Source organism: Nelumbo nucifera, chromosome 5 (assembly GCF_055504915.1).
Source record: "Nelumbo nucifera cultivar China Antique chromosome 5, China Antique-T2T, whole genome shotgun sequence".
In the NCBI taxonomy this organism is placed as follows: Eukaryota; Viridiplantae; Streptophyta; class Magnoliopsida; order Proteales; family Nelumbonaceae; genus Nelumbo; species Nelumbo nucifera.
The window spans coordinates 68,502,421-68,574,509 of NC_142653.1; the positions used below are offsets into that span (position 1 = coordinate 68,502,421).

A 72,089-nucleotide genomic window follows, 5' to 3' on the forward strand; every position below is an offset into this window, starting at 1 on the left:
TAATTTAGGTCAAACCAAAGTGGCTCCCACTGACTTTCATAAAGCCAAATTTTGGTGGGCCCTAAACGGCTAGGGTTCCGCACGTATCCTTTTCAGGGGTGTGGGGCCCACCACTGAGGGAGATCATCCAATGATCTTTAGGGACACCATGGCAATGATGTGCATTCAGCCATGGTGTGCGCAAGAGCCACTATCGAATCTGCACGGGCCAAACACTTATGGCCCATGTACGTTGCACATCACACATCCATACATCACATGCAAGGATAGGATTGATCCAATCAATTAATATCTATAAAGCACATTATTAAAGCCCAATTTAAACCATAATATTACTGATTAATATTATCTAGGTATATGGGATGAATAGTAGTTAGTAGCTCGACCCATATAGCTTTTCTGTAATTAGTGGGCTTTTGAAGTTTTAACGCCTTAAAATTGGGCCTTACTGGTGTGGGCCAAATTAAGTCTCTTAATTAACCATCAATCCCTTGACCCAAAAGTGGGAAATTAGGGCTGACATCAGCCTCCATCGAACCACATATTCGGTCCAACCAGTTTGGACCAATCTGGTTCGAATGGGTCTAGGGTTTGATTTTCAATTAAAGATTTAATTCAAGAAACGATCTGAAATTAAATTTACTGATTAAAGAATCAACAAGAATTAGTCACAGGGTTGTTCGCACATCTCCAACCTGCAAAACAAATGTCAGATCACAGTTTGCAGTTTCATAAACTGCAAACTGTGATCTAATTTTCTATTAATATTACATCGGATCGAATACCTACACATTCAGTCTAAAAATTAAAAAAAAAGTTAATTACAGACCAGAATGAATAGAACTATGAAATCGCAGATTTCCTGCGCCAATCAAGATTTCGATCTCCATTTGTACGAACAACCCATAAATCAAGAAAATAAAAAAGAACAATTCTAAATAAATTCCAAATTTATAAGAATTAATTTCAGATCATTCGCCCTTTAACTGGGAACCGATTTCCTAGAAAAACCCTAATCTGCGCAAATCGGGTAGAACGCCTTCTACCCATTTGCGCAAGTTCAGATTTAGTCTATTTCGGTTCAAGATTTGAACCTGGCTCTGATACCACTGAAGGGATGAGAGATCCATCATATGGATGGCCGAACACTACAGGTAGGTTGGGCGAAATTTCAAAAATTTCTCTCTTTCTCCCATCTGGGAATCACATTCCCTATTTTAGAAAATCTGCATTTTTTATGATCAATCTTGAACCAAGAACCGAACCAGATCTGAACCAAAATAGTAGGAGAGGGATATACCTGATACGAAGAAACAATATCCTCCAATGAAGGTGTTCACGCCCAAAGAAGTCTCCAAATACTGCTCCCACTGAAGATGACACAGTGTAGGGTGGAGCAGAATCAACAGTGTTCTTCCTAAGAACCAAATCCTTCAACAAAAATTCTGGAGGTTGTGAGTACAACTTCATATCAGCCTTTCTCCAAAGACTGATATCAAGAACTATTCTTGATCGCTCCTACAAAACTGGAGATCGAACTGGCAGTAGACGACAACTGGAGGAGAACGCAGGGAGAATATGGCGCAATCACACTGTTGTTGTCTTCTCTCTGTGTGATCTGAGATCTGATCTCTGAGATGTTGGGATGGGCTAAATGGTTCGCCCCCTCCTTTTATAAACTTAAAGAGATCAGCTCCTAATCCCATTAGGAGTTTCCTGATTCAAATCCTTATTTGAATCTAGACTCTCTTTAAGTGATAAGGATAAATCATTATCTTATCTGTAGATTAGATCAACTCTCCCCTAATCTCATTAGGAGGTTTCTAAATCCAAATTCAGATCTTGACTCTTTGAGTAGATAGGGATAACTCCCTATCCTATCTGCTGATCCAATCCCAGATCCACCCCTCTCTTTAATTAGTCAAACTAAACCAGTTCAAAATGGGCTTTAGGTCCAATAAGTCTATATGCTCATTAACCTTCCAAACCACTGCCCAGTTGGGCTTCTTTGTATAGCGTGGGACCCAAACATTGATCTACACATCAGCCACATGGGTTCAGCCTAGCCTCTGCTTTAAGGCTTGGCCGAATTCACTGAAAGGACAGTAAACCCCTTGAAGCCCATCACATGGACTCCTAATGGGCCCAACACTTACACTAAGTGGTCCCTGGGCCAAACAACCTTATAAAAACCCAGGGACTGTGGGCAGATGCAAGATTAGCCCATCAGGTATTACCCTCAATGGTCTTACACTTAACCTCTCAGCCCATAATGATCAAACAATGCCCGACAAGAGAGGACCTCTCCCTCGGCAAGGAACAGTGTTGCACTCTCTACTCACATTGATCCCGGGAATTAAAACATTTTGCAAACATTTTGAAACCATAATATATATATGTATATCCGTATATAAATATATTTTGCAAAACAAATTTCAACGATTGAAATCGGTTGCCGGCAGTCTTGGTTTCCATCAGAGAGAGTGCATCCCCAATCATTACCTTTATCCGACAAAGGGGCTGATCCTATCACTATGATCATCCACTTAGATGAATTCTCGGACTGTCCCAACATACCCAGGTTTTGACCCCTCTAAGGATGTCACTGATTGGCATATCAAAGACAGCCCAATCCGACACCTAGTGCAGTATCATAATCGAGTCTAGGGGTCAGGTGTAACTTTCCAGTTTTGCCCATCAATCTCCAAGGTTCAGGGCAATACTGGAAATCTGGTCTGGTTCAGTGTTTCACGTAAACCTACACTACATGTACCTCGGGTCTCACACTGGCAACTGAAATAGGCCACCCCAACACTTGGTGGCACATCAATGTCAACCTTGGCAGGATAAATCTCCCCAAACTTATCCAATGGCTGTGAACATTCTAAACTAACACGAGTCTCATATGTGTCCAGTTTAAGGGTATTACACAGAAACACACATTTATGACATGAATCAAATATATACTTTATTCATTTACAATAAATGTCATAATATACATCAATTCGATTAGAGCTAAGGGCATACACTGTCTAACACATCTAAAATATGGTTACCTCCACCCAAACAGTAAGAGTTGTTACCTAAACTCCCAAAAGAAGGTAGTCACTTTAAATTGTGGAGGACCCATACAAATAATAACTAACTTTTCTAATCTAATTGTCTATTAAATATAAGACTCACAATAATAATTGCAAATTTGATTGAATTTAATCTCCTAATTAAATAGGAAATCCAACCCAAATTAACCACGTAAATAGTAAATCCCAAACAATAGGCGCACAATGACCTAGTTGGTCACTTGGCATCTCTCCAAATTTGGAGCTACGGGGCCAAACCTGTGTAACTGCAGGCTCTGTTGTAAAGTCAGTGTAATATGCAATTAGAGAGAGAGAGAGCATGGTTTTTAAAACCGACCCAGTGACTGGTTACCAGTTCGACCTGAACGGTCGGCCCGTTCTGACCAAAAAATTTAAAAATTAAAAAATGGTCAAAACCGTCCAAACGCTTCGAATGGTTGCTGACTAAAATCAACGGTTTTGGGGTTTTGAAAACCAAGAGAGAGAGAGTTGGGTCGGTTTAAGTTGGTATTTTGTTAAATTTTCAATGAGCCCAAACTCAAATATGAACATACTTCAAACCTTGATCTCTTGGAAACTTGACAAAGTCAGTAACACAGGTAAATGCCAGTTCCTAACAACGCAGAATGAAGAACTAAGACCATCTAAGTTCTCCATCCAAGTTACCACAGGTACTAATGTCATTCTATTTAATGATGGAAGAGTAAAATCAGCTTATTATAGTTCGTTTTGTGGAATATGTTATCTAGTTCTCACTCTTTTCTAGGTGCGTTCGGTGGGCATGTCTGTGGAAAAGGATTTGCTGAGGCAGAATTGATGGCATTTCTTAAAGGGCAAGTGGAATTCTCATACGCAATTATGCATAGACTCTCTTCCAGTGTTGCAAGCTCTGAAGTCGGATGCTCCCCTCCCTTGGCCATGTTTTTTGACTCATTCCAAGTAAAGGACCTGCTTCTTCAGTTCTCCATTCTTTCGTTTTGTTATGTAAATAGGCTTTACAATAGGCATGCGCATCTGTTAGCCCAAGCTGCAAAAGTGTCTCCCGAAGAGTATAATGTATTTACTGAATATCCAGCTGGGCATCCAATCAAATCAAAAAATGTCCAGCTGGGCTCCTGTTATGGACCTTGTATCTTTTTTATTTCCTTCAATTTAAACTCTTTATCTATTAATAAAAAAGAAAAGAACTCAAGCTTTGGCGGATTGTTTCAGAAAGAAAAGGGCTTCCACAGGTGAAAAGTTGCATCAAGTAAAATACTATGAAAACAAATTAATTAAAATGCGAAACAGTAGCAGAACAAGTCTTTCCGTCTGGTACTCAGTAGTTCAAGATTATCAAGTTGGAAGGATCAAGGGCCATCGTGCAAACCCTGAACCAAAACCATATAACCATTCAATTTCACAAGCATCCACTTCATACATTTACTCATTAGAATGTTAACCAGCAACAAACAGCATGTAACAAACTGAATACCAAGCACCAACCAATTGTCCCTGAAGAGTCCAGTCAAGAGCTCAAAAGAAATATAAAATGTAACCAAAAACTGGTTCTATTTGCAACTCTATTTAGGAAATATGTACCGAAGAGTGAAAAGCCAAAAAAGGACTAAAAAAGATCTTCAATCTTCTAACCGGTATAAGATACCACCAATTTATCATTTCTTGGTTTTATCAAGTACCTCGATATATCTTTTTGGAATGCCATAGTGTTCAACAAGGTGCCTTGCCAGGTCATCAATGACACCTCCTTGAACCAGAACCTCATAACCCTTCTTACCTGTAGTACAGACCACTGACATCAATTTGGGTACCAAACAGTGAAAGCAAATATCAATAATTTAATGCATATTCCACCGTCAAGAAAATAAAATAACACAAATTTCAGTCACTTATAAACGGTCTAGAGAGAGATCCAATAGAATTTCCTAAAGGCAGCCATGAAAATCCTATTTTAGCATGCAGTTCAAAACATTTACTACAAAGGACACTGGTACAGGAATCTGCTGTGTGGATAACTGGTAAATAAACATGTGAATTGCATCAAACGCAGTTGCTGAAAGTAAATTGTTACTCGCAAATCAAAATAGCTGATAGACTAGTGCTGGAGCTAAGTTTAGATAGAACCAATCAAGCTTATCTGGAAAGAATTAATCCAGTTACATAAACATGATGCCACATATGGAACACAGAACGTTGCATGCAAGAGAACTAGAAGTGCTTCCCTTGAATATATAAAAAAGTACAGGGAAAAAATAGTAAGTAAGAAATTCAGAAATATGTCGGATAGATGGTAAATTTGTGCATAACATCTATTTACATTAATTGGTGTAATGGTAAAATCTCAGGCTGGCAAGCATGAGAATGTGGGTTCAAGTAGCCTCTGGGCAGTCTTCCCCTCCTAAGATCCCAGATAGCTACAATACACAGATTATTTGGGATCAAGGTTCGAAATTTCAATACGTATCAGACTGTATCGGCCAATATGTATTGTATCGGGAGCCACCTGATACGCCTCTACAGGGGGTGTTTCGGAGTTTAACCCGGTTCAAGGGGTAGAAGGATCTTAGACCGATCCCTCTGAACAAGGTTCACAAAGAAAGAAACGAGCAAGGTACCGGCGTATCGGGCTGTATTGATATTTTGAACCTTGTTTGGGATAAATATGCAATATGCAAACAATGTTTGCACCATATTATTCATTCTTGATACTGAATTGTACACACACACACACCATATTGTCCATTCATGGGTTCTAATAGCCAGTTCAGTTTAGTGAATGTTTATATATCTAAATGTATTCTTCAAAATACTCCAATTTCTATAAGCTTATTACCTATAAACAACCTATCCTCAAATGCATATGACAGAACAAGAGAATCAATTAAAATAAGGAATTGGTAAACAATCATATTCACTCTGAGATTACCATGCATCAATATCTACAGGTGACGTTACAATAGCAATCTGTAACCATGTTATATTTCGCATTAACAAAAAAAAAATGATACAGTTTATGGTATCATGAGGCAAAAGCTTGCCTGCAAGGTTAATCTCGTTCAAAAAACATGGCAAATAGAATATACCATAACCCAAAAATGGGACTTCTACATCAAATCAACCAATGCAAATAATCTAAATAAAAAAAAAAATGCATTTAGAATCAAACAATGACAAACAAAAAGTCATATACTTCATGAAATCCCAAAATGCATGAGACGGTATACCAGGTAGTTCTGCCACAGATGTACTGCATGCAAACTTCTTCTGCAGCTCTGAAGCCAATACTTCAGCATCCACTAAGAATGACTCCAACCCAGAGACCCTTGTAACTTTCTTGTTTCCTTGCCGCCTCTCTGTCATTATCTGAATGGATTTCAGAGCACCTTTTCTGACAACTGATTCATTTCCTCTAGTCACCCTATAGTGCGCTTGCATACGGCTTAGGAACATACCACCTAAATCTTTCTTATGAATCTCAGTTGGGTAGCTAGATCCTTTCTTAACTGTTCCCTTGTAAAGAGCATCACATAATGTTGCATCCAAAACCACAATGGCCTTATCTAATCCTCCTTTGGCCAGATGTTGACTCTCTACATACCTGAAAACAATATCTGTAGCTTCTGCTGCAGTGAAAAATTTTCCTGTATCAATTCCTAGAGAAGCAAAAATGGGATTGACATGCACACTTGACTTGTAGATCTCTGCCACCTCAAGTTGCTTTCTCTGATGCCGACCATCACTTGCTGAAGGATCACTAGTGTCATCAACTATCTCTTCCTGCCGCTTCTCTGGTATGAAGGATATGTAGTCTTTGTGTTTGCGGTTAACAGAAAACAATATAACTTCCTTTTTGTACTTATCTTCCTTTACTACAACCTGTCCAAGTTGTAGAACAACAGGAAACAAAGATCATAAGCAAATTCCAAAAATCTAAGGCAACACAAACTTTCAACTTTCAATATTTATAACATAGAAAGTAAGAAAACCCTAAGTGATCAAGATTTCCAACAGGAATTCACATAAACAGTATAGACTGTTGTTTCCATGGATCTCTGTCACCTCAAGGCACCAGAGCAAAGCTTGGCAACCAGGGAAGACTTTGGATGCCTAGGCACCTAGGCAATGAGTTTTGCAAGTAAAAAACATACCTAAATTATAAGTTGATTTCTTATTTTGCATGGTAAATAATAATCATTTACACTGGAATTAGAAATACCATTCCTCAAAAAGCTATAAATTCCATATCAAAACATTTCCAAGCATTCAGTATTCATTAAACAAACAAGAAATAGCCATTGAACAATAAAAAATTCAACTTACCCATTTCATCAGCCTTTATCAAACATCCCCTAAGATGAGTATTCACATAATTTTTCTTCAATTAGAAAACTCAGTCTGACAATTTGTTATTATGATCTTAAAAGTAAAAAAAAAAAAATCCAAAAAAGAAAAAAAAGCCAAATGTAAAATACAAATAGATGAAGAAAGATATGAGAGTTTAGAGCTGTCCATTTCCTTTCCTTCCCTTCCCCTTCTCCTTTCCTTTTTCTTTCTTTTATTCTTTCCCATGAAGCATAACCAAGGTGTACACTTCATGCAAAAGGCATTCAAGGCATATGCTCCCCACTCCTTTTAAAACATTAGCAAACTTTACTTGGTTGAATTTTGAGGTTTATCCCAATTGATCTAAACTGGATAGATTTTTGCTCTCTCTGGATTGGGAAAATCATTGAAAGGGGTTAGTTTCTAGAGCTCTTCCTAAAATTACCTCAGAGAAGAAAGATTTGAAGGTGGGTTACACCATATAATAATGTATGTATGTATGTATGTATGTATGTATTGAATGGGTCTGCACATTATGGGTACTACGAGGGGACACCCTAAGATACCACACCAATTAACAGATGAGAAGCAAAGGTTTCAAATCCTTCTTACAACACAAAGAATTTCATTTTATATAGACTTTGAAAATTAATATTCTGCAGACCAATTATATTATGACAACAAAACTTTCTTATGATGACAAAAGAGGAGAAAACACTTTGGCTTGATTATTTCAGGAAATAGGAACTAAAATCTAAAAAAGGCCATTTCCTAATATTGGTCCTAGCTACCTTGGATCTTGGAAGGAGTACACAAAACAGGGGTATTTTGGTCATTTGGGTTTATCTATTTGAGAGTGAAAGGCCGGTTTTATTTAAGTTTAAGTTATGTGTCCCATCTCTTATGAGGGACAATATGGTCTTTCTTGTAACTATGTTATTGGAGATAAATACAAGTGGGTCGACTAGAGAGGACTGATTTTCCTCTACTGGCCAAACCCTTCTTCTTCTTCTCTTCTTCTTCTTCTTCTTCTTCTTCTTCTTCTTCTCTACTGTAACCTAGGACTAAATAAGGTTTTCACAGAAGGGGAAACTTGTAACGTCCTAACCTTTTCACTTCTTTGGCCAGAGCCAGCCCGACTATCAATGCCTCGTACTCCACTTCATTGTTGGATGCCATGAACTCGAAGTGTAGTGCGTACTCCAGTTTTGTGCCACTTGGGCCGTGCAGAACTATTTTGGCTTTGCTGCCCTGCTGGTTCGTGGAGCCATCTACGTGAAGGATCCAGGGCTCCTCATCCCAGTTCGCGCTTAGCCTCACTAGGAGAGATGCCACACTGGCTGCTACCTCACGGTGCTCGGACCCAACCGGCCTGGGAGCTTCGAGCTCGCCCGAACTGGGGGCCTTGTGCTCAACCGGCTTGGGGACTTCGGAGCTGAAAGTGCATTCCGTGATGAAGTCTGCTAAGGCTTGGGCCTTGATAGCAGTTCACGGCTTGTATTGGAGGTTGTACTCGCTGAGCTCAACAGCCCACTTCGTCAGTCGACCAGAGACCTCGGGCTTGAGTAGGACTTGCCTCAGAGGTTTGTTGGTGAGGACGATAATAGTATGAGCTTGGAAGTACGGACGGAGCTTTCGGACTGCAATAACCAGTGCGTAGGCCAGCTTTTCTATCTCCGGATATCTCGTCTCTACTCCCTACAACACCTTACTAACATAGTAGATAGGTCGTTGGACCCAATCTACCTCTTTTATCAGTATCAAGCTGACCACTTCGTCACTTACCGAGAGGCACAACTCTAAAACATCGCCCTCCTCGGGCCGGGTTATGACTGGTATGCTAGCGAGGTATTTTTTGAGCTCATAAAACGCGAGCTGACAATCTTGGGTCCATTCAAACCCTTTGCTTTTAATTGCTTTAAAGAAAGGTAGGCAGCGGTCTGCCGACTTGGACATGAAGCGGCTCATAGCAACTATCCGGCCATTCAGCCTTTGAACCTCCTTCATTTTTCGGGGTGGTCTCATGTCTAGGATGGCCTTTACTTTGTCCGGATTAGCCTCAATGCCACACCGGTTAACGATGTACCCCAGGAACTTACCCGAGGTGACACCAAAGGCGCACTTATTCGGGTTCAACTTCATGTTAAATCTACACAGAATTTCAAAAACTGAGTTCAAGTCTTGTATTAATTCACATGAAAACTGGGTTTTGACGACCATGTCATCTACATAGCACTCTATTTTTCGGCCAATCAATGGCTCGAACAACTTATTTACAAGTCTTTGAAAGGTTGCCCCGGCATTTTTTAGCCCAAAGGGCATGAACTTGTAGCAGTACAGGCCAAGCTCGGTTATGAAGGCAGTCTTTTCTTCATCAGCCGGGTCCATCCTGATCTGGTTGTAGCCCGAATAGGCGTCTAGAAAGCTCAGCAACTCATGCCCCGAGGTCGCATCCACCAGACGGTCGATCCTAGGAAGTGGGAAGCAGTCCTTTGGGCAAGCACGGTTCAGGTTGGTGTAGTCGGTCGACGCACATGTGCCATTTACCGTTAGCCTTTTTCACCAGAACGGGGTTGGCCACCCAGCTCGGGTAATGGACTTCCCGGATGAAATCGGCTGCAAGGAGCTTCCCGACCTCCTCGTCGACTACCCTCCATCGCTCGGGGGCTAGGTTGCGTTTCCTCTATCTAACGGGCCTAACTACAGGATCGGTGTTAAGCTTATGAGTTATAATGCTAGGGTCTATGCCGGGCATTTCTGCCGCAGACCATGCAAAAACATCTAAATTTTCAAGTAAGAAGCGTACTAGTTTAGATCGCAGAGGCTCCTCAATGGAAGCGTCGATCTGAAGTGTTCGGGCTGGGTCCTCCGTCGATGCCGGGATGGAGACTATCTCTTCTGTGGGCGCAGCTCGCTCCTCGCTCTGCTCTGTAGGTCGCTCCAGCTCGAGGGCGTCGGCCACCTTGGTTTTCCCTTTGAGGGCGGCGACGTAGCATTTGCGAGACTCAAGCTGGTCACCTCGTGCTATCCCGATTCCGAAGTCCATGGGGAACTTCATGGCCAAGTAGCAAGTGGAGACCACAGCTCGTAAGGCATGGGTGATCGGCCGACCTACTATGGCATTATACGGGGAGGGGGTTGCGACCACTAAGAAATCGTGGTTGAGCCTCACTATGCTAGGCCAAGTGCCGACTTCCACAAGTACTGTAATCCTTCCCAGGGGCCTGACTTCCTCTCCGTTGAAGCCTACCAGGGGAGTGTTCGCGGGCTTCAGGTCGCTCTCTTGGAGCTGAAGTTGGTCGAAGGCTGCTTTGAAGAGGATGTCTGCTGAGCTGCCTAAGTCGACGAGGACGCACCTGACTTCAAAGTCATTGATCTTCATCTTTATGATGAGCGCATCATCATGGGGGTAGTGGACCCCGCGCGCGTCATCTTCTGTGAAGAAGATTGGGTCTTCCATCCTTGGCCGCTTCGGGGGATTCTATTCTTCCCTAGCAGCCTCGCAAGCTAATGTCCGAGCTACAGCTGAGGTGCAGACCGCCACAATCGAACCTCCAACAATCACGTGGATGATCCCCCGAACTGGTCTCTCTTCGGGGGGCTGCTTCTACGGCTGTTCTGCCTGCCAGATAGACTCGAGAGCATCTCTACTCTGCTCCCCCTGCCGACCTGCTTTATTATTATTATTATTTTGTACAAAATTTCTCAGATACCCGCGATGGATGAGCTCCTCTATCTCGTCGCGGAGGTTTTTACATTCTCGGTGTTGTGACCGTGATCTTTATAAAAACTACAATACAAATTTTTATTTCTAACATTAGGGTCTGCCTTCAGCCGAGGTGACCACTTCACATACGGGGCGTCCTTGATCACCATGAGGATCTCGGCCCGCTTCGCGTTGAGGGGCGTGTAGTCCCTTTCTGCTGTTGGAGCTCGAAAAGGCTGCTTTGGCTTTGCCCCCCGAGCTTGGTCCTTCTTCTTGCTGTCGCCTGAGTTTGGGGCTCTGGTTCCCTTTTCCTTTTCTCGAGGGCCTACTCGCCCTCTGGTTGATCTCTTCCTCCGTCCCTAAGGATTTTTAGCAGAACACTCCGCATTCTTGAGATAAGATCTCAGATAACCCTAGAGAAGAAAATAGCAGTTCGCCACCTTCTTCTCTAGCATTCTCCTCCAACAACCGCCGCCACCTTTTCTGCCAGTTCGAGTTCTCAGTTAGAGAAAATCAAGAAAGGTTCTTGATTGTTCGTGTGGTGCTCACAGTCTTCCATCGAGTTCTTCAGAAGAACTTGGTTCGTGGGATGAACACTGCTGGTTCGGCTCCATCATGACTGTGTCATCTTCAGTGGGAGCTGATCTTGGGATCTTCTTTGGGCATGAACACCAACGTTGGGAGATACTACTTCTCTGGATCAGGTATAATCCCTCCCTTCTCTTTTGGTTAGGATAGCTCGCTACTAAGCGACGCAATGTTTTCAGGAAGCTTCTATCCGACAAGACCGTACCCGCCAGACTGCACCACGTCTCCTGACCGACGACGCAGTCCCTGCCAGCCCGACAAGATTGCGCCCACATCTCTCGACAGATGGCGGCGTGTCTGTCCTTCCAGGATGTGTCACTCATCCGATTGGGTAGTACTCTGCAACGGTCACCTGCGCAGGCCTGGCAGATAGCGGCTGCGACAGAGGTCCAGTGGCGGTTACACCCAATTTGACAAGAACGCTCGTATTTAAGAGCCCCCTAGTTGAAGGAAAAGGCTCTCTCAAATATCTTGAGTATCTTATCTTGAATATCTCGAACTTTCTCTCGAGCTAACTCAGTGATCTAGCGCGACCTACACTCTTAGCCTTCTTTTCACTCTTACTACTTTCTCCAGCGTTCTAACTTAAGCATCGGAGTATTCCCACCGGGCAAGTCCCCCGGGAATCCTTCACCGTCTTCTTCTCAGGTACCGTCCGTCGCCAGCTAGGAGCCAGTCAGCTGCCAGATAGGAGTGCCCGGATTGCGCAGCATCATTTGGCGCCGTATGTGGGAAACGCTTCAAAAAAGCCTTCCTCTAAGTTTCTACATTTTCCCTTTGAGAACTTAGCATTCATGGCCTTCTCCAGCAACGTCGAGCGTGGTGCCAACCAAAATGCTTCTGGGGAGCAACCCCAGCTTTCCATTATCTGTATCGGACAGTTCACCGTTCCCCTTTCTATGGACGGGACCCCCAACCTGAACGTGCCTCTCACAGTGGCACCCGTGAACGCTCCACTCCCTTCCACGGTTGGAGCGTCCTTTGTTGAACCTTCGGTTGTGCCTCCAATGACCAACCAGAATCAGTTGGAAGACCTAGTGCAGTGCATGCGAGCCATGCAAGCTCAAATGCAGCAGTTCCAGCAATTCCAACTCTACCAGCAGCAAGTGTTGCATTAGGTCTCTTAGTACCAGTATCAGCAGCAGTTCCCTTCCTTGCCTCAGGCCCAGCAGCCATTCCCTCCTAGGCACCCGGCCACGAAGCAAACCAAGCCCTCCTGCCGGAGCGAACGACCTCGCCGGGGAGAAGCCTTTCAGGCCCAGGATCTCTCCAAGAGCCAAGTTTCTTCCCATGGCATAAAGGAGAGGCCAACCACCCCCGCCTCGCAGCCTGTGGGCAGGTCGGGGACCTCCTAGCCGGTCAAGCCCGTATTGCCCCAACACTCACAGTTCGAGCACCCGCTCGCTGAAAATTCGTTTGAGGTCCTAGCCACAGACTACAGGCAGGGCCCTTTGGTTCAGAGATACCACCAACAGTCCGAGACCATCGAGCTCGGTAACACTGAAGCAAGCAGCACCAACGCTGAGCCGACAAAGCAGCAACGAAGACGCCGGCGAGCTTGCCGAACTGCTACCTGTGTCTTGCCCGAGCTCAAAGGTAAAGAGGAGGTGAGCTCAGGTGAAGTAAAAGCTACTCCTCTCCTCTCAGTTCCTTCCCCACTGTCTCCAGAACTTCTTGTTGTCCCCATGCCAAGAGACTTCAAGCTCCCTCCACTGGAAAAGTATGATGGATCCTTCGATCCGAATGATCATGTGGACGCTTTTCAATCCCAGATGCACCTGGCAAGAGTCACTGAATCCTGTATGTGTGTGGCTTTCTCCACCACCTTCAAAGGGGTAGCCCGCACATGGTACTGAAACCTCGCGCCCGGTTCGATAAGAAGCTGGGTGCAGTTTGTGCAAGTTTTCACCTCCCACTTTGTCACCAGCAAGAGGTGCCCAAGAACTCAAGAAAGCCTCCTCGGCATGGTTCAAAAGGAAGGGGAGTCCATTCGGAGTTAGATCAAGCGGTTTAATGACGCTTGTCTACAAATACCCGATCTGGACCCCGCAGTTCGCCTTGAAAGAATGGTAGGATCCATCGTATGGATGCCAAAACTGTTGCGGAATGGGTGGGCGAATTTCAAAAATTTCCTACCTTTCTTCCAACTGAGAATCGCATTCCCTGATTTTAGAATCAAAATTCAAGGATCCTACTTGAACCAAACCAGACCTACCTTGTAGCGAGCTCCTGAGGGTACTGCGAGGTGATTCCTCTTGAAGTGGCCCTTGAGGCAGTTTTTCTGCCTAAGTATTGGAGCGAGCTGGTAATCCTAGCTCGCGAGCTGGGGTAGACTTGTCTTGGAGTATTCCCTTTTAGTACATCGGGGGTCCTCGAGCTCGCGCTATAGCGAGCTCACCCTATGGCGAGCCGTGGCATAGCGAGCTGTCCTGCGGGCTAGTTACTTAGTTGCGGTGAGGCTGTTGTGCTGAGTTGTTACTTGTGCTGAGTCATGTCCACGTGTCACCGTCTCAAGGGGTCGGGTCAAATCACCCTCCATCAATTCCTTCTCTTGTGTGTCATTTTTTGAGACCTTGGTCCATCCTCTTGCTCCCTCTGGCCTTTCCTTCCCTGTTAATGAGATTTGGAGTAAACCCATTCCTCCTCGGGTTGGTAGTTTTTGCTAGGAAACTTTCCTGGAAAGAATAAACACAACCGACTTGCTTCAAAGAAAGAGACCTAATTCTTGCTTACTTCCCAATAGGTGTGTTCTTTGTAAAGCTAATGGGGAAATGGCTTACCACCTTATGGTTACTTGTCTGGTTACTAAGACTATTTGGGAATGGGCTTTATACTTGTTTGGATGCACTTGGAATCCCCCCGTGAGTTTGCAAAGCTTGTTCTCTCCCTCATTCTCTAGATGGCCTAAGAAAAGAGGGAAGATCATGTAGAGAAGCATTAGAGCAGTTGTGTGCTGGTCCATATGGGAAGAGAGGAACTCTAGACTTTTTTCAGACAAGGAAAAATCTATGGAGAATTTAACTAAATTGATACATTTAAGGGTCAGTCATTGGCTGAAATCTTTGGAGCTTTTTTCAGAGTTCTCCATGGCTGATCATTTGAGAAAGTGGAATGAAGTTGCTACCTCAGCTCAGTGCAAAAAGACCTCTAGACCTTCTTGGTCCCCCCCTCCTTCAGGATTCATGAAACTGAATTTTGATGGTTTTAGTTTAAGGAACCCTGGGCCTTCTGGGATTGGGGGTGTTTTCAGAAATGAGGCTGGGATTATTTTTGCTATGTTCTCTGGCCCTATTGGTGAGGGTGACTCTCTTAGGGCAGAGATTTTAGCAGCTTTGGAAGGAATCAAAAGAGCAAGAGAATTAAACATTCGGTGTTTGATCATTGAAGGGGACTCGGAGGTGGTAATTAGGTGGTTGAAGGAAGACAACAATGGTTTGTGGAACTAAAGAAATGAAAAGAAAAAATTTAAATGGCTGAGTAGGGATATTGAGGTGAAGTACAGCTGGGTGAAGAGAAGTGCTAATTACATGACTGATGGGTTAGCCAAGCAAGGGGTGCTTAAGGATTCTTTGTTTTGGGCCACTTTTTAGCTTTCCTTCTTGTTCTTTGTTGTGGGGGAGTTAAGATATTTTACCTCCCCTCTCTTGTACTCAAAGTTTCACAATTTTTATAATCTAATAAAGCATTCTGTTATTGATCAAAAAAATATATATTGTATATATGTATAATAATATATATAATATATTGCGTCATCACAATTTGGCCTCGGTTGAGCGTCTAACCTATGAACCTCTCCCTTTGTCCTCTATTTGTGATTTTTAATAAGCAAGTTAGTGGCATGTCAAATTCAAATTCAAATTTGAACATTGCCTTAAATGCACTATTCAATTTGCCTTTAATAGCATGTTATCAAATGTGATAATTAATTAAGAGTCATTAAATTTGAATTTGAAAAATTACTAATATTACTCGAATTTGAATTTCGAGTTGTATCGGTCGATACATACAGAGTATCAAACTGTATCGGGATTGTATCGGCCGATACAGACCCGAAATGGATCGATACGGGCCCGTACCAGACTGATACTAACGAAAATACATTTGTATGTTCCGTGTATCGGATCTTCAACAAAACGCAATGTATCGGCCGATACGGACAGATACGCTGCAAAATTTTAAACCTTGGTACATACATACATATGTATATGTATGTACGTATAAAATTTGCTAACATGTCACGGTCTAACCTGTTTGACCCAAAACAGTTCAGCCTCCAAGTCGATTTTTAAAACATTGACTCAAACCCACGTTCTCACACTTGCCAACCTAAGATTTTACCCTAACAATAACCAAAATCTAATCTTCAAAATGATTGCAATTTCATATATCATTTAACACATGAAAATGTCCAAATGCACCTCCAAAACAATTATAATTTATTACACCCAAAAGGGTATCAATTCACAACTACACAATACCTAACTCTTTTTTCTACCTTTCAAATCCACAATGATAAGAGTGCAATCAAGTTGTGTCTAGGCTTGAATAGCAATACTGGGTGTATAACCAAAAGAGAAAATTTTTAAGTCAAGAAAGCAAAGGGATTGGGGATGGAGGAAAGGAAGGAGGTAGAGGAGGAAGTAAGGGAGGGGAGAAGAGGTGACAAAGGGACTCAAAGGAGAGGTGGGAAAATCACTTGGATTATTCTTTTTGGGTGAGGAAAGGGTGGCCAGAAAGGCAATTGAACAAATTGAAAGGAGGGAAAAAATAGTAAGAAGAAACCAATGAGGAAAGGGGGAGAGGCATAGGAGGAATGTGAAGGGCAAGAGGACGACCATATTGACGAAGAGTGAAGGGAGGTGACAGAGAGAAAAAAGGGAAGGGTGGGGTGAGTGAAGGTAACTAAAAATGAAGTCTATCTTGGAATGTCAGGGGATTAAGAAAAGGAAGGAGAAGGTTTTTGTGAGAACTAATTCGGATATCAGGCAGTTGCAAGAAACGAAGTTGGAGAATTTTTTACTTAAATATAATCTTAGGGACAATCTAAGGGATGTTTTGGGGCTACAAAGTTGTATTGTAGATGATATGTTTGGATATGGTCGTCTTGTTATTTGTTCTAGTATGGTGTGTCTAATGATTTGTTGCGATTTTAGGTGTTGCCTTAACACCTGCCTAGGTTGTATACTTTTTCTTTTAATGAACCTTTTTTTCTATTTTACCTATCAAAAAAATGTATGCCCAGATCCTACTAGATTGGTTCCAACTAATGTCAGGTCCAAGTAAGATACATGGAGTTCAGAATGACCAATAAAATATTTACTATTGATCAAGTTTATGGAATTTCTAGTAGTGAAACACTAAAATGTAATAATTTTCATTGCACAAGTACACAGCTCAAAACAAGAAAAAACAATGAATCTACATCCATCCCTAGTTCCATTCTCTACTTTTCAAGATTCTTATGCCCATTGTTTATCAGATACTTGTCAACCAGATTGAGATTTTGACCTAGCCCCTAAACCCTAATGCATCCTGATTGTATAGACCTAAACTGAATCTGACTGCAATCAGCCTTGTGCACCCAAACTCCACTTGTCAGTAGTATCCAGGTTTACCCATTGACACCACTTAATGATAAGTTACAATTTTTTTATTAGTAATTGTCAGATATTATAAATAATATGAAAGAATAATATGTGCAATCTTTTATCAAAAAAAAATAAAAATAGCATGTGCAATCAATCATCTTACAGCCCAAGGTTGTCCTAGTCATACTAATCACCCAAATTTCCAGGCCCCCTACATCAAGCCTGGAAAATTCTAGGCCGTGCTTGGGCCCAACACTTCAAGTCCAACCCGAGACCCGTAAGGCCCACAATATAATAATATATAATATACATATTATAATACATGTATTTTATTTTCTATGTTATTTAGACACAAGTATATATGTTTATTATTTTATATAAAAAGTTTAAGTTTTATTTTAACGAATAAATAAATATTTATGAATTGACATGTGTCAACACATATGTCACCACTTGAGTCAATTCAAACATGAGAATTGTCTTCCTAAGCAAGGCCTTATATAGATAAAGGCAAAGTCTTCATTCTCATTCCCTAAGCAATGTGGCACTTGGAAAAACACTCAATGGTTGCACCAACTATTTAGTGTTGTTCCGAGTCCCACTTCGCTCAAGATTAGGGGTGAAGGCCTTGCCTTCTTCTATAAAAGGATAGGCAAGCCAAGCCAAATCAAGCATAGCAATTAAATGAGGACCATGCCTTGTTTTTTGAGCCATAGGCCTAAAGCTTAGCCAAGGTCAATTTAACTTTGGCTTGTGTACTTTTTTTACATCTATCACATGTTATTTAATTTAAAAAAATTAATATTTAATTTTTTTTATTCAATGTAATGGGCTCAAAGTCATTACCAACTAGACCCAGAAAACCCGTGTAGGGCTGGGCCTGGCTTGCAATCTAGGCCCAGGGTGTAGGCTGGTAATTTTTTGGGCTTGATCACTGCTACCTTTAAGGGATTAAACCCCAACAGATACTAACCTTATTGACCCATTCTTTGGCTAGAATGTCTGCTAGCTAATTGGTAGAATTTGAAACCCAATTATAACTTGTGTTCAGCTCCTCAGCCAACAGTTCAACTTCTATCAATTCTCTGAACAGCCAAGGACCTACACTGTTCCATTGAAGGGATGGGATATCCATCACATGAACACCCAAGTCTTGTGGAATGGACTGGGCGAATTTCAAAAAAATTTCTCCCATCTTTGTAGGGAATCGAATTCCCTATTTTAGAAAAACATATTTTTCAAGGATCAATCTTGAACCATGAACCAAACTAGATCTGAACCAAAAGAAGTAGGAGGGAGGATGTACCTGATACGGAGAATTAGTATCTCCCAATGGAGGTGTTCACGCCCAAGGAAGGATCCAAAGACTGCTCCCACTGAAGATGGCGCAGTGCAGGATGGAGCAGAATCAACAATGTTCTTCAAAAGAACTTGACCCTTCGCAAGAATCAATTGGATGGCTTGTGAGTACAGCTCCAATCAATCTTTTCCCAAAAGATTGGTATCAAGATCAGATCTTGATTTCTCCCAAGAACTGGAGATCGAACTGAAGGTAATAGCAGCGGCAGGAAGGAGGCGGCAAGAGAGATTTTGCAGAGGTTGCAGAAATCTCTCTTCTGTGATTTCATCTCTGAAGACAAGAGCCTTAGGTTGCATGTCTAAAAGCTGCCGCCCCCTCCTCCTTTTATAGATTTAAAGGGATCAGCTCCTAATCTTGGATTAGAAGTCCCTTTAAGTGATAAGGGAGAACCCTTATCTTATCTGCAGATCAGATCAGCCATCTCCTAATCTAATTAGGAGGCTTCCAGATCTAAATCTCATTTAGATCTTGGACTCTCTAAGTGGATAGGGTCTCGGCCCAATCCTATCAGCTGATCCATCTCAGAATTCGCCCCTTTTAATTGACTGATCAAATCACCCCAGTTAGAAATGGGCTTAAGGCCCATTTAAGGTTATGTACTCACTTAGCCTTCCAAACTGCTACCCAGTTGGGCTTCCTTGTATGGCGTGGGACCCAAACATTGATCTACACATCAGCCACATGGGTTCAGCCCAACCTTTGTTACAAGGCCTGGCCGAATACACTGTTATGGACAGTGCACCCCCTGAAACCCATCTTATGGGCTCTATGGGCCCAACACTTATCTTAAGTGGCCCCTGGGCCAAGCCACCTTGTAACACCCAGGGACTGTGGGCAGATGCAAGATTAGCCCATCAGGTATTATCCCCAATGGTCTTACACTTAACCTCAATGATCAAATACTGCCCGACAAGGGAGGACCTCTCCCTCGACTGCAAGGAACAGTGTTGCACTCTCTGCTTACATGGATCCCGGGAATTAAAACCTTTTGCAAATCATTTCGAAACCATAACATATATATATATATATATATATATATCTTTATATATTTTGCAAAACAAAATCTCAACAATTGAAATCGGCTGCCGGCAGTCTTGGTTTCCATCAGAGAGAGTGCATCCCCGATCATTACCTTTGTCCGACAAAGGGGCTGATCCTGTCACTATGATCACCCATTCAGATGAATTCTCGGACTGTCCCAACATACACAGGTTTTGACCCCCGCTAAGGATCTCACTGATTAGTACATCAAATACAGCCCAATCCGACACCTAGTGTAGTATCATAATCGAGTCTAGGGGTCAGGTGTAACTTTCAGTTTTGCCCATCTATCTCCAAGGTCCAGGGCAATACTGGAAATCTGGTCCGGTTCAAAGGTTCTATTAATCCTACACTGCATGTGCTTCGGGTCTCACCCCGGTAACTGAGACAAGCCACCCCAACAGTTGGCAGCACACTTGTGTCAGCCTTGGCAGGATAAATCTCCCCACACTTACCCACTGGCTGTGAACATTCTAAACTAACACAAGTCTCATTAAGTGTCCAGTTTAAGGGTATTACACAGAAACACACCATCGGAACTTGAATCAAATGTGTATTTTATTCAATTTACAATAAATTCATAATGTACATATTTGTGATTGAAGCTAAGGGCATACAACTGTCTAACATCCATCCTAGCTGGTCCACCAGCATTTTGAAATCCCCTTCAACCACTAAGCCTCCATTATTTTGAGATTTTCCCATTCTTAGCCCTTGTAGCATTGAGAAAAGTTAAGTTCAAGTTGAACTCCCTACACTAGAGGGTCCTGACAACAAAGCCAACATATTACAATAACTATTTCTGAAAACTCTTCCATGCCTGAAGGCCCAGGATTCGCCAAGTTGCACACATCGTTTAGTTTGACAGAACTAGATAAAGGAGGGGACCACAATATATTTGTTGGCGTCTCCAAGAGGGAACAATTCGCCACTTGTTACTAATTTCTCAAAATGTCATAATGATAAGTTTTTGTAATACTTCACATGCCAAAATGCTAGAATGGTAAAGACGATGAAATTCCAGCAAGGACAAAGATAAGAGTTCTCACATGTCGCAATTGCAAGAGGTTGATTTTGCTTTGACAATTAGATGGAAGTAGAACCTTCAAATAGAGAGGCAAAGGTGTGTCTTATGGAGGAAAGAAGATCAAGAAGAAAGCTTACTTTGAAGATCAGAGAACAAAATAGAGCCACAGTATACCTAGTGGCAACCTAGTCCACTAGTTCAAAGGTATCATAGATGGAGCAATGGAGACAAGAAAAGAAAAGAGGAACCAATACTAAAGGGAAATCCATAACTTTAATTGAATATTTTGGGAAGGGTAAAAAGGCTATGGTGTGTTTTTCTGAAGGAAGACAGAGGGTTGGAGTCATATTGCCGAGAGGCAGAGGAAGCAAGAAAAGAGGAAATGAAGAAGGGGAAGGAAGTTACAGAGATGGAGGAAAGGCAACAAGAGGAGAACCAAGTGGCGATGGTTTGTAAAACATAGTTTGCAAAAGTTGTTGTTAGAAGCTCAAAGGAAGCTTGGGAAAGCCGATTCGTGGTGACTGTAACAAGGAAAATTGCATATTGAGGGGAAATATCTGATAGGGTGAAAGAAGTGCTAAAGTTGGACTATACCGTTGATGGAGGAGCTGAAGAGTCAAAATTGGACTTTTATGATATTTTAGGTATTTCTGTATTTTTGACAGTAGGGGTATTTTTGTCATTTTTGCGATTTTCTATGGGTCCAATGATAGGTTTAAATTGTCTAGTTTATGTTCAAAATTTCAGAGTCATTGCATAAGTAGGATTAGAGTTATCGAGTCTTCTTTGAATTGAAATAGGATATGACAGCTTAGTTTGAGTCCTACTAGGATTATTGAGTCTAACAGTTTGACTCCTATGACTATTATGAGCTTAAAAGTTTGACTCCTAAGACTATTATGAGTTTAAAGTCTATAAATGTGTATGGACGTTTTACACAAAGGCAATAAACCATATTGAGTTTGTCTTCAGCTTATGCTAGCTATGGTGAGTGATTCCCATGCCCTAGAGTGATTCTAGGCAACCTGTGAGTGATTCCAGGTATTTTCTAGACAATCTTACAGGTCTAGAACTAATGATGATTCTATAGGCCTAGGGTATCTTCTAGACAATCTTACAGCTCTAGAATTAATGATGATTGGGTTTCTCAACCATATGAAGGGTTTTTTCTTGACTTATTTGAGAAGATGGAGGAAGAAAACAGATTTAATAATGTTGGCTACAAGAGAGGTTTTCAAACATGTTAGAAGAGAAAGGGAAATACCAGATTTCAAAGGAGATGATAACCCGCAAGCATTCTTTGAGTGGGTTGCGGAACTGGAAGAATATTTTGATTGGCATGATATGCTTGACAAACAAAGGATTAGATTTGTGCGCATGAAGCTGACGGATCATGCTAAAGTATGGCGGAGAATTCTTGAGCAACGACTAGAAAATAGAGGCGATGATCCAATTAGTACATGGGCAGAGATGAAGAGGTCTTTGCAAGAAAAGTACATCCCGCTAGACTTTCATGATGATCTATATATGGATTTGACTAATTTCGAGCAAAAGAAGAAGCAGCAAGTTACAACAAAGAACTTGAAGTCAATGGGAAAAAGGTACAAAATTGAAAAGAAAGTAGATGATTCCTTGCATGTTGATGCCTATCCCAGAGTTAAAGTTGAGGATGAAGCTACAGAAGAAGAATTTCAAGCCATAGAAGTTGTAGTTATTAAAAATCAAGAAGGTGCAGGCCAAGCAAAAATAGAAATTGTTGGAGTTTCCAACACCCATGATCAGCTTGAGGTTAATGATCAAGAGGAAATAGAAGTGGAGCAACTTAAAGAAATTCATGTGCAAGATACAAATGTGCTGATTGTAGTAGATCCTAGTACGGAAGTAAGTAAATTTACGTTGCAAGATCAACTAGAATTAATTCAAGAATTACAACCTGACATAGCACAAGTTCCACCAACATCAACAATGGAAGGAGTCCTAGAGTTTGTTGAAGAACCAAGGATAGCAAAACACATGGAGATGGGGATTCCTAAGCTAGAAGTTGAAGGAAAAGTTCCAAATGTTGCCGTTGAGAATTTGGATAAGCGAGGGGAAGATTCATCACAAAGGCAGGTTGATGAATTAAATGTTCAAGAAACTAATGTAATTGATGATTTAACAAAGATGGCTATGAAAGGTAGTGTTTCAGAAATACGTTTCTTTCAAGATCCTTTTCTAGTTCTATGTGTGGCCTCTACTCTACAATCCAAGCATGTAGTTGTGGGAAGTCCTCCTTTTGTAATTGGGGCATATCAACTTTTCATCCTCAAGTTCTTCAAAACTCGAGGACGATTTTTTTTCAACCGGGGGAGAATGATGCAGGAGCTGAAGAGTCAAAATTGGAATTTTATGATATTTTATGTATTTTTGTATTTTTGGACAGTAGGGGTATTTTTGTCATTTTTGCAATTTTCTGTTGGGTCCAATGATAGGGTTTAAATTGTCTAGTTATAGTTTGTTTGTGTTTGAAATTTCAGAGTCATTGCATCAGTAGGATTAGAGTTATTGAATCTTCTTTAAATTGAAATAGGATATGACAGCTTAGTTGGAGTCCTACAAGGATTATTGAGTCTAACATTTTAACTCCTAAGACTATTATGAGTTTAACAATTTAACTCCTAGGATTATTATGAGTTCAAAGTCTATAAATATGTATGGACGTTTTACACAAAGGCAATGAATCATATTGAGTTTTCTTTAGCTTATGCTAGCTATGGTGAGTGATTCTCATGCCCTAGAGTGATTCTAGGCACCCTGTGAGAGATTCCAGGTATTATCTCTCTTCTTTCTCTCCCTATTTTCTCTCTTATACCTTTAAGAAGCCATTACAGCCATTGACAGCCAGTCAGCCATAAAACTCTGATCAAAAAGACCATTCAACATTCTCTATGAACTAGAACCGAGCCAGTCCTACATCAACCGTATTGTTAACTCCTTTCAAACAAAGTTATTTTGGATTTTTTGGGTGACATTGAGGAGCTAGTAGCGATGCAGTCAAAAACTAATCAAGGTACAGTAGTGTTAGAAAAGTGGTGCCCTGTCTCAAATATGATCCCTTCAATTGAGAACCCTAGGATTAAAGTGATGGGTCTTCCATTTCATGTCTGGAATGAAACAACTTTTAAACTGATAGTAGCATGTTGTGGAGGTGTTTTGTTTGCATTTAACACCAGAGATCTTAGGTGCAAGCAATCTAGCAACTCCGGCAAAGAAAGAAATATGCTAAAGAAACACAACATTTCAAGAAATACGAATACAACAAATAGAAGGATCATAACATAGAAAACCCTTGTAATCTGGATTGTACCCTACAAATCTGTACATAGCAGATTGAGCAGACAATTTGGAATGTTCACGAGAAGGAAGATGTACAAAACATAAGCAACCAAAAACATGAAGATGAGATAGGTCAAGAGGGTGACCAAAAAACTTCTGAAAGGGAGAAATATTCGCAAGGTCAGAGGAGGGAAGATAGTTGATCAAATACACAGTTGTACTAGATACTTCTACCCAAAATGAAGGTGGTCATGAGATTCCAATAACAAAGTTCTCACAACACTGTGAGCGTGCCCATTCTTGCACTCAGTTACATCATTCTATTGAGGAGTGTCTAGGCAACTTTGTTGTGACCGCATCCCACAACTTCACAAGTAAGCCTGAAGATCTCCATCCATGTTTTCTCCCCCTAAATCTGAGAGGAGAATACTCACATTTGACTTGAACTGAACTCGAACCATGGTGAGAAACAGCTTGAGTGTAGGATACACTTTTGATTTATGTCGTAGAAAGTAGATCCACATGTATCTAGTGCAATCATCAATAAACAATACAAAATACTTGTATAACAAATGAGAAGGAATAGAAGCAGTCCATACATCACTGTGAATATGAAGGGATGAGAGATCCATCATAAGGATGGCCGAACCCTGCAGAAAGGTAGGGCGAAATTTCTCTCTCCCATCTGGGAATCACATTTCCTGTTTTAGAAAAACTGCATTTTTCAATGATCAATCTTGAAACAATAGGATAGGGATATACCTAATACGAAGAAAATAATATCTTCCAATGGAGGTGTTCACGCCCAAAGAAGGATCCAAAGACTGCTCCCACTGAAAATGACACAGTGCAGGGTGGAGCAGAATCAGTAGTGTTCTTCCAAAGAACCAAATCCTTCACCAAGAATTCGCTGGAGGGTAGGTGAGCACGACTCCCAATCAGTTTTTCACCAAAAACTGATATCAAGAACGCTTCTTGATTGCTCCTACAACAATTGAGGTCGAACTGGCTATGGCGGCAACTGGAGAAGAATGCAGGGAGAAGATGGTGCAGTCACACTGGTGTTGTCTTCTCTCTGTGTAAACTGAGATCTGATATCTAGAATTTGGGATGCTTGGGATGAACTGAATGGTTCGCCCCCTCCTCCTTTTATAGGCTTAAAGAGAACTCCTAATCTCATTAGGAGTTTCCTAATCCAAATCTGTATTTGGATAAGAAGTTCTCTTTAAGAGATAAGGATAAGTCCTTATCTTATCTGCAGATTAGATCAGTTCTCTCATAATCTTATTAGGAGGTTTCTAGATCCAAATCAGTATTCAGATCTAGACTCTGATCCAAACCCAGATCCGCCCCTCTTTTAATTAGTCCAACTAAATCAGTTCAAAATGGGCTTTAGGCCCAATAAGTCTATGTGCTCATTAACCTTCCAAACCGCTGTCCAGTTGGGCTTCTTTGTATGGCGTGGGACCCAAACATTGATCTACACATCAGCCACATGGGTTCAGCCCAGCCTCTGTTACAAGGCCTAACCGAATTCACTAAAAAGACAGTGAACCCCCTGAAGCCCATCACATGGGCTCCTAATGGGTCCAACACTTACACTAAGTGGTCCCTAGGCCAAGCAACCTTATAAAAACCCAGTGACTGTGGGCAGATGCAAGATTAGCCCATCAGGTATTACCCTCAATGGTCTTACACTTAACCTCTCAGCCCATAATAATCAAACACTGCCCGACAAGAGAGGACCTCTCCCTCAGCAAGGAACAGTGTTGCACTCTCTACTCACATGGATCCTGGGAATTAAAACCTTTTGCAAATATTTTGAAACCATAATATATATGTATATTCGTATATAAATATATTTTGCAAAACAAATTTCAACGATTGAAATCGGTTGCCGGCAGTCTTGGTTTCCATCACAGAGAGTGCATCCCCAATCATTACCTTTGTCCGACAAAGGGGCTGATCCTGTCACTATGATCACTCACTCAGATGAATTCTCGGACTGTCCCAACATACCCAGTTTTGACCCCCGCTAAGGATCTCACTGATTGGCATATCAATGACAACCTAATCCGAAACATAGTACAGTATCATAATCGAGTCTAGGGGTCAGGTGTAACTTTCTAGTTTTGCCCACGAATCACCAAGGTCCTAGGCAATCCTGGATATCTGGTCCGGTTCAGGGTTTCAAGTAAACCTACACTGCATGTACCCCGGTTCTCACCCTGGCAACTAAGACAGGCCACTCCAACACTTGGCAGCACATCAGTGTCAGCCTTATCAAGATAAATCTCCCCAGACTTATCCAATGGCTGTGAACATTCTAAACTAACACGAGTCTCCTAAGTGTCCAGTTTAAGGGTATTACACAGAAACACACCACTATAACATGAATCAAATATGTACTTTATTCATTTACAATAAATGTCATAATGTACATCAATCTGATTGGAGCTAAGGGCATACACTGTCTAACAGAATAATCTCAAAGGATGAAGTGGCATGTCCAGATGTGTGATAAAAGGGTAGAACGTGACTTTTGCTTAATCAAACAAAAACTTTATTTTTCAATATATGGATGAACCAATCATTTTTGCCATAAGTCCCAAACATTATTTCTTTGACTCAGAAAAGAACTAGATATAGATGAACAAAGATATGTTGAGGATGTTGTTGGTTGAGACTTCTCAAACTCCAACGCAAACAAACATTCCAGCCTATGCCCCTTCCCTTTCACCTGTAGAAGAACTACTGAAGGGTAGTTTGTAATTCTATCGTACTTTATTATTCTTTCTTGTATTGTAATATGCGTGTACTTTAGTGTACAGTTCTTTTGTTCTCTTTGTAAGCACAACCTTGTCCATTTGCCTAAGATTAATAAAAATATCTCTTTTCTAGGTTGGTTCGATAAGATTGATCAACCCTAACAGATATGAACCTCTGTGAGTTTCCTTGCTCTTTCACTTTCTAACGAATTGACATGGTATCAGAGCAGGCTGCTCTCTGATCTTTATCTCCTCCTTTTTGATCAGTTAGACAACTTTAATCATTGCCGATTGACTCTGGATTGTTTTGATCTTTCCAAAGACCTGTTCTCTGTGTTTTGCACATCTAGGGAGAGAGATTTCATTAGATCTCTCTCGTATGACATCAGTTTGCAGTAAGAATTGAAAGGAAGTGTCGCCTAGGCCCTCTCATCATATTCTGAAATTTTCATCGAGATCTAAGAAGTTTTGAGAGAAATCTATACACCTCTTATGGGCAGCTACATCCAGACTTTCCTTTTCTGAACTATGTTTCAAGTTTTCTCCATTTGCTGGAACTTGGATAATTTCTAGTGATTGTAACAGGTTTCTATTATCAGTTTCTTTGACTTTGATAGCTTGATTACTACTACTTTATTGCTTGATTCAATCAATCTTTACCTTGTTTCCTTTTCATTATGGCTCTAGAAAAGAATGAATTTATTTCTGTTAAGTTCGATGGGAGAAACTATGCTCTCTGGAAATTCCATTTTCAGTATTTTGTTGAAGGGAAAGGCATGTTGGGTTACATTAACGGTTTCACTTCCATGCCTGACGCCAGTGATGTCAAAGGGCTGAAACAGTGGAGAACCGAGAATGCTCAAGTTACCTCATGGATACATGGGTCCATCTCAATGGATGTCAGTATTCCGATAAGAGGTCTCAAATCTGCCCAAGACATGTTCGAATACCTTGAAAAAGCATATCAACAATCGAATATGTCTAGGCAATATCAGATTGAAATTGATATCTTCTCCCATGTTCAAGGGGAGAAACGGATTCAGGAATACTATGCAGGATTTGTAAATCTCTGGACTGAATACGAACTGGCTCACTTTGGGGATCTGTCTACAAATTGTTGTGTGAAGACTATGAAGAAGCATACTTATCAAAAAAAAGACTATGAAGAAGCATCTCAATAAGAGAAAGACCATGCACTTTTTGATGCACCTCAGGCCTGATGATGAAACTCTATGCTCCAATATTTTCAATAGAGAACCAGTGCCTAAACTTGATGCAATCCTTGGAGAGTTGTTAAGGGAGGAAACTCGTCTTCTTACCTTATCTGCACTAGATCAGAAGAAGGAACATGGGATTACTGTGTTTTTAGCCACCAAACAGAAGGGTAAGAAAGACTTTTCGAAGTTGCAGTGTTATGAATGCAAGGAATTCGGTCACATGGCATCCCACTGCAAGAAGAAAAACTTTTGTACCTAGTGCAAACAGCAAGGACACATTATAGTGGAATGCCCGACTAGGCCTCCCAAGAAAGGACAACATAAGGCTTATCAGGCCTCAACCGAATCTGTTTCTACTGATACTGCCACCTCATCATCAGCTCACAAACCAGATGCTCAAGGAAATCTGACTAAAGAAAAGATCCATGAGCTCATGTCTTCAGGTATTTCTTTTGCTTTTTCTGCTTTTGGATTGGCTGGTAAGTCTGCTTTTTTGTGTTCATCTCTTCGTCACATGTGGATTATTGATTCCGGGGCCTCGAATCACATGATGGGGCCTCCTTCGATCAGTCTCCTAAACCTAGCACCTTTGACAACCATATTATTACTGCTAATGGTGATTCTCTACCTGTATATGGTTGTAATGATTTATTTTTATCCACTACTAAGACCAAACCCTTACATCTTCCAAAAACTTCCTTTGTGCCTAAATTGACCACTAGTTTAATCTCTGTTGGGCAACTTGTTGATGATGGTAACAATGTCTTATTTACTCATGATGGTTGTTTTATTCAGGATCAACACACTGGGGAGCTGAAGGGGAAAGGGCATAGGCTTGGGAGGATGTTTTCTCTGGAATTCGAGACTAAGAGATCTTCATTGGATTCTTGTTTGTTATCCGTTACACCTAGTTCTTCTATTTCTTCCTGTAATAATGTGTGGCATTTATGGCATAGACGTTTCGGTCACACTCATGCTAAAAATTTGGATTATTTATTTTCCTTTGGTTACTTGCCTTTGAATACTTCTTCAGTTAAAAATGTTGATAAATCTTGTTTTAACTTGCTGCTATTGTAAAAGTCATGTTTTTACCTTTTCCATCTTCTACTGAACATGCATCTACACTTTTTTATCTCATTCATAGTGATGTGTGGTCATCTCCAATTATTTCACACTTGGGTTATAATTACTTTGTGCTATTCATTGATGATTGTACTCGTTACACATGGGTTTACTTTCTTTGAAAGAAATCAAAAGTCTTCTCCATGTTTAAGAACTTTCATGCCATGATAATAACCCAGTTTAAAAGCACCATAAATATTTTGAAGTCAGATTCAGGGGGAGAGTACTATGACAGTGAGGATGGTGAGTTTCAAACCTATCTTAAACAACATGGCATTCAGTCCCAGAGATCTTGTCCTGCTACTCCTCAACAGAATGGAGTATCGGAGCGCAAGAACCGTCACATTGCTAGTATGGTGAGATCCTTGATACAAGACTCTCATGCTCCCCTTACCTTCTAGGTGGAGGCAACCCGCACTGCTATTCATCTCATCAATAGTCTTCCTACACCTATTCTTGAAAATTCTTCTCCCCATCAGTCCTTATTTCATCGTCCACCAAATCTATCCATACTTCGTGTCTTCGGATGTGTTTAATTTGTTCATCTCCCTCCCCATGAACGCACCAAGCTAACAACTCAATCAGCTATGTGTGCTTTCATGGGATATAGTACGGAACACAAGGGGTTTCTCTATTATGATCCCAAAGTCCATCGGTTGCGCATTTCTCGCAATGTCATTTTTCTTGAGAATCTTTCATTCTTTGAACATATTTGTAAATTGCCTGCACCATCCATTTCTATTCTTCATAACTTTGGATCTACAAGTGATTCTCCTTCTCTTAGCCTCTTTAGACGTATTTCAGGAAGCATCCAATTCGCCCATTGTCTATGCCTCCTCCACCTCCAGCAACAGTGACTGGTCATTCCTCTCCACCCAACACTACTATAAGTACAGATTCTCCTCCCGAGGATTTGCCTTCATCTATTCCTTTGTGTCGGTCATCTTGTATTTCTCGTCCAACTGATCGCTATGGCTTCTTTTCGAGTCATAGCTCCTTCTCAGTTGTTTTGTCATCCACAAACATTCCTAAGTCTTATAGCCAGGCCGTAGCAAATTGAGCATTGGAAAGATGCTATGGATTCAGAGGTTCAGGCTTTATTGGAGAATGATACATGGGATCTTGTCTCTCCTCCCCCAGATGCCTCCATAATTGGTAGCCGGTGTGTTTACACCATGAAACTCAAATCTAATGGTACTCTTGACAGATATAAGGCCCGTCTGGTTGCTCAAGGCTACAAGCAAGAGTATGGAATTGACTATGATGAAACTTTTGTGCCTGTAGCCAAAATGACAACAGTTCATTTGCTTCTAACCATGGAGAGTTACAGTTCACCAGATGGATGTCAAGAATGCCTTCCTCCATGGAGAGTTACAGGAGGCAGTTTATATGAAACCACCGCCCAACTACTGTGACAATCCTCAGTTGGTGTGTAAACTGAAGAAATCCCTATATGGCCTTAAACAAGCTCCACGAGCTTGGTTTGATCGCTTCCGTACAGTGGTGTTGGAAGCTGGTTTTCAACAAAGTGCTTCAGACTACTCTCTCTTCACTCTCAAGTGGACTCAGGGATTGACTCTTCTTTTGGTCTATGTTGATGGCATCCTTATTACTGGAGATGATGTGGATGGTATTAACAAACTCAAACTTTTGCTTAGTAACTCCTTCAAAATGAAAGATCTTGGGCCAATAACATACTTTCTTGGACTCAAAACTCAAAGATGTCATTGTGGTTACTTTGTCAACCAACAAAAATATGCTTCTGATTTGGTGACCCTTGCTCGCTTGACTGACTCTAAACATGTTGATACACCTCTGGAGCTTAACTGTAAGTTGAGTAAAGATGAAGGTGATCTCCTTCCTGATGCTACCCTGTATCAACAACTTGTAGGTAGTCTTATCTACCTAACCATGACTAGACCGAACATTTCCTATGCGGTTCAGATTGTAAGTCAGTTTGTTTCTGCTCCACGTAAACTTCACTATTCTACAGTTCTCCGGATTATTCGTTATGTACAGGGTACACTATCACATGGTTTATTTTTCTCATCCTCTTCATCCACGCAGCTCTGAGCTTATGCAAATGCCGACTAGGCAAGTTGTCCTGACACTCGTCGCTCTACTACTGGCTGGTGTATATTCCTTGGTGATTCTCTAATTTCTTGGAAATGCAAGAAACAACAAACAATCCAAGTCATCTACTGAAACCAAAGTACAGAGCCATGTTTTCAGTATGCAGTGAAATAATCTGGCTTAAGGCACTACTTCATGGCATGAATATTGATCACTCATCTGTTATTCCTCCGTTTACTGACAACACGAGTGCAATCAAGATTGCAACCAATCCTGTATTTCATGAGCGCACTAAACATATTGAAGTGGATTGTCACTTCATTCATGACCTTCTCCATGCGGGTCACATCTCTCTCCCACATGTCTCATCGGGTCTACAGCTTGCGGATCTCTTCACCAAAGCCATGACCAAAGCCCGACATAATTTTCTTGTTGACAAACTAATGCTTATACCCCAGCATCAGTTTAAGGGGGAATGTAGAAGAACTATTGAAGGGTAGTTTTGTAATTCTACTATACTTTATTATTCTTTCTTGTATTGTAATAGGCGTGTACTTTAGTGTACAGTTCTTTTGTTCTCTTTGTAAAGACAATCTTGTCCATTTACCTAAGATTAATATAAATATCTCTTTTCTGGGTTGGTTCGATGAGATTAATCAACCCTAACAGATCTGAACCTCTGTCACTTTCCTTGCTCTTTCACTTTCTCACGAACTGACATCACCTTCCCAGTGTACCGGTCCTAGATCAAGCAACCATCATGAGAAAAAGTAAGTATTACCCTCATCAACAAGTTAACCAACATATACTAGATTAGTAGTAAGGTTAGGAATAAAAGAGGTCTTTGAAAGATGGAAGGACATAGTGAGTGAAAATCTTAGGGACAAATCATTACTACCAATGATGTTTAATTATTCACCTTTGCAATAACAATGTGTTTATAATGAATCTTAGTAAGGTAGTTCGGCTTATTAGGATAGACCCCTGTCATATGATTAGTAGCTCTAGAATCAATAATCCAATGTGAAGGAGAAAAGCAATAACTAGAGAACTTACCAAACAAGCCAATAGCAGAAACGGAAGAAGAGAGCAGATTATACCAATTACCAAATTTTGTTTTCATCCATTGATACAAAGGAATCACCTTTAATGCCAAAGTGATATTAGAAGATGGCCCTCTATTACCTGATGCACAAGGCTGAATTTTTTTTGAGCAATCTTAGGTGGTCGAATAGGACAATCTGGAATTATGTGACCATGTTGTTTGTAGTATGTAGAAACGTTCTTCTTACAATTGGATGCAGTTTGTTTCTTATTTCCATGTGCTATAAAGGCAGTGTCAGTTCTAGAATCTACTACTTTTCCATCCAGTCCAGTAGTGTCAAGAGTCTAGTCTCTTCCCTTAGAAATTTCCCCATTACTGAATCTAAGTCTGGAAGAATTTCCCTACTCAAAATATTAAACCTAATTATCCCATACTCAAGTCTAAGCCTCATGAAAAATTGATTCACCTTTCTTTTCTCAAAATGTTTCTAAAGATATTGCACACGCTCAGAAGAATCTGAAGGATCAATATGTAATAATTCATACTCTGCCCATAAGTCCAGAAATCCGACATAATACTCTTGTATCTTTCTGTCCCCTTGACAATAAGCAAATATTTCAAATTCGATATGACATTGTTTAGACATATTTGACTGATGGTAAACTTTCTTTAGATAGGCATACATTTCATATGTTGTTTGCATCCTTCACATAGGCACAGCAATATGGGTCCTCTATAGAACTCAGTATCCAAGATACTGGTTTTCCGTTATCGAGCATCCATTGCTAGTAACTAAGCTTTGGCTTCAGATTCATCTGGTTTAGTAACTTTGCCATTCAGATAACTTTCCAAGCCTTTTCCCTCAACAAAGTAACCAAAGTGGAATTTCCACATGCCGTAATTTGTCCCATCAATTTTCTTCGGGATAACATCAACCTTGTCAGCCATCCTAATGAATTACCACAGTCCAGAAGAGTAACAAATACAAACTCTAGGCCAAAAGAAGAACAAAACAAGGTTGCCACCCAATCAAACCACATTCAAACTGAGCAACAGTGATATGAATAGTCCAACAACACCCAAGAGATCAAAACTCAATAAAAACACCACCCAGGCAAAGGTATTAACAGGTGACAGTCCAAGAAAGGCAAGTTCACTGGACTGTCAACAACGGATGAGGGAAGAAGACCATTCAAATCTAATCCAATCCAAGAACCAACTGTATAAATACTTAAAACTGACCTGGGTGACACAGAATCTGGAGTTTAGTTTCAAGTTGATTGGTGCAGCCAATTAAGAGAAAGAAAGAAAACTTCAATTCTGACTGCAGTTTTCCAGAAAAATCCAGGAAACACCATGCTGAACAGAACAGCTACTTGAGGTCTTCTAACCAGATGAATAACAGTCAATTTAGCTGCCATAAATCTTCTTTCAATCCTCTAATAGCATATTTAATCAAAGGCAGGTTTGTAGGACCTGCTTTGTTACCATGTCAACCCTAGTATAAGCAAGGAGAAACAGTTTCAGGGGTGTCGAGTAAATCAGTCAACCCCACCCCAAAAGGCCTCTTGCATACTAAAGAGAATATATTATGTATAGTTACAAATGTGTCCTTATGGGGCTGAAAGAAAATAAAAGAAAAGAAAACAATAAAGCTGATATATACAGTGTACAACAAGGGCTATCCTAATATGATGTATCAAGTATCTTCACAGGGCCCATGTCCATGAAGCCCATAGATGTTGGGTAGGGCAAAGAACTTGAGTCATATGTCTTTAACCCTTTGAACAGAGACGAGGCTTATGGGCTTTTAAATTACCATGCGACTGACAAGGGAGGGATATTGATGGACGGTAATTCCGGTCCATCATCGTCCTCTCCGTTAAGTTTTTGGCTGAAAGAATTGGAGATGACTGTTAACAGACACCTTTGAGACGATCCTCAGGGAACTTAAGAGGCTAAAATTGAGAAGTCAATAGAGGAGGTTATGGGCGAGTTACAAGATTCTCCTTTTCGCGGCTAATGAGAAAATTAAAATTGATTCTATTTTGGTCATTGCAGATAGAGGGGAAGGTACTAGAAAGAAGTTGGAAAAAGGAAAAGGAAAAGGTAGAAAGGGACTTTAGGAAGGATGTAAATGAAAAGGAGAATAAATCAAGAAAGCAGCAGGAAAAGGATGGATTGGACAAGAGAGCAGATGGAAGGGGAGAAATGGAAGGGATTGGGGATAAAGAAACGAGTATACCAAACAAAAAGGACTTATAGAACGAAACCTATTGATGAGGGCCAAGGTTTAAAATTTAGATATGATATGCCCGATACAGGGTGTATCGTATCGTATCGTATCTTTGAAAAACAGACACAGGATACGCATGGAAATTGGGCGTCTCTTCTTTTTTCATGCATATCGAACCGTATCGGGGGTGTATCGGTAGCGTATCGACAAAAAAAGATACGGCCAAAAACTTAAAAAAGAAAATAAAGGGGGAAAGCAAAATTCTTTTCCCTGAAATAAGCCTTCTTTCACTCTCAAATGACTCTAAAACTCCAAACCTCATTCCTAGAGTGCTAGATTTGCAAAAATTGCAAGAAACAAGTGTTAATAGTTAACTTTTTTGAAGATTTTTCAAATTTTGAAAAAATATGGCAAAAATAGGTAAGTTTTCTCAAGTTTTTGTAATACCTTATGATTTCTCTTTTTTTATTTGAATGTTTAAATTTATGTTGATCTACATTTCTTACATTCAAAATCACAATAATTTTGTGTTATTAGTAGATTTATGAAAATTTCATGAAGATATTTGGGGAAAATATAAATTAACAAAAAATTTAAAAATGTAATTTTTTCTCTGCCTATAAAGACTAAATATGTTTTAGATCTATGGATTTATTTATCATATCCATAGAGCAATTTAAATTTCTTCTTTAATATTTTTTTATTTTTTTTATTTTTAGAATTAAAAAATAAATAATAATTAATTATATTCTATCATTTTATCACAATAATTGAATATATTATAATTCTATGGATGATCTATCATATCCACAAACCAATTGAAATTTCTTCTTTAATAATTATTTTTTTATTTTTTTATTTTTAGAATTAAAAAGTAAATAAATAATTAATTATATTTTATCATTTGATCACAATGATTGAATATATTATAATTCTATGGATGATCTATCATATCCACAAAGTAATTGAAATTTCTTCTTTAATAACTATTTTTTGAATATATTATATAATGTTTATTTATTTTTTATAATTTTTGGAAATAAATAATAAATAATAAATAAATCATTAATTATATTTTCACTTAGAAGTTAATGCATGTTTTATGGATGGATAGGAGATTTGGGTTTTTCCCATCCCATAAAACATTAAGACTTAAGAATTATAATTTATAAATTATAGTTAAGCATAGGATTTTTAATGAAATTATAATTAACTACAATATATTTCTTCATAAAACCATTAAAATATATTAATTTAATGTATATACACCTCATTGAAGTCTTATATTTAGTGTTATTGATGTATTTTTATGATTTATTAAAGTATTTATAGTGTTTCCAAGTGTATCTATGCGTATCTGAGTTTTTCTCCTATACGCTTGCGTATCCAAGGCGTATCCCAATACGTCTCTTAAAATTGCCTTTCCGATACACTTGGCATTTCTGATACTTTGAACCTTGATGAGGGCTTGGAAGCAGAAGAAGAAGAGGAGGAAGATGCAATTATGATGGATGAAACACATGAAATCGAGAGGAAAACTGATTTGGAAATGGTCATTAACAAAAAAGTGGAGGTGAGTAAAACACTGGATTATTTTTCTTGGGGGTGAGGAATTTGCAAGGAACGCCTTCAAAGAAGTGGAAGAAATTTCTGGTAGTGTGTTAGGGGTTCATGAGAAGGACAGTTCAAATCTTGTGGACCAATCTACAATCATTGAAGCAGAGAAGGGTGTGGTTTTGATAGCGGAGCAAGTTTTTAAGATGAATGAAGTTGTAGAACCTAAAAGGATAATGATAATCTTGGGGAGAATAAGAGTTTTGAGGTCATTCCCATCACAGCTAAAAGTTTCATACACCAAAAAAAATAACCGAATTGTGCCAGTCTCGAAGGTTTTTGCTAGATTGAGGGGAGGCTTAGTTCAGGTTGGAGTTAACAAGTTATTGGGGGGAGGGGTAAATTTAGGACAATGTTCTAAAATGTGAGGCGTGATGCAAGGTGTTCCACTACCTAGAGGGATGAAGTGTAGTTCAGAACGTAAAGAGGTGCAAGCCTCTCGAACACAAGGAGGTGTAAACCTCCTTAAGAGGGGGGGTGAGGAGGAAGAAGAAGGAAGATCTCATTTTTCTCTATTTTTAATAAAAATCTTTTATATTAAGAAGAATGAAGATGCATAGCACTCCTTTTCTTTTCTTTCTTTTTCTCCTTTTTTTTCATCTTTTTCTTTCCCTTCCCTTTCTTTTTCTTTTTCTTTTTCTTTTTTTGATAAATTCCTTGTTTTCTTTTTTTCTTTTTCCTGTCTTTTTACATGAGGTGTGCACGAGGTGTACACCTCTAGCATGCCTCATGAAAAAAGCATATGAAGCATATGCCTCATAGGCGTCAGCGCCTCAGGCATATGCCTCAGGGTGTTTTGGGGGCACCTCCAGGCGTACACCTCCCATGCCTTTTAAAACACTGGTTCAGGGGCTTCAGGTGTCGTCTTTCGGTAGGTGGTTTTGTTAGTTTTTAGGGGTTGCTTGGTTGTTTCCTGGTGTTGGGTGATGCTTTGTCACCCTTTTTTTTATCAATACGCTTTGTCAGCCTTTTGTAATCCTTTTCTTTAGTTTAATAAATTTTCCTCTTTATCTTCAAAAAAAAAAAGTGCTGTTGGTATAGTTTATTTCTAACAATACAGAATACCAAGGAAAAAAAAAAAAAGCAGTAGAGACACACCCATCCAGCAGATGCCTTGGAATGTAACCACTTCGAGAGTTTCTTATGCGATGACTTTTTGATATCAAGTGTGGTACCTGGAGGTCTGCAAGGCAATACATGGTTTGACCTAGACACACATCAAAAAAGTGACAGGAAAAAAGATTAAAAAAATATTGTTAGCAGAGAAATAGTTTGAGACGTGATTGAAAAAAGTATATTACCAAGCTTTAATGCATTGATTCAAAGTGAAGGCATATCCATAATCCACTTAAACATGCTAATTCAGGCACTTCAGATTATATATATACACACACACACAGGTAAAACCACAATCACACAGACCAAGTCCAATATGTCCTTATGTACCAAGACCTGTAAAGCATCTTGAAAAAGCATGCCCTACTACAGTTATGTATCATGAACATATTATGTACGAAACAGTTCTGACAATTTTTTAAAGCTTTTTTCTTCTCTCTTAGTTCTAGCAGTGCAATTCTCTTAAATATGGTGTAAGGGTGTAATTATCCTTTCACTGTTATTTTTTTCAGACAATATATATACTAATGAAGTGAGTACTGCCCACTAATAATTTTGGTTGGTGGTGGTTCATTTCTCTTCTCTATTTTTGTCCTTCCTCTCTTATGCTGCTCTCTCCTTATTCCTTATTATTCTTTGCACATGACATAGAAACTCACTAAAGCTATCTCTGAAAATTGATATCCCCCTGAACATGATAGCAACCAGTATAAAAGTTTATTTGTCATATCAGATACACTGCACAAATTCTAAAAACCCAAATCATTGACTATAGTGGACAAATGAGAGTGTCAACCTGGTTGAGCCCATGGTATGACAAGGTCAAATGGGTAGCCTTATGTCATGGAAAATTGGAACCATTATCTTGAAAGGTCACACTACTATTTTCTAGAGCTATAACGTGGGCCCTGCCACCCACAAGACAGCACAGCCCAGAATGGTTCGGGCCATGCCTAGCTCAGCCTGAACCCCTGTGCAATGCAGGAATGGGGTTTTTGAGGCCCAAGGGCCACCACGGCACAGCCCACACAAACATATATTTAATAATATGTATATTTACATATAAATGTAATAATAATTGTATATATATACATATACTAACATATTAGTATGTAAATATATATGTATATATAATAATTATTACATATATATGTATATAAATTTTTATTTGCAATGTTATTATACTATTTTATTCCAATTTTATTGTAATTTTTTTCAATTTCATATTATTATATCATATATAAACAATTGTAAACATCAAAATTCATATTGAATAAAGTTTTAAGATTTTTTTCAATTTCTTGTCTATTTTGTTAATTTATTTTAATTTTTCGTTATTTTTTTAATTTTTCTAAAAAAATGTATCAACTTGTGGCATGGGCCTAGGACCGTGCCGAACTCCCCTCTTGGGGGATTCATGCCAAGCAAGCACGGTCCACTACAGTGCAGGCGACCCGTGAAAGTTTACACCTCTACTATTTTTAGGAGTATCCCACTCAATCTAATAGCCACACAGCACACAAAAAAGAAAAGATTTATTAAAAAGTAAAAGAAAGGGGTTGATTACAATCATTGCCAAGGTGTTAAGATAACACCCAAAACAACACCATTCAGAGTAACACATTGCATCAAAATAAAAAGACAGAAAAAGCAAATGATCTCTCCCCTACTTGAAAGCATTGTTAGCCATCTCCTTCAAACACTTCTTCTTGCTCATTTCTTCCTCATTCAACGCCTCTCATCCTTCATCTACTATGTTCTTCTTTGGTCTCTCTCCCTTCATACTCTTTTCAAAAGCTCTTCTTGCAAACTCCTCCCTGCCCCAGAAAAACAAACCTAAACACTTGCCGACCCTAACATCCTGCCAGCCAAACTCTCAATCTCCACTCCTCCTCTCTTCTCCTTACTAACTAAGAAACCTCACCAAATCCCTTCTCTACATTACAACCACCCTCCTTTTCCTTTTTCCTTTTCCTCTCTTCTACTTTTTCTTATAAACTCTCTTGTATTTGTTTGTAGGACCAGCCCCAACCAGTCCTTTCAATCTTAAAAAAACTTTAGTAATATGAACTATATGAGACTTACTTGAAATCGAGCTTTCTTCAATACCCCCAAATCACCAATGGCTAGGGGTGAGCAAGAAAAACCAAAAAACCAAACCAAACCGAAAAACCGATAGAAACCGAACCGAAAATCCGGTTAATCAAACCGGTCAGTTTGGTTTCAGTTAGGTATTTTTGAAAAACCAAAGGTACCGGTTCGGTTTCAATTAACCAATATAGAAAACCAACGGTTAACTGAACCGACCGGTATACATATATTTCTATATATTTTATTTATACTTATGAATATTATATATATCTTTTATATATATTTTATATATATTTTATATTGTCTATATATTATAAATTAATAAATATGTATTATATATATAAATATATATTTATAATAATATAATATATTATTTATTATTTAAAATATAATATTTTATATATCTATTTCTAGTTTTTTGTTATACAATTAGATTTTTAATAATATATATTATAATTATAAATATAAAAAAACCGAAAAACCGATGAACCAAACTGATAGTTAACCAAATTGGTCAACCGGTTAACCGATCGGCTTTGGTTCGGTTTCGGATACCGTTTTTCCAAAAAACCGGTAATACCGGTTCAATTTCAAAAATAGGCCCACCAAACACCGAACCGTGAGCACCCCTACCAATGGCTCCTTTGTTCACAATTTTTCCCTTCCAACCCAAATCAACTCCATTCCTACCAACTAGGACTTCGATTTTTAAGTATTTCTCATAGTCTTCCGACAAGCCACTCTCACCCTCTTTGCCTGTAAGGCTGCAACCTTTACACAGCAATTGACTTCTAAAATTTTATCTTCACCCCTAATAGAGACGTCCCCTCCTCTCCCTTCCCTTCTTAACACTCCTTTCCCCCTTTAGAACTTCCTCCATTTCTGTCTTCCATTCCTGCCTCATCTTCCTCCCTCCTTCCACCTCTTCTAACCTTGCAGCAACCTGGTCTGTCAAAACTAATCTCCCCCACATGTAATGCTTCAGCTTGAACCTCAACCAAGAAGGAACTAAAACAAATCATGTTTTTTGATGAATAATAATAAGTTTATTGATTCAGAAGCAACTTTAGAGTGAGTTCATACATCATCCCAACGAGAGGCACGAGCTGCAGCCCCTCCTTGAATCTTACAAGTAAACTAGGAAAGAAAAACAAGAATCACAACTGAGCCCAAAATAATTCTTCCCTATTTACCCCTTGCTTAGCTAACACATCTGACAAAGTATTTGCCTGCCAATCAAACAACAACAATACCATATCTGTTTCGGTGTTTCTAATTAGATTTCTTACCATTTCCGTCTTTTCCATCCCTCAAACCTCTCACATTCCAACTGAGAATCTTTATCCCTCTTCCCCTCCCCCCCTCTTTACTCATTCTCGTCCAAATTGTCCTCTTCTTCCTCTTCCTCGTTCCACCCCTTGTTTTTCTCTAGGATTTCTCTTTTTCTCTCCTTCTCTTCTTTCTTCTTCTGCTCAAATTTATCAAACGCAATTTTGGCAAAACCTTCCCCACCCTAGAAGACTAATCCAAGTGATTTCCCAATCTGAACCTCCCTCTCTACCAACTTTTCTATATTAACCTCCCCATCTTGTATTACCTCTGAATCAGTTCGAACAATTTGAGGGGAGTGCACGGTTACCTCCTCTCCTTCCCCCTACCTTGTTTTGTTAACTCCCTCTCTACCAACCAGGTTTTGATGTTTCGCCATGACTCCATTGATTACAATGGATAGACATGTCACAGCATGAACAAACACAAAGTGCTATTTTACAAAAAAACGTGAGCAATAATGCACCACTAGTAAATAATAAGGTAAGATGATTAAATCCACTAGAATAAAGCTCTCAAACCAAGAAGAGGGGCCAGAGAACATGAGTATGTATGTGTCTCTGTGCACATGCAGAGGTAGAAAATAAAAATTATAAATAGGAAAGGATACACCTCTGGTTAATAATAAGATACGATGACTGTATCAAGTAATATATGAGAAAGAGAGAAGGGATAAGAAGCAGAGTATATATTATATATATTACCATAATATGCTTCCAGGCATTGGTAAGTATTTATCTGTCACACTTGTGCGCAAGGCTTGCAAAAGGCATTTGTCTAAAAGCATATCAACTTCTTCACTAGATAGAGCATGTTGTTCCTTCTCACCATTCAATTCTTCAGTGGAAATATCATCAGTTGCCTTCAATCCACTCATTTCTGTGGTTATTTCTTCTATAGGATCTTTAATATCAGTCTGTATTGAGGTAGCAAGCTCTTCTTCTTGATGGATATCTTGGACATCCACCAATTCCCCCTTTTCTGCCTTGTCAGTGCCATTTTGTTCATCACTAGAAGCATTGTTTGCATCTGTACATTTATCAGATGTTTGACAAACCGGTAATAAAGCAGGATCTTGAAGGACAACATCTTCCAAGAATCCTGCATTTGGCACATAATGGCCCTCTGCAGACTCCCTGAAAGAAACATCCACAAAAGTAGAGCACATGTTCAAGTTAGAAAGCCTACTTGAACAACTTAGTCCAAAAACCAAAATCAACTTCCACCCTATACTTGCCAAAGTGAATCCCTATAGTAATGTGTTATACGCAAAGCCTTTCCTCTTAAACCAACTTTTAATGCTTCTACACTGCTCATGGTAGTAGACCCAACCTGCACAAGGTTTGCTCTATATTCAAAAAAGGAACCCAAACAATGTGTACATATCTGGTTAACATTGCGAATTATAAATCTGGTAACGACAGCAACAATGCTTTCAACTGTTGGAGAACTGAAGCTCAAAAATACTTACAGCAATAGGAGCTGGATTGCTAGGGACTTTTACAGCCCATGCTTCCCCTGCTAAAAATGAAGGTAGACCTTCTGCAGGTATACTAATACCAGGAAACATCAAATCTGCACCACCAATCACAAAACGAGACACCTCACCACCCTTGAGAATGAAAGCCGGTAAGAGTTCAGGAACCTTCCAGAGTGCATACACTGCAAAAAATGAAAGACATAAGCTAAATAATGCATGCAAAAACAACATTGTATTACAAATAAATTAGGCAAGCACAAGAATTAGTGTAGCCTGTACATCGTCAAGCATTCTTTACAACCATCGGAAACCAAACCTAACTCTTCACATGCTTTCTGTGCAAATAACATACCATCAACAAGGAAGCACAACAATTAAACAATTTAAACATGCAACAAGACATAATCTCCCCACCCAAGGGCCGGATCTTCTAATTCAACCACAGAAGCAAGTTTTGTCTTTATAAGTACAAATAGCACAATACAATGAAAATTATTTAGGATGTTTTGCATCTACTCCCCATGCCTTAGTTGTTTTTATATTCCCCCCTAAAAAGGCCATTACCCAATGTTGGTCAGTCCCAGCTATCTGGAGTCTTGGGAGGGGTAGACTGGATACAATCCAAACCTCTGCATTTTTATTTGCACAAAGTGACCACTCACAGAGTCAAACTTTTAGATTCCTGTCTATGTTTTCTCATTTTACATTTCTCACCTTTTTTACAGATTGACTGCATTCATGCCCCTTCTGGTACAAGCAACCCAAGACCATTAATTCAACTAACCTTTCAATCTCTCAAATTAAAAATGGAATCCATTATTTTTTCACCAATTTGAAACTAGGTGTACCTCTTCCATTACCTTGTTCAACAATCCATAACAGATGATAGATTGAGGAGGATGTTTTTCATACAGTTAGAGAAGGATAGGCAAAACGGTGCATTTGGAGTCTCATGTGATAGGTGAATGGCACTTTGGACAAAAGGAAAATTCAATAAAATAGTTGTAAAGCCAGCTATGTTGTATGGAGCAGAGTGTTGGGAAGTTCAGAAATAGCATGTCCAAAAAATGAGTGTGGCAGAAATATGAATTCTTAGATGGATGAGTGGTAAAACTAGAAAGGACAAGGTCAAAAATGAAATCATATGAAGTCATAACAAGGAACCTAGGAGTAGCTCCATTAGGTGATAAAATCAAAGAAAGTACACTAAGATGGTTTGGTCACATGCATAAAAGACCACCGAGGCATCTACAGCACCTGTTGGAAGAAATGATCTGTTACAAGTTGAAGGGGCTGAAAGAACTGGGGGGAGACCGAAAAGGACTAGTAAGAAATGATTTAAGTGCCCATAATTTTGAGATTTCAAAATTAAAACAAAACTAAGACAACTACTTTTAGTCCTTTTCCTTTAAAAAATTTGGGTGAGATCATGGCAGTTTTGTCTCTTCAAGCTTTGAACCAATGGTTTTATGTTGCTTTTAATGGCAGGGGCTGGATGCAGTTTATCAGTAAAAATAGGGGGATCAATGCAAAAATATAGGGAAAATATACAAAATTACTAAAGCCTGGAGGCACAGATGCAAGAATAATAGGGAGAGACCATGGAATAACATATCTAATACCAGATTAAAAAATTCATATTGTAAGCATGCCCAAAGAAAAGGTATGAGAAACAAGAACCAGGATGGAATTTGACAAAGAACTGGGATTAGCATATCGAACATGCTGGCTGACTCTTTGGCAAGAGCAGGGGTTGGAAGAGACTGTCTAAATTGTTTTTGCCCTGGGCCAGGACATAATATGTAAAAGATGTTTCACTTTTTCTTTTTCTTTTAGGTTGACCATATGATGACCTAGATTGTATGATTTGGCTTACTTCCTAGCTTATTGGGGCAGTATGCTGTTTTTTCTAATGGAATATATTCTGTTAATTATCAAAAAAAGAACCAGGATGAAATTTGACAAGTGAAAAAAAAAAGTCTATACTGTTCAATACATATTTCAATACCTGTGGGAAATATTTCATTGCCTCGCCCATCAACATCAAAAAGCATTGGAAATCCACCTTCTACACCATATACAAGTACCCGGTTTGGGAACTTTGCAACTGTTATCTCCACCTAAAGCACGAATCCATGATAGGAAGGATCAGTCTATAATCAATTCATAAATGAAGTATGGTCATCAGCAAGACCAGTCTAAGAAGAACATCATATGGTTTGAATTAAAACTCAAGCATCAAACCATATGGCATTCCCCTTAAAGTGAAAATGAATGTCAATATTTCTCCTTAAATATCTAAATCATATAAGAGTTTTCTTTCTTTTTGAAATAGGAATGAAACAAGATGACCCTAAAAATTCCACAATAAAAAATAACAAGTTCAAGTTAAAACATTTGATGGTACGAAGCATAAACAAATGATCCCGCATATTTTACCCTTCAGATCTCATTTCTTCTTTTTTTTTTTTTTGATAGGAAACGGTAACTTTCATTAACTAAAAAACCAGAAATACAACTGTCACCTACAAGTGTAAGGTGACCCCTGAACATAATTCAAATTACAAAAACTCCTGATTCACCCCTTGCTTTGCTAGGTTGTCAGCTAAAGCATTTGCTGACCTCCTAGTTCAAACAACTTGAGCATCCAGCTCTCTTTTAAGGCTCAACAATCCCTTACAGGTTGTCTAAGGGACCAAGTTCCCAAGCTGTTTGATTGCAGCCAACCTACTACTAATTTTGAGTCCCCTTCTACCTTTTATTGGCCTACAAAAATAGGGAGAATTATGTGGAGATGTGCTCGTGCTGCCTTGACTTGGACTCTTTGGGAAGAAAGGAATCTCAGAAATTTTCAAGATAAGGAAAGGAACAGCCAAGATTTGAAAGACTATGTGTTAAACAGGGCAACACATTGGCTGAAGACCTTGGAAATCTTTCATCAATTCTCCTTTAATGACATTTGGAGAAATTGGTCAGCAGTAACAAAGTGTTCATCTCTAAAGGACAAATCAATTACAAGCTAGTCTCCTCCACCCGAAGGCTCAATAAAGTTGAACGTTGATGGAAGCAGCATGGGTAATCCAGGATTATCCGGAGTGGGGGGTGCTTTGAGAAATGAGAAGGGAGAGATTTTGTTGCTCTACTCAGGTCCCTTGGGAATTGGGAATTCCATCAGGGCAGAACTTTTAGCTGCTGTACAAGGGGTCCAATTTGCAAACCAGCTGAGGGTACAACACCTAATAATCGAGGGGGATTCCAAAGTGGTGGTGGGTTGGTTGAAAAATTCTGAAGAGGCTATGTGGCGATACAAGAATGAAATGAAGAAATTTAGATGGTTGACAAGGAATATGTTGGTCACTGTACAGTGGGTGGGGAGATCAGCAAATACCTTGTCAGATAGATGTGTTAGCTAAGCAAGGGGTAAATAGGGAAGAATTATTTTGGGCTCAGTTGTGATTCTTGTTTTTCTTTCCTAGTTTACTTGTAAGTTTCAAGGAGGGGCTGCAGCTCGCGCCTCTCGTTGGGATGATGTATGAACTCACTCTAATTTGCTTCTGAATCAATAAACTTATTATTATTCATCAAAAAAAACAAAAAGCCCTTACATTTGGAGGTATCGGAGCGATCCAAACTTCTTTAACAGGAAAGGAGGTAACCGGGGGTTAGAAGGGGGCACCAAAGCATTGAAAAAGGAAGAACAAGAAAAGCAACCTGAAGAAGATTCAGTCCAAATTCTACTATCAAGACAAGACTGGTCCAAAAAAACTGAGCTTAGAAGAGAGAAAAGATCATCTGCCAATCTGAGTCCCTCAAACCTCTCCTTAGACCTAGACCCCAAGAATCCCTAAAAACACGAAAAGAATAAATAACTTGAAATTTTTTCAAAGGGAATGTAAGTTTGGGAATCTATCGTTAAGGGGAGATTCCCCAAGCATCTGATGCTTGTGGAACAAGACATGAAATATTATGATATACATTGTACAAAATCATTCAGCAATTTTTACCTTAGGAGGAAGTATGGCATCAATATCAGCATCTGATGCTTGTGGAAATCTTTCCTTTACAGTTCTTTTGAGCTTCTTACGATCTGCACCAGACAAGCGTTGCAGGGACTTTGCCTCAATAGACTTCTTGAACATGATGTGATCCTTTGTAAAAAATCACCTAAATTCAGAAATTCTGGTCAACAGGCCAATTTAATAAAAAATTAATGATCATAATTTCTATTTAAATAAAAAATATAATATTTGAAAGTTATTATATTTGGCAAAGATGAGTTTATATACACTAGCATGCAAGCAAGTGGAGACTCAAAAGCCAAAACATATGATAGTTTTGAATCATGCTACTAGTGCCCTTACTTAGTTTAGAGGTTGGGCTTTCTTCACAAGCTTCATATCTTGCTTGGAACTTTACAAGGAAGAATGCAAAAGCGATCCCATTGAGGGAAGGTCCATCTTATCATACAAGATATTCAGATTCAATCTTGATTGTGGAATATTTAGATCCAAGAACTTCTCTAGATACTTTTTGGAATAATGCTTAGATGATGATGTACTCTAGATACTCTTTGGGAAACTTTTCTTTCTCTGTATTCTAATCAATAAACACTGTCATCCATATAAAGGAGCATTACAAATTCAGCAGTTTCATTGCAGTGCGCATGGTTCAAAATATTGGCAACATTTGGCAAAATTTCACTAAAACCTCTCCATTTGGCTAGGGGATGATATGAAATTTTCCAAGAATCATTTTTCCCCTAATATCTCTCATATGTTGCAAATATATCAGTGATATTTCAAGTGTCGTTGATAGACTATACATTAAAGGTTTAAAAGTTTACAATATCATCAGAAAATTTCTGATATTTCATTTAAACCGTCATACTTTTAAAAAAATCCTTTCATAAAAGAACAAATGGGAATTCAGTAATTGGATTGTTAGCCAACTATGCTGATACAATTCAGTTACCAAGTCACCATAATTTAATAGAAAAAGAAAAAAGGCACACAACTACAAAAGAGAATTCCCAATCTAATCAAAATATATAATAATAACAAAGAGTTAAAGACACAAATCAAAACAGTAAGTAAATGGCATACACAAAGAAGAGAAGATGGCAAAAAAGACTAAAAGGGAGATAGAGAAAAAGATACCCATTTAAGTTTCTTAATCTTCTCTTATTTGATTTATACAATTGTTTGGTATGGTTTTCTGAACCTTAAATGTGCAATTATATGTCTTCTAAAGATTCCTTGAAAATTATCAACTAATTCCATGCTTTTAGAAAACTTCATTGATTTTTTATTTTCCAAATATCTTGGTAAAATTTCCCAATTTTCCCATCTTTACATGGAAAAATGTCCATCTAGTGATTTAAAACGTGCACCTCAGGCACACCTAGCATGCACCTCGCCTAGGCACAGGCACAGCCCCTTTGGAAAGGTGTGTGCACTAGTGCGCCCAGATATGCACCTCAACTAGAACCCCTAGTATTTCTCTCCCATCCTTCTTAATACAAGATTTTTTTCATCAAACCAGTAGACTCCTAATCCTAAAATATAATGAAATGCAACTAAAACCACAAAACCAATCTCTTTATATATTTTAAGACCTTCACACGAACTTGTCTAGGCTTGCCTCAAGGGGCTTGACATCACATTAATAGGAATGCAAGATAATTAACATCACATTAATCACATGAAGTAATGCAATTAGGAGAGAAATAAACAGATTAGAATTTTCACATGTTTGAATTGTTGCAAAGCTAGCCATGCTGTATAGAGTAGTGTTGGGCAGTCAAGAAACAACATATCCAAAAAATGAGCATGGCAGAAATGTGAATGTTGAGATGGATGAGTGGAAAAACTAGAAAGAATAGGGTCAAAAATGAAGTCATTCTAAGGAACCCCAAGAGTAACTCCAATAGGAGAGGACAGGGAAAGAGGAAAAGGAAGAAAAAGTCAAAGGTGGAGAGGTTGATCTCAGATATTGAGGGAGAAATGGAATTCAGTGCCAGAGGGGATAGAAGAAAGGAGTCCAAGTAGGGAGTTTTCTGTGGTAACAAGGGTTACTTAGCAAGTTTTTTAATGAAGATTGTCAACTGGAACGTTAGGGCTTTGGGGAGTGCTAGGAAAAGGAGAGTAGTTTAAGGATCAGCTAAGGAGAGAGAAGCTTGATATAGTCTTGTTACAGGAAACAAGGTTACCAGAGCTTGACAAAAGTCGGATTAGAAGTGTGTGGGCAACTACAGTGAGCTGATCCTCATTGCCTTCCTAGGGAGCCTTTTAGAGGTTTGGTTACCATTTAGAGGGAGGATGTAGCCGAACCTCTAGAAGAATTGTTAAGCAACTTTTCAATCTCTTTAAAATTTAAAAATGTTGAGAATGGATTCATTTAGGTGCTAACGAACCTGTATGGGCCAAGCAGCTATAGGGAAAGAAATGAGATGTGGGAGGAGTTGTATGGAATACACAACTTGTGGGGGGACCTTGGTGTTTGGGTGGAGATTTTAATGTAATCAATTTTGTAGTGAAACCAAACGTCCATCAGTCTATCACAACTAGCATGTGAAAATTTAATGAGTTCATTAATAGTTGTGAGCTGAAGGAGATCCCCTTGTTGCAAACCATCTTCACTTGGTTAAATTTTCACATGCCACTTAACAGTTGGTTAACAACAGGTACTGGATTGGCACGTTTTGAAAGTTCGGGTACTGAATTATTGCGTTTTAAATTTCGGGGGCCAAAGTGGCACTAGGCCCAAAGTACAGGGTACTAATCGGGAATTTTCCCTTTTTCTATACATTCAGCAATAGCATATGGTATTTTGAGCAAAGACATAAAATATAGAAGCAGAAGGTGAGACACATGCCTGAACGAAATAGAGGAGCAAATCTGAATATTTAAAGAAATGAAATGTTCTAAGAAACTTAGTGGCACATTAGTTGGAACATCAAGTTATTTAACACAATGGTTGCACATTCAAGTACTATACAGTTTTAACAGTTAACCGGCTAAACCATTTAAAAACATCATATCTAAAATTTGGTAAACTATATTGTTTTCTATGATTCTATGTTCTATAACAAAATAAAGACAATTAGTAAGTGTTAAATCAGAAACTAATCAACAGATAACAAAATTATCTAAAAGCATTTAAGTTCAAATATTAGGGAAACAAACTTTTAATCAAGCATAGCAGAGACTCAGTGGCAGCTACATACTAGGGTGTATAGCTATAGACCAAATGAACACATACAATATCAAGAATCTGAAACAAAAAGAAGCATAGAACTTAAAAATGGAGTGTAGTTGTAAATAAGACTACAGTTGAGAAAACCTGTTCCAATTTCACAGAAGTGTTAGGCTCTGTGTACAGTCAAAAATAATCTGTTTGCAAAATTGAAGTTGCTCCAGTGAGAATATCTATTTCCACTTATGAAGGTAAGAGCTTCATTTGTTAGTATTCTATTTATAACTGGGCTCAATTCAAGCTCACTGTTAAAATAAATACAAATACTACTTTATATATCCATATATACTATTATTTATTAAGTCTATATCATTGAAATATCAGTAGCATCATTAACCCTCAAAAGTCCAAAGAAGGAAGGAAGATTGCAGAATATGTTATTAAGAATTCAGTAGCTTTGTCGCTTATTGGGAATGTGATACTATAATGTATCTCCTGCCTCCTAAAATGACTCAATTAATTAGTATCCCTTCATGTAATGTAATACATACATATTGTTAGCATAATGAATGAGTTCATGAATTGCATTCTTTGTAAAAATAAAACACTTGGGAGTTAAAAATTAGCTCCAAAAACTAGTAGGATATGGATAACCACAAGCACAATTTCAATTCCATTATATTTCAATATATGTATAAACATCAAAATTTTCAGAAGGATTTCTTTATTCCTACAACCAGAAATACAATTTGTCGAAAGGTCCAAGGTATTTAATTCTTTGTTTTTAATATCTCAGAAAGTTCATGCAAATTTCATAAATTTATTAAAGAATTCCCAAGTTTAACATGGAATCGAGTAGAAAAGCTTTTTACGGGCCGGTGAGCGGCAGTTTGGTTGGGTACAAAACCAAGTTTATCACTTGAACTAACGCAAAATGGAACCAGTTAACAGAAGAACAGGACGGTTCAATAAAAATTCGTCCAAATTATCAGTTATTCCCAAAAAGAAAAAGTAATCAGTTTCTTCCCCAAACAGAATCAATTTTCCCTGATCAAAGAACAAAAAACTATCGGTTCTTCCCAAGACACTGCATCATGGCCCAAAAAAAAAAGATGAGAGGAGGAAGGGAAAATTAAAAGGGAGGAAAATATATCCACCTGTTTAAATTTTCTCTCAAAGCTCAAGACTCGATCTTAGCTGGTTTTGTTAATTCCTTGCATTGATTTAGGATGTAACTGGGCTCACTCAAGACCTCAATCCATGGCAGAGCATGGCAACTCTCCGTTCTAGGGCTTAAAAATATCGGTTTGTCCCATTTCCTCGTTTTTAACCCTAACGTTAAAATAGTTAAACTCCGCACGTGCGAAACGCTGTGAAAAATTAGATGGTGCTTGGTAGTAAGTAGTAACACTACAAAATTAATAATAAAAGTTGGGGCTTAAAAAATTTAATGGTAAGTGAATGTCAAGACGCCGTTTTGTGATTTTTCAGGGATTAGTAAATGTGTATGTAGGTGGAAATTTTAGATAATGCTAATGATAATGAATATTTATATTTTTTATAATTTTTATATTTTATATATATAAAAGTATTTTTTCATTTATTTTATTTAATATTTTGAATATGTAATATTAATGAAGTGCTCAAATGTTCTCTACACATTTCAGGTATTTTATCAAAAATTTTTGTATTTTTATCTTTTTAATTTTTATAATTTAATTATAACATCATTGGTTGATTCATTTGACCTAGATGGTTGACTTGTTTATTTGCCACCTAAATAGAAGAACAATTTCATTTTTGAGTTAGTTTTAAGAAAATATAATTTTATATTAGTATTGGATACTAATCTAATTAATATAATTTATTGGTGAGAATATATTTTTTTCTGAAAAGGAATGGGAGGAGTGTTTCCAGTAATAAGAGTGGGGGTTAATACCTTAAGTATATTAGTTGGTGATAAGAAACTGAATAAGGTGAAAAATAGTAGTTCAAATTACATTTTCTACCCTCATAATTAGAGAAGGACTAAATTCAAAAAAAAATGAGTATTTTACTCAAAAAGAAGTTTCACAAGCTCCTTCCTACTTTTAATAGTAGTATAAGTATCGATATGTTCAAAATTTATACAATTTGTTTATATTTCTATAAATAAAATATAATTCTTATTTATCACACTTTCTACAAAGTTTATGTATATTTTTTAATTTTTTAGATTAACACATTTGACTTGAAAATTGAACTATTGACTTGCCACGAAATAGGAAAATAATTGCATATTTTTTATCAATTTTAAATTTTGTATTTCATTTCCATCTTTAATAAAAACTCTTACAAATAAAAGTATAGCCTATAGTAATGTAATCAGAATTTCATTCCCTAAATTTATTTATCTACAAAAGCAAGGAAAGGTAGAGTGTTATTCTAAATTCTAACTTATTCCATGAGATCTATAACTACTTTTGCAACCCCGTCTTTATCTAAGTGTGTTTCATAACACTTTTTGAATTGAGAATGAAGGTAATTCTTAAGTTGTCCGGCCATCAAAATGATATAACACATATGAAACCTTAGTTTCACAGACTTTTTCAGGTTAACATTCACCACAGCATTAATGGCTTAGCACTTCATGCTCCCCGCATGAATGAATAGATAGTGAAATGTTGGCTCTAAGATCAACATGTAGATTTATGGATTCTTGTTTATTATACTTATTTTTCTTTAATATATGAACAATATAAAATATTAGGGATGTGCCTAATTTTTTCAATACTTTTTTTATTTGTTGTATTTATTTATATTTAAAATTTGTATTGTTTAACTATAACATCACAGGTTGACTAAATTAAATTGCTTACCCACCACATAGATAGAAGAATGATTTCATTTTTGGTAAATTAAAAAAAAAACATGGGTTTAATCTATCTATACTACCTTAAAAAGTAAGAATAGCTTCAAGAATATTTCTAGAATTTTGTGATGACAAAACTTACCCCTCTATATTTAAATTTATTGATAAAAATGAGGGCAACAAGGGTAATTAATTGTTGATATTAAATGAGTTGAAAAGAGTTAATTCTAAGATATTCAATGCATTCAATTATCTCTCATTAAATCCAACATTTAAGGTATTAATTTGTGTTAACCTTCATTGAATTATATATTTAACGTTTCTTTGTTTCTTCTCATTATTAAATTCTATAATTAAATACATACATAATAAATTAATAATTTCAATAACATAAAAACTTATACTTTTAAAATCTACCTGGAAAAAATAGTGTTTTCATCTAGGTGGTGGTAAGAAATTAAACCATTTGGGTCAAATGGGCCAATCCATGTTGCCACAATTAAATAATAAAATAAAAAAATATAGAAAATGAAAAAATATAGAAGTTAAAAAAATGGGAACGTTTTTAACATCATATAGTTGACATATTAAACAATAATAAGTATACGTTTTAAAAACCGACTCAGAGGCCGACATGCTTTTGCCTTCGAGTCACAAGTCACCAGTTCGATTGTCAAGGTCAAACCAGTCAAACTGCTTTGCGTCAACACTGTGTGTGTGTGTGTAAAAATACATATTTTATCAATAAATAGTATAATCATGTTTTACATATATCATAGTTATGTTTTACATATATTTTATAATTATGTTTTATATATAACATATAATATATGTATTATGTTACATTTATTTATGTTTTTTAATTTTGTGTTAATTTTTTTATTTATAAAAAATATTAAAATTTGCATTTTGGGGCCAAAAAATGGGTTTTTTCGTGAAAATAGCAAGATAAGGCGCATAATGCCCTTGGGACGTATAGATCTTGAAAAGTTACTCAAAAATTAAAAAAAGAAAAAGATAACCCCAATCAGACATCGGAGTGCAAAGTTATGATTTCCAAAAGTTTGAACATAATTAAGTATGCAATCTACGACTTGGTTACTGGGTCGAATAGGTCAATGGTTGAACTGCCCAAGTTAGACGGTTTTTAACCAAAAGAGGGGGTTTCAACAAAACCAAACCTAGAATCAAGGCCGAATGACTATTTGAACGGTTCAATCGGGCGGGTCAACAAGTTGAAAACATTTATAATAAATAAGAAATGTTTTAATTAATGATGGAAATGAAATGTAAAATTTAAAACCAATTGGAAGTAAAACCATTTTCCTATTATCTCTCATTAAATCTCATATCTAAGGTATATTCTCTTATTAAATCCTATATTTAAGATATATCTTTCTCATCATTAAATCCTACTAATTAAATCCACAACATTAATTTTAATAATATAAAAATAAATATTTTGAAAACAAAACCATTTTATTTCCTTTCGGTGGTGGGTAAGCAACTCAACCACCATCACAAAAAAAAAAAAGCAATTCAACCATCTGGGGTCAAATCCTCTAATAAATAATTCCATAATTAAATAATAATAATTAAAATAAATAAAATATATAATACAAAAAAGAATTGAGCATGTCATTAATATTGTATATTCATTATACTGAACAAAAATAAGTATGAAATGTAAGAAGTATTTTTGTAAATGATGAAAATAGAATGCCAAAATTGAAATCAACCTAGAAATAAAATGATGTCATAGTCAAATAATAAAATTTTTAAAAATAGAAAATACAAAAAATCACAAAAATAAATATTATGCATAAGATATAATTTTATCAATAATGGAAATGTAATACAAAATTTAATGTCAACCTAAAAATCAAACTATTTTCTTTTTGGGTTGTGGGTTAGTGGTTTGGGTCAAATGGAATAATCGATGATATAATAGTTAAATAATAAATATTTAAAAAATAATAAAAAAGTACAAGTAATCAAAAGAATATATAAAAAATTTTATATTAATTATGTCAAACAAGAATTATGTGTGATAAGTAAAAATTATGTATATAATGTAGATGAAATATATAATTTAAAACCGAGAAAGCAAAGCTATCTTCTTATTTAAATGGTGGGTCAATGATCCAACTTTTCAAAGAAATTCATGATGTCATAATTGAATAATACATATTTAAAAAAAGATAAAACACAAAAGATAAAAAAGTACAAAGTTTTGTCAAAGACATTTCAGAAAATTTCTAATGTTCTATAATCATCATATTAAATAAAAATAATTGTTAAAATAAAAATTATTTTTATTTAAGACATAAATGGAATACAAAATTTAGTAATAGTAGTAGTACTAGTAATAATAATAACAACAACAACAACAACAACAGCAATAATAATAATAATAATAATAATAATAATAATAATAATAATAATAATAATATTGTTATCATTATTATTAATAATTGTTATTATTATTATTATTTTAATTTAAAATTTCTGTAGGTGCACATTTAGTACAAGTATTTAAGTTTATTTTTAACAATATTGATACTTTTATTAATTTTTAATTTCTATCCTAATTATGGTATATCTAAAATTAAAGTAATTAATATGAAAAAAAATCATACGTGCAATGCACGTGCTTAATTACTAGTATTCTTAAAAGTATTGGATATAGATTTAAGGGTAAATTTCTTAAAATACCCTTATGGTTAGCTAATTGACTAAGTGTACCCTTACTATTTGAAAATTGATTAACGCTACCCCTACAGTTTCTGACAATTGACTAATACTTCCCTTACTGTTAGCGTCCGTTAATAAAAAGACAAAAAATATCATTTTACCTTTTATTCTTCTTCAAATTTTCAAAACAAAACAAGGAAAAGGGGAAAAACGCTTGTGAGCTCCGGGAAGCTCATGGCCGATTCAAAGGAGTTGGAGTCACCACCCATTTTTTAGAGAAAATGTGCCCTCATTTTCAGGTTTGAAAAACTTGATTTAGGTATTTGATAGTGACTCCGTTTTTCACGGTAAAGGCACACAACCAAGAGATTTTGGGTTCCAAGGATGGGGAGAGGGAAGGTACTAGGCACCCCTCTCTCTAAGCTGTTGTAGCAGCCCAATATGGGAGTTGTTCAGGCTTAGATTTCGGCAAAACACAAACTAACAAGATTGCTCAGAGCCCTTTAAATCTAGCGAAAATGTTTCCAACTTCGCCTAGAATTGATTTGAGGTGATGTTATCGGGTCTTAGGTACTAGTTTCCCTAAGACCCTCGCCTCTTTTTCTCAATCTGAGATGCTTACCTCTTGTGTTCGACCTTGAAACAATCTTTCCAGCAGCTAAAAGGACTTCAAATGAAAATTGATCAAGGTAGAAGCTAACCTGGGCGTTTCTGGTGTTGAAACAGGGGATGGGGCTTGAGCTTGGCTTCAAGGATTTTGGGTTTCAAGCAAATTGAGTGTGTTACAGGAGTTGGGAAACTCTCCTCCCTTCTCCCTCTTTTTCTTTCTCTAGGGACTTCTCTCAAGTTTCCTCCCTCCAATTTCCTTTAGGTTCCCTCTCTTCTCCTGTCTTCTCCCCCTCTTTTGAGCTCGGATTAGATCAGTATTTATAGAGAATGGGAGGGGGGTCAAGTCTAAAACTCGTCTAGCTATAGTTAATAGAGTTTTTTCACAAGAAAAAGAAAAGATTCTTCAAAGAAATAGGTGCCCAGTCAAGCTTACTTGTTTGGTGAAACATTTTCTTTGATTTGGGGATGGTTTTCATGGGTTTTGTGCGTCCAGTGGGAGCCCGAGGCGTGCCAGACGTTGCAGCCCCGTATTTGGGGTTGATAGTGGCAAAAAAAGTAAAGTTGATGAACTTTTTAAAGTGGTTTTATCTTTTCTTGGCTTTAAGTAGGGGTCTGTTTGGTATTTTGAGCCTTTTAAGCCTATTAGGCTTTGTTTCATTGGTTCAGGTGTTCTAACGAGTCAAGAATGGGTATGACATTAGCTATCACCCTTTTAAGGTTTCAGGTTGGGTCAGATGACGTGGCAATTTAATCTAGTGTGTTGAAATGACATCTTTCTAGTTTAACAGTCAAACAGATGAATTTGGTCATGACATTTGATGTGTTGGGGTTTTTTAGGTCTCCGAACTCTATGGTAATGTTTGATTGGTCAAATGGGGTCGGGATGATTGAGATCTATGGCTTACAAGTTCGGGTTTACGAGATTTGTTGAAATAAAATCTTTGTCTAATGAAGGGTCAAACGGGGGAACTTTGGGATGAAATTTGATGGGTTGGCATTTTTGAACATCCTGAATCTAATGGAAGTGATGGATCTTTGATCAGAGGTGTAGATTGACTGATTTGGTTTGGGTCTAGGTTTTAGCTAATTGTTTATCAACACGATAACGCTTAAAATGGAATCTCACTTTTTTAACGGTCAAATGGAGGTGTTTGATCATAAAATTTGATGTGCTAGGGTTTTTGAACACAGTGGTAAGGTTTGATTGGCTATATGAGGTTGGGATGATAGGTGATAAGCTTCATTTTAATGAGATTTGTTAAAATAGGATCTTGGCTTGATGGTGGGTCAAAAGGAGGAATTTTGAGCTACAATTTGGTGGGTAGGCATGGATTAAGGGGAGGAGTCAAGTGGATGGTTTTGATTTGAGAAAGATATGGTCGATCTTGGTAATCATTTAGGGCCATTCGAATGGGATCTTGATGTTTTTGCGGTTGGTTGTTGAAGATTTGTGGTGGGATTCGCTAGTTGATTATTTCCTAGTGATCTTAGAGTGATGGGTATGTTGGATTTGATTTTGGAGGAGTTGAAATTTGGATATTGCATAGATCGAGGCCGTTAGAAAGAAAGTTGGCGTAACGAACGGTGGATCTTTAGAGTTTAGTCATTAAAATTGATGTGTAAATAAGTTATAGTTTTTCAAGTCTGGGGATGATGTCTGATCAAGGTTTCTTGTTTGCCCTGTGGATTGTGTCAAATGAGGGTTTTTTCATGTAAAGTCTCAAGTTGATCTGGTTGTGTTTCAAACTTTTGAAGTGCAAAAGGGGAGTACAAAGAGGTAGGGTGAAGGGACCAAGCAAAAATTGGGTGCTAACAACCCTAATTCATCAAAACCCTAACGTTTCAAACCCAACGATGGCTAACATTCCATCATCCTCCAAATTTACCCTATATATTACCTATGGAGACTTGAATTACTTGAAATTTTGTTTGTGAAGGTTGAAGAGGGATGCACCCATGTTCAGTTTTTCCTCTATCCCCCTCTATACCTACATGACAGTGGAGCAATACACTCCAAGCACCCCACATGCCTTAAGATCAACTTGAATTCTAACACCAATTCCATAGTCAGAGCCAGCGATGGTTTCTATTAAATGTTATAGTTACATCAATCTGAACTATGAAGCTTAATCTTGATGGGTAGCAACTAAAGGAGGATGAATTTATTATTATTTTTGTTAGGAAAAGCAAATCTATGGAGCTTTAAATGCAAATGGATGCAAGGCCTTGGATGTTTTAGCAAAAAGCTTGGGAGATGCAAAAGACACCGTAATCTAAGTAGATACTTGAAAGCACCAGGGCTCTGTCTTATGGTATTATTGGTGAGCCCTCAGTGACTTGAACACTGAACAACATGAATCCACCGATGGATTCAGAAGCGGCCACAACTACGGAGCAAGTATGGGAGTTGTGCCCGTTGTTGTTGCACTACGAGCCACTACGTGACTATGACATCTTGGTTGGCAGATGAAAGGGGTTTTGGTTTTTGAGATCTCCTGCTACTTGCTCTTTCTTTCTATGATTGCTCTCTTTATACTTTCTCAAAAAGCGAGGAAGAAGAATCTCAGATCGTACAACAAAGTCTGAAGCCCATAATGAAGAAAGCCTTTAAGGATGTTGGAACTAAGATCTCTTCGCCGAAACTAAGATCTATTTTGCACGCGGGGGTAGTTGGGCAGCGGAACTACATGCATGGGGTGGAGAGAGGTCCCATGGACGTACCCAGATGAGGTGGAGATGCCTCGGGCCGACAGGGAAGGCCGACGGTGGGAAACAGTGCTTTTGCAAAACTACCCTTTCCCACCGTCGGCCCGGGCCATCGGGCCGGTGGGTGATCGGAAGGTGTCGAGATGCTCGTTGGGTGAGTGGCAGTAGGACGAGGTGGGTCTGGTGGCCATCGCACCCCTCTACACCCGTTGGATCGGCCTCCGGGCGATTCTGTAAATTCCTAGAAGTAGTTTTAGAGGGGGGGTGCAGGGGTAGTCGGGCGGCTGAACCACCTCCTCGGGGTGCGGAGAGGTCCCCTACAAGTACCAAAATGAGGAGGAGATGCCCTGGCCAATGGGGAAGGCCGACGGTGGGAAATAGTGCTTTTGTAGAACCACCATTTCCCACCGTTGGCTTGGTTCATTGGGCCGATGGGCGATCGAAAAGTGTCGAGATGCTCGTTGGGTGAGTGGTAGTAGGCGGAAGTTGGTCTGGTGGCCATCGCACCCCTCTACACCTGTCGGATCGGCCTCCGGGCGATTCTGTAAATTCCTAGAAGCAGTTTCGGAGGGGGGCGCAGGGGTAGTCGGGCGGCTGAACCACCTCCTCAAGGTGGGGAGAGGTCCCCTACAAGTACCCAGATGAGGAGGATATGCCCCGGGCCAACGGGCAAAGCCGACGGTGGGAAATGGTACTTTTGTAGAACCACCATTTCCCACCGTCGGCCCTGGCCATTGGGCTGATGGGTGATCGGAAGGTTTTAGGATGCTCGTTGTGTTAGTGGCAATAGGGGTAGTGGGTTTGGTAGCCATCACACCCCTCCGCACCCACCGGATCAGCCTTTGGGCGATTCAGGTAATTCCTAGAAGCAGTTCCGGAGGGGGGGGGGGCGAGGGTAGACGGGTGGCGGAACCACTGATAGCTATGAATATATAACTCTAGCAAGTGCACTAGTTATCAAGTAGTATAATAATATCGTTCCCACGGGGATTTAACAAAATAAGTATTAGGATCACAGTCTTCCCTAATTATTTGGACAGTTGAAATTTAGATTTAAGGAAACAAGAACTACTGAAAATAAAAACTAGAACAAAGAGAAAATGAAAACAAAGGTGATCACTAACCGAATATGCAATGATGAAATCGCTAGGACTTTTGGTCCACCTAACCAATGTAATGAATATTGATGGGTCCAATTATCCAAGACTAATTGTTATTCCCATAAGCTGAGATTTTCACAAATTTATTTAATATTCTCTCTCGAGATATACTAAACCTACGCTCATTAGGTAACCCTTCGATCTCTCGAGTAGAGCTCTCAAGATGGAAGTGCATTAGGTCCAAGAAAACCATTAAATTCAGATGAATCATGTATATATATCTCTATATACCATTCAATTCACACTATGAATTATTCTGTCAATTATGTGAATTCCTCTCTCAATTCATTCACATAACCCAAATCAATTAAGAGGTGGCCAAGCTCTTAATTGCATTAAGCATAATGATTCATAGACTATATAGAAATCACAATCTTGGATAAATCAAAAAGATAAAAATATATTCATTAACATGGTTAGGCTTTCCATAGCCCTAGCAAGAAACAAATCAGTTCATAATGGAAGAATTAAAACAAACAAAGGGGAAGAAAGAACTCTTGAATTCGCCCATGGTGCTGAGATCTCCTCTTCTTGAAGTTTCTTGAATTCTTGAACCTTTCTTGAACCCTTCTTGACTGATTGCTCCTTGCTTCTTGATTCAAATAAGAAGTTTAATGATTGAATGATTTAGTGATCAAGTGATACCTAAAGCTGGTCCACCCCCTCCTTTATATAGATTAAAGGGGAGGGGGTGGTCTCTTACTTTCTCTTGAAGTTGATCTTTACAAGAAATAGAAAGTCCTATCCTAATTCTAATCCTATCTCTTTATCTCTTGAACTCAATCCTTTTATCACTCTAAGATTACATCAAGAATTTAAATCTAGAAGGATTCTTCTTAGTTTCTTGTTCTTGGATTCGTAATAGACCTCCTCTGTGAATTGGGCATCAACCAGGCTTTTCTGCGAGTTGGGCTTCAGCTGCGGATTGGGCCTTCCTATGAATTTGCCGCGACTTCGGGCCCGGAATTGACTTTGATGCAGGCCGAATCTGCGAAAGCTCAAAACATGAAAGTTGTGGATTTTCTCTTATCTTTCCAGTGAATCTTGAATCAGCCCATTCGGAGTTCGGAAACGCGAGTTAGGCCCAGATCACTGAACGATGTCGAAATTGCGAAAAATCATCCGATTTGTCTTTCTTTGCTCGTGATGCCTTCTTTCATACCCTGGACCAAAATACAAGAGATATGAGTCCAATTAGATGCTAATTTAGTATAAAAGATAGAATAATTGGGGATAAAAATATGATAAATTCTACTCTCATCAACCACCTCCATGAGGTGGGGAGAGGTCCCATATAAGTACCCAGATGAGGTGAAGATGCCCCGGGCCAACGGGGAAGGTCGACGGTGGGAAACGATGCTTTTGTAGAACCACCGTTCCCCATCGTCGACTCAGGCCATCGGGTGATCGAAAGGTTTTGGGATGCTCGTTGTGTTAGTGACAATAGGGGAGTGGGTTTGGTGGCCATTACACCCCTCCGCACCTGTCCAATTGGCCTCTGGGCGATTCTGACAATTCCTAGAAGCGGTCCCGGGGGGGGGGGGGCACGGGGGTAGACGAGCGGCGGAACCACCTCCACGGGGTGGGGAGAGGTCCCCTATAAGTACCTGGTGTGTTCAGAGCGCATCGTTAAACATTTCGAAACACCAATTTTAATATTTATAATTTTCTTCCGACTCTCAAACAACTACTAATGTAGTAAAGGGATGAGAACGGGTTGTATCCATCCACAAGGAAGCGAGGGAAAAATTAATATGTGCTTGGATCTGGACAAGAGAATACAATTAGGAATTGCAGAAAATAAGAAAATAAAACCTATTATTGCTGAATTTAAATGATTCAGAATTAAACAAAACAATAAATAAAATTCAAAATTTAACAAAGTGCGGAAATCAACAAAAGAAATAAAAGAAATAAACAAAGTTGATCCAGAATTCGGATCCAGTGGCGGTAGCTGTAGATCGACCGGACAGCTTACAGGAATCCCTCCTAACAAGAATCGGGCATCCTTCCTTTCTACAACCCTCAAACCCCTCGAGACACCTTAGCCTTGAAATAGATGAAATCAGATCTGCAAAACAGAGAAACGAACAAGAATTAATTCTAAAAGAATGCAGAAATATAAATAATAGAAAAGAAAAGGAAGAAAATAAGTTGATCAGATCTAGTGGCAGTAGTTGCAGATTGGTTGAACATCTTGCAAGAACCCCTCCTGACAAGAATTGGGCATCCTTCCCATCTACAACCCTTGAACTCCTCAAGAAACCTTAGCCTTGTGACTGGGTGAATTGACCAGCCCCTTCTCTAGGGCCCCTGAGGTCCTTTTCATAAAGAATGGTGGATATAATTGGGAATAGAGAGAAAGAGGGGGCGACAGCTGGGTTTTAGCAAAGTTTGGGGTGCCCCTAGGGTTTCTAATGGAGGGTTAGGATAGTTTTGGAATGATCCTAAGGTTAAGAATAGAAGGAGAGGGTGCCCAATATTATGTAGGGCTGAGATTTGGGTGCCTAGAAATAGATGGTGAAGATTGAGGCACCTAGGGCTGAAAGGTGGAGATTAAAAGAGGTGGGTGGCACCCTAGAGTGGATGGCTGAGATAGAAGATGGAGTGGAGGGCTGAGATCTAGTGGTTAGGGGCTGAATGGTGAGGATTAGCAGTTAGGTGGCACCCTAGGGTTTAAAAGCTACAAAAAGAGTGCCCTAGAATGGATGGTGGAGATTAGAAGAGGTGGAGAGTGGAGATTAAACAATTAGGGGCGGCTAGGGTTTGCCAAGGATGAAAAGAATAGGTTAAAAGGCGCCCTAGGGTTTGCTAAGGAGAGGAGAGCATGCTAATACAGTAGGAGGGGCGCCAAACTGGGTTTAGCAGTTAGGAGGCGCCCTCCTACTTTCAAATTTTCACAAAACACCCCCTCTCTTAGCTGGACTTCACACCAACTTTCCAAAATCTGCATTTTCAGCCATGAAAACTTTCCAGTTTTCCCCAGAATTTGCATAGAGACCCTCAGAGGCCACAACATTGCATTTAATTGGGAAAAGGACACATTTTGACTATTCTAAGGCCAAAAATACCCCTGAATTGATGCTCTTAAGGCATCAAAATGCAGAGTTATCAGTACCCAGATGAGGCGAAGATGCCCCGGGCCAACGAGGAAGGCCGACGGTGGAAAACGGTGCTTTTGCAGAACCACTATTTCCCACCATCGGTCCAGACCATTGGGCCGATGGGCGATCAGAAGGTTTTGGGATGTTCATTGTGTTAGTGGCAGTAGGGGGAGTGGTTTGGTGGCCATCGCACCCCTCCGCACCCACCGAATTAGCCTCTAAGCAATTCTAGCAATTCCTAGAAATGATCCCAAAGGGGGGGGGGCGCGGGGGTAGTCGGGCAGCGGAACCACATGCACGGGGTGGGGAGAGGTCCCTTGGACATACCCAGATGAGGCGGAGATGCTTCGGACCAAGTATCAAAAGTGCGAGCAAGTATAAAAAATACACAACTACTGTCATTACAATTTCCAGATAGCGATGATACAACTACTAACATTAAAATTTCCAAATAGGTACTAAACATAAGGGTGGGGTGGATTGCGGAAGGGACGATATGATTACTAATGCTACAGATTGTTGCTCGATACACTTCTTTTGTACTTGGGCTCTCATCTCTATGACTTCGTGTCCAAGCTCCAAATTCTGCTAGCCCAAAGCCAAATTCTCCTGGACTAAAGCGTCCACGTCTCTCTATAGTATCCAACTTTGCCTAAGAGCGTTGCGGTACTTTGGGTATGTGATATCCACCACATGGATGTGGTGGGCTTATTTGATATGACAAATTCCTACAGCAGCCGCTGTTTGTATGCTTACCTCGTGACCACGCACGTTGAAGGCCACATTTGCTTGGTAGAGGCCATTTGCAGAACTCATGATCGACTCAGCTTTCGGTGCGTTCAATTCGTGAAGGATCAAGTTAAGCAACTCCCTCTGTGGATCAAGTTGAGTACAATTTGGTTAGAATGTGAAGTGTGTTAACCAAAATGACATTTTCCACTCCATTTATAGATGTTTTAAGAGCTTGGGCTGTCTATCGATGGGTCACCATGTTGACTAGACATGCATCACACCGCAGTGTTCATACTTTGCATCAAATTGCCCCTTGGTCGTTTGGCTACAGCTCGTACTGTTAGACAATGTATGCCCTTTGGCTCCAATTAGCATGATGTACATTATGACATTTATTGTAAATGAATAAAGTACATATTTTATTCATGTTATTATGGTGTGTTTTTGTGTAATACCCTTAAACTGGACACATATGAGACTCGTGTTAGTTTAGAATCTTCACAGCCGTTGGATAGATCTGGGAAGATTTATCCTTCCAAGGCTGACACTGATGTACCACCAAGTTGGTTGGGGTGGCTTGTCTCAGCTGCCAGGGTGAGACCTGAGGTACATGCAGTGTGGGTTTTCTTGAAACCCTGAACTGGACCAAAATTCCAGTATTGCCCTGGACCTTGTAGATAGATGGGCAAAACTGGAATGTTATACCTGACCCTAGACTCGATTATGACTGCACTAGGTGTCGGATTGGGCTGTCTTTGATATGCTAATCAATGAGATCCTTAGAGAGGGTCAAAACCTGGGTATGTTGGGACAGTCCGAGAATTCATTTGAGTGGGTGATCATAGTGACAGGATCAGCCCCTTTGTCGGACAAAGTGAATGATCGGGGATGCACTCTCTTTGATGGAAACCTAAATTGCCGACAGTTGATTTCAACCGTTGAAATTTGTTTTTGCAAAATATATTTATATAGAGATATACATATATATATGTGAGTAGATAGTGCAGCACTGTACCTTGCAGCTGAAGGAGAGGTCCTTTTTGTCGGGCAGTGTTTGATCATTATGGGCTGAGAGGTTAAGTGTAAGACCATCGAGGGTTATACCTGATGGGCTAATCTTGCATCTGCCCACAGTCCTTGGGCCTTCATAAGATGGCTGAACTGGAGGACCATTTAGTGTAAATGTTGGGCCCATTAAGAGCCCATAGTGATGGACTCAGGTGTTCACTGCATTCAGCATTGAATTCGGCCAGACCTTGTAATAGAGGCTAGACTGAACCCATGTGGCTGATGTTTAGATCAATGATAGGGTCCCACACCATACAAAGAGAGCCAAGCTAGCCAGCATTAAAGTAGAAGTGAGCCTGAATGCTTAATGGGCCTAAAAGCTCATTTTGGACTGGGTTAATTAGATTAGTTAAATAGGGACGGATCTGGGATTTGGATCAACAGACAAGATAAGGGATTATCCTTATCCACTTAAAGAGTTTTGATCCAAATAAATATTTGGATCAAAGGTACTCCTAGTTTGATTAGAAAAGTTAATCTTTATCTACAGATAAGATAAGGAATTATCCTTATCACATAAAGAGTCTAGATCCAAATAAAAGATTTGGATTAGGAAACTCCTAATGGGATTAGGAAATTTTCTCTTTAAGGTTATAAATAAGAGAGCAGGGCGAACCTCCAAAGACACATTCACTGAATACAGAGAGAAGACAACACAGTTAGACTACTCTTGCCTTCTGCTCTATTTCTTCCCATTCTTGCCGCCCCACCCTGTTCGATCTCCAGTTCTTGGATTCGATCAATATTGGATCTTGATATTGTTTCTTGTGAGAAGAAGCAATGTAGAAACTATGCTCACTATCCTATTCGATTCTTGTTGAAGAATCACTAGTTCTTGGTGAAAAACTACCTGCTGGTCGTGCCTCACCCTAAGCTGTGTCATCTTTAGTGGAGGAAGGATTTGGTATTCTCTTTGGGCGTGAACACCTATGTTGGGAGGAGCATTCTTGCATGGATTCTGTATTAGGTATATCCCTCCCTTAATTTGGTTTTAGATTTAGTCTGGTTTGGTTACAAGAACGAATTTTGAAAATGCAGTTTTCTAAATTGGGAATAAGATTCTTGGATGGGAGTAAAGAAATTTTTGAAATTTGCCCAACCTTCCTATAGGGTTCGGCCATCCATATGATGGATTTCCCATCCCTTTAGTGGTATCAGAGCCATGTTCAAGTCTTGAACCAAATTAGAACAGATTTGAGTATGCACAAATGGGTAGAAGACGTTCTACCCGATTTGCGCAGGTTGCGCAGTTAGCATTTTTTCTACGAATTGGTTCCCAGATTATGGGCAGATGATTTTGAAAATAAATCTTTATTATTCTCTAAAATTTATAGAATTTTTCTGTGATTTTTTCTTGAATTTTTGGGCTGCACATGTGATGGAGATCGAATCTTTATGGTACCAAGATTGGCACACCCTACGATTTCTATTCTATTCAATTTTGGTCTGTAAATATTTTTTTTTATTCTTAGACAAATTGTATAGGAATTTGATGTGATGTAATAATTGAAAAATTAGGTTTTTCTATTTTATTTCCATATGGAGATCGCTGGAGTGTGCAACAGAGGAGAAATTTTCATAGAAACAAGTTCTGCGGTCTACGATTTTGCAGATATCGATTATGCAATCTGCGATTAACTATTCTTTGCAGGTTTGCAGGATATCCAAGAAAATCACAGTGCAGCCCTTTGATTTTAGTTTCTTGATAGTTTGATTATCTTGAATTAATTTATTTTTAGATCATTATTCTTGAATTAAATCTTGAACTTGACACCAAAACTTGGCCCGATTTACACCAAATTTGGTCCAAACTGGTTGGACCAAATTGTTGGTTCGATGGGATTGGTTTTTCTAACCCTAATTCGATTCAGGCCAGAGATTTGATGGCCCACTTTAATCTTTAATTCGGCCCACCTCTGTAAAACCTAATTTTAATATGCTAATGACTGAATCAGCCCAAAAATAGCTACATGGGCCGAACTACTTTTTGCAGTATAGCCCATTTACCTAGATAATGTAATATGATAACATTATGGGCTCTGTTGGGCTGATACTGATTTAATCTGATTAGTTAAGGTTTTTACAGATATTCTAATTGATTGGATCAATTTACTTCAGGCATGTGATGTATGGATGTGTGATGTGTTACGTACATGGACCATAAGTACTTGACCCATGATTATTTCGATAGTGGCTCTTTCGCACACCATGGCTGAATGCACATCATTGCCATGGTGTCCATAAGATCATTGGATGATCTCCCTGTTTGGTGGGTTCCACATCAGCTTCTTCCCCAAGAGGAACCGTGCGGAACCCTAGCCGTTTAGGGCCCGTTTAAATTTGGCTTTCAAAAAGTCAATGGGAGCCACTTTGGTTTGACCTAAATAAAACTAGGGTGTAATATTTCGTTCCCTCCACTAAAATATGAGTGCATGTGATAGGGATATTCATATGATGAACTATCTAAAGGCCTTCTATCATTAACATGGAGATTGGTTTTTCAGTAATGAGGAAATGCACCATAAAATTGGGCTATTCATTTGCTGTTGGATCTGTTGGATTGTTTCATAAGATGATAGGGGTGTCATAGACCGATGTGGGAGGGGCTTATTCTAAAATTGAAGACTCTCTCACGGTACCTTGGCGTTCACGAATATGATGGGTAAGCACTCATTAGACACAAAGGTTTAACTTAAAATGGCAATGAACCTTGTCTGACACATGTTAAAGGGAAAGTTCATGAGATGAGTGGATGTGATCCTTCATAGAAGGTGTTGGGGTTATGCGGCTGAAACAGTTGGCTCCATGCACCCTATGTGGTTTCCCACATTTTCAGAGACATTGTTCATAGTCTCCGTCATTGAGATAGGAGGGAAAACTCAGAGATGAACAAATGAAAATGGAACATAGATTAAAATCCATATCTATGTGGATAACATGAATCAAATTAGGTTGTGGACTAATATTTGCTTTGCCTTTATCAGAAATGGCAAACAGACAGTTTGCTAAACTGTTGGATGACAATAAGCTTAAGGGCCCAAATTATGCTTACTGGTAATCGTAACCTTATTCTGGTCCTGACGTTCAAGAAATTGGACAAGGTTGCTAACAACCCTACTCCGGATCATCCGGGTGATAGGGCTTTTGAGACCCGCAGGAGGGAATATCAAGAATGGGAGGAGAAAAACTCTCTTGCCCGGTGCTATATCATAGCCTCCTTAGACAATCAGATACAGCGATAATTCGATCAGATTGAACTATCCAAAGATATCTTGGATAGTCTAAGGACACTGTATGAGGAGTAGAATTGTTCTACTCGTCAGAAGGTCCTAAAACAGTTTATGACCACACAAATTTCCAAGAACCAGCTAGTTCATGACCATTGTCTTCAGATGATGGGGTACATCAATGAACTGGAGGCTCTTGGATCTGGGCTATATCATGTCACCAAAGTTGATGCCATCCTGAAGTCTTTGGCTCCTTCCTTCAATTAGTTCATCATGAATTACAATATGAACAAGCTAAATGTTAACCTCTAAGAACTCAACAATAAGTTGTAGAGGGCCAGGGAACTGATAAAGAAGGATGAGCCCATTGGCATGCTTATTGAAGGTGGAAAATCGGGCAAGAAGAAGAGGAAGGCAAAGAAGAAAGCTCAGAAGAAAACTAGCAAGCCTAAAATGCAGAGGAAGGACAAGGCATCAGATGCTTGTCACTTCTGCAAATAGGGTGACCACTGGAAGAGGAACTGTACTCAGTACCTAGAGACCAAGAAACAAGGTAATTTCGAATCCTTTGTCATAGAAACCAATATGTTGGTGACTTCTGCTTCCTGGTGTATTGACTCCGGGGTTTCTATTCATGCATGTAACACATTGCATGAGTTCAGGAAAAGCAGAAGAGTAAGTGATGGTGAAGTTATTCTTTACTTGGGGACTTATACAAGCGTTGCAGCTACAACTATAGGAAATGTAGAATTGTATTTCAGAGAAGGAACAATTACATTAAGAGATTGTCTTTATGTACCCAATTTGAGAAGAAATTTGATTTCTGTTTCAAAACTGTGTGGATGGATATTCTGTTCTCTTTAGTAATATGATTACTATCAAAAGAAATAACAAATTCCTCGCATATGGAGAACTTGAGAATGGTCTCTATGTTCTCCATCCTTCTCTGGAAACTAATATAACCGAAACTACGTCGGATAATAACCCCAAGAAAAGTACACATGATACAGTTAATCCCACGTGACTGTGGAATTATCGACTTGGCCACATTAACATAGATCTTGTCACAAGGTTGGTAAAGGATGGTCCTTTGGATTTTCTAACTATAGAAGATCTTCCAACCTGTGAACCTTGCTTTTAGGGTAAGATGACGAAACGACCATGTAACGGTAAGTTTGAAAGATCAACAAGCACATTTGACCTTAAACGTACTGATGTATGTGGTCTCCTGAATGTTAGGACACGTAACCAATACGTTTATTTTATAACATTCACCGATGATCACTCTCGGTATGGTTACGTGTACCTAATGAGACACAAGTCTGAATCGTTTGAAAAGTTCAAAGAATTCAGGCAAGAGGTCGAGAAACAGTTGGGGAGGCACATTAAGGCCCTTCGATCAGATCGAGGAGGCGAATATCTCTCTGACGAATTCAGGGACTACTTAAAGGAAAATGGGATAGTATCACAACTAGCTCCTCCTGCTACACCACAATTAAATAGTGTGTCAGAAAGGAGGAACCAAACTTTATTGGATATGGTCCGATCACTTCTCATACACTCGGAATTACCCACATCCTTTTGGGGTTACGCATTAGAGACTGCGATATACGTGATGAACCAGGTTCCAACCAAATCCGTTCCGAAGACTCCCTATGAGCTTTGGACCAGTAAGAAAGCAAGTGTAAGACATTTGAAGATTTGGGGTTGTCCGACACATATTAAAAGAACAAGTGCTGACAAATTGGAATCTAAGATCAGTCGTTGTCTATTTCTAGGTTATCCAAAAGGCTCTGAAGGTTATTTATTCTATGACCTAGGAGAACAGTAGGTGTTCTGTTGTCGAAATGCCCATTTTTTGAAGATTACATCTTGAACAATCATCGTCAGGAAGTTGTTCTTGATGAGGAGAGCTCAGGAGTAGTGGGAGATATCCCACAAGCTCCAATTAATAACCAACCATGGAGATCTACTCGGGAATCCAGGCCTCCAGTTTGTTACGGCTATGACCAAGAAAGTTACTTGGTGGAAGCCACGACCAGAGAGGAGGATCCCGTGACTTATACGGAAGCTATATTGGACATAAATTCCTTGAAGTGGGTAGATGCCATGGGAGCTGAGATGGACTCAATGGAGACCAGTGGAGTCTGAACTCTGGTAAATCCGCCCCCTATGGTAAAAGCAATTGGTTGCAAATGGATCTATAAGAAGGAGGGCCCCGATGGTAAGGTTGAGACCTACAAGGCTCGTCTTGTGGCGAAAGGGTACACTCAGAAAGAGGGAATCGATTATGAGGAAACCTTTTCGCCTGTGGCCATGCTTAAATCCATTAGGATCCTGTTAGCTGTAGCAGCGTACCATGACTACGAGATTTGGAAAATGGATGTCAAAAGTGTGTTCTTGATCAGAGATCTTATTAAAGATATCTATACGTAGCAACCACAAGGTTTCATAGATGCAGGTCAGGAACACATGGTATGTAAATTTAATCGATCCATATATGGACTTAAGCAGGTTTCTAGGAGCTGGAACATCCGGTTTGGCTCACTTATCAAACAGTTTGACTTTGAGCAGAATCCGGATGAGCACTGTGTTTATAGGAAGACTAGTGAGGGTAAGGTTACTTTCTTGGTTTTGTATGTAGACGACATTTTACTCATTGGGAATGATGTAGGAATGTTGATTATGGTGAAAGTATGGCTTTCACAACAATTCTCCATGAAAGATCTTGGAGAAGCCTCTTATATCTTGGAACTTCAATCTATAGAGGTAGATCAAAGAGGATAATAGGATTATTCCAATCTATTTACTCTGACAAGATAGTCAAAAGATACAGTATGGAGAACTACAAGAAAGAAATGTTCCTTTTAGGCATGGAGTTACTCTCTCCAAGGTTGTCTCCGAAGACACCTGAGGAGATTGAGGGCATGAAGGAAGTTCCCTATGCCTCTGCCATAGGGAGCATCATGTATGCCATGTTGTGCACTCGGCCAGACATTGCTCAGGCCGTGAGTGTGGTAAGTAGATACCAATCTAGCATAGGACAAGGGCATTTGACCGCTATGAAAAACATACTGAAACACTTTCAAAGGACAAAAGAGTTTTGTCTAGTCTTCGATGGTAGTTCACTACAGATCCTTGGGTATACCAATGCCGATTTCCAGTCAGATCCAGATGGTAGAAAGTCTACATCTAGATACATCTTTACGATGGGGTCCTGTGCATTTAGCTTAAAAAGCAACAAACAAGGGTCCACTGCAGATTCCACAACCGATGCCGAATACATTGCCGCAAGTGAAGCTGGTAAAGAAGCTGTATGGATGAAAGAGTTAATTCAGGAGTTAGGAGTAGTTCAATCCAGCACATCACCCATTCCATTGTTGTGTGACAACACTGGAGTGATTGCTCAGGCTAAGGAGCCACGAGCCTACTCGATGCCAAAGTACATCGAGAGGAAGTACCATGTACTATGGGAGATAGTTGGAAGAGGGGACGTCCTGATTCAAAATGTACCATTAACGAAAAATGTAGTAGACCCATTGACTAAGCCATTGACACAAGAAATGTTTGAGAAACACGTGGAAAGTGTGGGACTCTGGCTTTACCCGATTGGGCCTAAGTGCAAGTGGGAGTTGTTAGACAATGTATGCCCTTGGCTCCAATCAGCATGATTTATTGTAAATGAATAAAGTACATGTTTGATTCATGTTATTATGGTGTGTTTTTGTGTAATACCCTTAAAGTAGACACATATGAGACTCGTGTTAGTTTAGATTCTACAAAATCATTGGATAGATCTAGGGAGATTTATCCTGTCAAGGCTGACACTGATGTACCGCCAAGTTGGTTGGGGTGGCTTGTCTCAGCTGCTAGGGTGAGACCTGGGGTACATGCAGTGTGGGTTTTCTTGAAACCCTGAACCGGACCAAAGTTCCAGTATTGCCCTGGACCTTGGAGATAGATGGGCAAAACTAGAATGTTACACCTGACCCTTAGACTCGATTATGATATTGCACTATGTGTTGGGAGGAGCATTCTTGCATGGATTCCATATTAGATATATCCCTCCCTTAATTTGGTTTCAAATTTGGTCTGGTTTGGTTACAAGAACGAACCTTTAAAATGCAGTTTTCTAATTTGGTAATAAGATTCCCAGATGGCAATAAAGAAATTTTTGAAATTTCGCCCAACTTTCCTGTAGGGTTCGGCCATCCATATGATAGATCTCCCATCTCTTCATGTACCGCCCTATTCTTTACACTCATGTGGCCATCAGTCAATGACTTGCACCGCCATCCCATCGTTTCTATGCTAGCCTTGGAACCCGTGCATGGGCAGCCAAGTCATGGGTCAACCAGTACATAGGTCTGGTCTATAACTCCAACCTATGGTGATGTCTGTCAATGGGTCACCCACTGACCGATTGACATGCATTACACTGCAGTGCTCCTACTTTGCAATGGATTACCCCTTGGTCATTGGGTTGTAACTCGTATCGCCATATCCTTTACACTCAAGTGTCCATCGATCATTGACCTGCATGGGTGGCCAAGTCATGGGTTAATCACTACATAGGTCTGGCCTATACCTCCAGCCTATGGTGATGTTTGTCAATGGGTCACCCA

General features: G+C 39.0%; 1 protein-coding gene across 3 annotated transcripts; it reads right to left on the reverse strand.

The window, feature by feature from the left end:
* Positions 1-4,412: 4,412 nt before the first annotated feature.
* Positions 4,413-50,627, reverse strand: LOC104590701 (eukaryotic translation initiation factor SUI1 family protein). Of its 3 annotated transcripts, none has more exons than XM_010249436.2 (9): positions 50,471-50,627; positions 46,124-46,298; positions 44,128-44,239; positions 42,111-42,301; positions 41,877-41,971; positions 41,344-41,775; positions 37,202-37,310; positions 6,305-6,956; positions 4,413-4,857 (listed from the first exon to the last, which is right to left on the reverse strand). In XM_010249436.2, exons 2-9 carry the CDS (start codon positions 46,256-46,258, stop codon positions 4,736-4,738), a joined length of 1,848 nt encoding a protein of 615 aa, XP_010247738.1. In that variant the 5' UTR covers positions 46,259-46,298; positions 50,471-50,627; the 3' UTR covers positions 4,413-4,735. The 3 variants fall into 3 exon arrangements, with proteins under 3 accessions (XP_010247738.1, XP_010247737.1, XP_088743517.1); XM_010249435.2 differs by having other exon boundaries at positions 46,124-46,283; positions 50,471-50,606; XM_088887391.1 differs by having other exon boundaries at positions 41,344-41,771; positions 41,873-41,971; positions 46,124-46,283; positions 50,471-50,606.
* Between the last annotated feature and the right edge of the window lie 21,462 nt (positions 50,628-72,089).

What these genes read in the sequence shown, in the direction of transcription:
- LOC104590701 (XM_010249436.2), bottom strand. Translation starts at nt 46,258, where the DNA reads ATGTTCAAGAAGTCTATTGAGGCAAAGTCCCTGCAACGCTTGTCTGGT. An exon ending in CAATGAAATATTTCCCACAG is followed by an intron (nt 42,302 to 44,127) that starts GTATTGAAATAT and finishes CATTTTTTGCAG; the next exon opens with TGTATGCACTCTGGAAGGTT. An exon ending in ATGCCTGGAAGCATATTATG is followed by an intron (nt 37,311 to 41,343) that starts GTAATATATATA and finishes ATGTGTGTCTAG; the next exon opens with GTCAAACCATGTATTGCCTT.